Consider the following 72,089-nt stretch of genomic DNA (forward strand, 5'->3'; position numbering starts at 1 on the left):
AAGTGTATCTGAACCGATAACAGGGGAGAGTATGTTGGACCTTTCAACAATTATTGTCAAAATAAAAGTATACATCATCAAAAGTATCCTCCAAAGACACCAAAACTGAATGGTTTAGCCTAAAGAATGAATAAAACTATGGTGGAAAGGGTGAAATGTTTACTTTCTCAATCAAAGTTGTCAAAATACTTTTGGGGAGAAACATTGAGCATAGTTGTACATCTTTTAAACCTCACTTCATGTGTTCCTTTTAATTTTTATGTTCCAAGTCATATTTGGAGTGGTAACGATCGACAAAGTTGAGAATAAAGATCTGGTGTTTAAAGAGGAAGAAATGGTTGATACGAACTAAACTACTATTACTCCTACCCCTATCACTTTCGAATATGTTCCAATTGAAAATCAAGGTATGGGTTTGAATGTTGATAATGCTTTAAATCTTAATGATATTGTTGATGTAGGTGCTACGGAAGACGTTGTTGAAAATGAGGTTGATCAAGAGGTTGAAAGTGTTAAGAAATTGGTTGCTTCTAATGAGTTTAGGCGTTCTACTCGTGATAAAATTCCTTTCGTTCGATACCCCTCAAACGAGTATGTTTTTCTTACCGATGATGGAGAACCCGAAAGATTTTAAGAAGTTTTAGAGGTTGAGAAAAAAAAAAGAGGATTAATGCCATGGAGGATGAAATGGAATCACTTCGTGAGAATAATACCTTTGAGTTAGTGAAGTTTCCAAAGGGTAAGAGAGAATTAATGAATATACGGGTTTATCGAATTAAGCAAGACGAGTGTACTTCTCAAAAAAGATACAAGGCTCGCTTGGTGGTAAAAGGTTTTAAACAACAGTAAGTTGTTGACTTTGGTGAGATTTTTTATCCGGTTGTGAAGATGCAATCTATTTGAGTGGTTATTGGGCTAACCGCTAGTCTTGATTTAAAAGTAGAGCAAATGGACGTGACGACGACTTTCCACCATGGTGATCTACATGAAGAAATTTACATGGAGCAACCAGATGGATTCCGAAAGAAGGACAAAGAAGATTATGGGTGCAAATTTGTAAAGAGTCCTTATGGTTTGAAATAAGGACCTCGCCAATGGTATTAAAAGTTCAACTCGGTGATGATTGAACATGGGTACAAGATGACCTAGGTTGATCATTGTGTGTTTTTCTGGAATTTCTCCAAAGGTGGATTTAGTATTCTCTTGCTTTATGCGGATGATATACTAATTGTTGGAAAGGATATTTCAAGAATTAATGAGTTGAAGAACACTTTGAGTGAATCTTTTGCTATGAAGGATTTAGGAAAGGCTCAGAAAATTCTTGGTATTAAAATGATTCAAGGTCGAAATGAGAAGAAGTCGTACTTGTCATAGGAAATCTATATGGAGAAAGTCCTTCGGCATTTTAGTATACATAAGGATAAAGCGGTGAGCATTCCACTTGGTTCTCATTTCAAGCTCAGTCATAAACTATGTCCATTTCTGGATGAAGAAAGGTTGAGTATGAAGAACATTCCATACTCGTTGATCGTTGGTAGTTTGATGTATGTTATGGTTTATACAAGACTCGATATTGCTCATGCCGTAGGAATGGTGAGTCATTATCTCTCAAATTTGAGAAAAGATCATTGGGAGGTCGTGAAGTCGGTGATGAGATATTTGTGTGGCTCGTCGAATTTGAAGCTAACCTTGGAATTTAATAAGCCTATGTTGGTTGGGTATACAGATTCAGATCTAGCCAAAAGCTTAGATGATCAAAAATCTACTTTGGGGTATACGATGACTTTTGTCGGTGGAGCCGTGGCTTGGTAATCAAAGTTGAAAAAGTTTGTTGCACTCTTTACTACTAAAGTCGAGTTTAATGTCACCTTGGAAGCGTCAAAAGAGTTGTTATGGTTGAGGAAATTTGCAATAGAACTTGGTGTGAAACAAGAAAGGCATGTCTTGTTTTATGATAATAAAAGTACCATTCACTTATCAAAGAATTCCTTCTTTCACTCGAGGTTGAAGCATATTGATGTTTTTTATCATTGGATTCATGATGCATTAGATTCCAAGTCGATGGAGGTTAAGAAGATTCACATTGGTGACAATGGTTCGGATATACCGACGAAGGTGTTTCCGAGGGGAAAGTTTGAGTTTTGTCGAACGGTTGACGAATTGTTGTTGCCCTCCAACTAGTCGGTTGAGGGAGTTTATTGGGATATCCCTCCTATTTGGAGTGGCCAAAATAAATGTCAGTTGGTATCCCATGTGTGTGTAAGAATTTATTATTATCCATCTGTAGCGGTGCATTTGTGACCATCGAGCTATGGATAAACCCGATGTCGTTGAAAAATTAGAGTCACCACCGCGCTTTTATTGTTTCCAAAGGAAAGGGGAGAAGTACTGTAAGACCCCAATTTCGACCCTAAGATCCCTCATGCTATCTCATCATGTGCATTAGCTTCGGGATCACACCTTGGCATTCTCCTTACCTCTCATTCATTGGGTTTGCATTGGGAGAGATCACCAAGAAAATTTGATTGTATCATACTTTTTTTTCATTATTTACTAACCAAAGTACCAAAAATATGTCAATATATAGGTTAACTCTTTTGTAGGTAGTATGTGTGCTCACCTATGCTCCATCAAGCTCATATCTAGGGTTTGAGACCCTTAATACAAGGAGACTAATCAAGATATAGGTCACATTGACTCTAGACATCATATATGGATCCTCATGGTATTCACATATCATTTTGATCAAGAATTAATCAAGAGTTTGAAGCTTGTTTGCCTTGGAAGCCCTAATTCATCTAGGTATCTTGTGTAACTTCCTCAGCAAGTTTCTTCATCATTTCATCAAATATTTCAAATGATGCTACATATTACATCATATTACACATATATGATCCTCCATGAGTCCCAAAAATTAAGAGAATTTCAAGCTAGTAAGTTGGTTCATGGTGGTTGACCAGAGAAAATCAACTAGTCAACACTGGGGTTCCTTAGACCCTATCTCCTACGATTTTTGCCATATGAAAATGATCCCAAGAGAAACGTTACTTAAAATAACATTATAGAAAACTTTCATGTTGAATTCTAGAGCTAATTTTGCTTTTAAAGTCATTTTTTATGGTGAAAGATTATAGGTCATTTTGTTTGAACCCTAGTTAGAAGGTCAACTTACCAAGACCATAACTTGCTCATTTTTTATGATATGAAAGTCATTAAAATTCCATGATCAAATTCACGATGTCTACTTCAACCTTTATGTTTGTAATAAGTTCAAGTTTAACTTAAAAATGCATTTGCCAAGAGGAAACATTATAGGTCATTTTGGGTCATCACCATTGAACAAGTGATTTTCCTCAACTTATAAAATGCATAACTCCTTCATGCCGAATCCAAATGAGGTCAAATTTGGGACCAAATTGAAGAGGTTTGAAATGTATAAAACTTTAATGAAGGAATATTTTACATTTGAAGTCCATAACAAAATTTATTCAAGATGGAAGAAGTAAACATTTGACTTGATACTTAGAAAAATTTCATTTATGTTTGATTTTCCAAACTTCCACCTCAAAATTCATCATGATCCATTCTTCAAATGGAAAAGTGTTCCACATGAAATGTGTTCCCCTTGATCTCACATTTCTACAAAGTCAAAAATCATCTCATTTGGATCAATCTTGAAGGACTTGCGCATGGGTGTAATGCATGGTACCATTTGGAAGATTCTCATGATCAAATTCATTTCAACATTGCATGGCTTAAGGCATTGCTTTCAGCATGACTTGTGCATTATTTTGGACTTTTTCCAATCATTCTTTGGGATTTGTACACGCTCATGCAAGCTCATGATGCAAATTACTATTTTTGGATTTCCAATGGAAGTGTGCAAAGAGCATTTGATTTGGCTATAAATACAAGTGTTATGAGCTCAGAACTTCATGAACACCTTGCCCAAGCTTTGCCAGAAGAATCCAAATACTCCATTCCATATAATTCTTGAACATTTCAATTGATATCGAGTTTGAATTTCACCTTCTATTTTGAAATTCAAACACCAAGAATTCATTGCCCTTTTCATCTCAATTGATCACTATAAGAAAGAGGAAGAGGAATCAAGCAAATCCAGATCAAGATCAAGTGAATTTGAAGCAACTCGAAGGTGAAATTTCATAAACCTCATTTCTTCGATTCTCTCTCAATTCTCCACTATTCTTTGTGATTGTTGGTTTGCTGAAGTCCTACCAATGTAGGCAACAAGATTGAGTTGCTTTGAGGTTAAATCGGAGCAACTCAGATCATGAACCTCAATTTTCAAATCCGTGTATCTTGCAATATACTTGGAATTGGAAGAAATGGAGGTCAGATTCGTGCTCTTGAGCATTTTTTCTTCAAATTAGTGTATTCATTTTCCATTTTTCATGAAGTTGAGCTTGAACCACACCAATGGTGATCACCGGAGAAGATGATCAGAGCTAGGGCTCCGGTGGTGCGTTGGCGAAGCCCAGGCTATCTGATCCGATTCAAATGCTTTAATCTTAAGCGTTCATTATGATTATCACGCGTACAATATATTGACCAAGGAGCATGGTGGAACGCGCGCGTGTGGCCATCAGATCTGCCACCTCAATTAATGAGGAAGATCTGATGGCCCTTGTTTTTTTGAATTTCCTTTTAATTTCTGATTTTTCATTTAATCCATTTATTTTGTTTAATTCATATTAATTTCATTTTTAATCCAAAAAATATGGGACTTTCACCAAAAATCTTTAAATATTTTTATCTTTCATTTTTTGAATTAAAATTAGTTTTTGGATTAATTTTGATATTTTTTATGAATTAAATGTTTTTGTGCATTATCTTAATTCTTTAAAAATACTTCTGACTTTTCAAAATCATGAAATTTTTTGTCTAAGGTCCTTTGACCTTGTTTAACCTAGGATAAATCTCTTGGCCATTTATTTGGTGTTTTAAAGAGCTTTTAGGTTTTGACTAAATTAAATTGAATTTAAATCCATTTTTAATTTGATTTGTAATTGATTAATTGTGTAAAAGTTATGTTGAGCCATTGTTATGGTCTTGTGATGTTTGACTATTTGTTTGGGCCTTGGTCAGGGTTGATTTGACTTTTGTTGGATTAAAATCATTGAATTTAGGGGATTGATGAAATGTACATTTCATCTCCCAAAACGAATGAATGATTTTAATTTGATAAAATTCCTCCCATGATCAATTTGTGTTTCTCTCATCTCCCCTCCCTCTTCATCTTCATTCCCATTCTTTCTCATCCCTTTCTTTGACCAATGAAATCTCAATATCCTAAGGCTAATTGGTTCATCAATGACTTTGTGTCAGATGAACCAATACAAGTATGGATGAGATAGGTTCATCCCTTTTGATCTTTTCTTTTAGTGTGTGGTATGTTTTAGGAGTTTGGTTCATTATACCAAATCTCTAACATGCATTAGCACCTAAATTTTTATTGCCCGGCCTCAGATAGTTGTGACTTCTACATAAGTCCAATTACAATTGCTTAACATAGAGCTAAATTCGACTCTAAAGGCATAGCATTCTAGTAAGTGAGATTGTAAGTCTCCCATCTTTCATGGTATTGTGTGGAAACTTGGCCTTTTTTCCTTCCTTTGGAAGATGTCTTGGTTTAAGGATACATGCTTGTGAATAGATGGTTGAGTGTTCTCCAAAGAATGACTTAATCAATTGAAAAGCAAAACACCACTAACATATAATTAACCTTGACTAACATTTGACTAATTCTTATTAATATTGCTTTACTTTCAAGTCATTTATTTTATGCAATTTAATTCCAAGTTACTTACCATTCATTTGTCATTTACGTATCATTTAACTTGTTTATGTTTATGCCATTTTCACTTTGCTCATTTGAGTCATATATTGAGATTGTATATATTTGTTTATGTACTTTGTTTGTGTTTAGGGTCTTAGGACCTTAAAATACCTAATAAACAAAAAAAACCCTAAAAAATGTTTGTGTGGACTGTTAGGTTTGACCTGAACTTTTGGACTTAGGATTAGGCAACATTCCTTATGCAAAAGGACTTGGCCAATGCCAACATTTTAAGACCAGGTTATTGTGATTTGAGCTTTCATATGATGCAAGTATTGGAATCTACTTGAACTTATCTGCTACATGGTTTTGATACAACTATTATTTTGATCTTGTGTCTAATGCTTTATTCTGAGTTAATCAAGGGGTATCTTCGCTGAGACATAAGAAGACAAAGAAGACTGCTAGTTGTGGAGTTGCCTGCTTGGATGTGGCTATCTTTATTTGATGCCTTGATCTTGGTGATGTCTGATATTGCTAATTGTTTGCTGATTATTGCTTGATTAAAAGTCCAAAGGGAAAATGGGTTTTCTATATGACATTCTTGTTTGTTGGATTGCATCCCATTGGTTAGATCTTTTCAACTCTTAACTTTTAATTTTATGCTTAGGATTAGTCTCTGCATCTCCTCCCACTTCCTAAATTTCAAAATCTCTTCCCCTTTTCAAAAAAATTCTTTGCTTGTGATTTTAAACTTTGACCTTATTTCAATTAGAAACTTTGGCCTTATGCCATTGAACTTTCAAATTCTTTTCTTAAATCAAACTTGTGAACAAATCTAATCATATTGACTTAAAATTTCAAAACACAAAAAGAACTATGAGCCATTCAAACTTTTGGGCCCTTTGTGCCTCTTTTAACTTAAATTTTGATTAAAAGCAATCCACTCATTTTGAAATTGATACCACAAACTACGAGGTTTTGATCCCTCATTTTTATGTTGGTACGTAGGCACAAGTCCGAAGGTCTTGTCAAACACAAAAATATAATCAATAAATTCTTTCCTTATCCCCACACTCTATTTTTCTCAAACATCTTTTAAACCAAACACACATACACACATAAAAAAGGGCTCCCTAGGAGTACCTAGGACACTTTGGGTGCTAACATCTTCCATTTGTGTAACCAACCCCATTACCTGTAATCTCTGACATTTTATTTGTTTTGATTTGAAAACTTCTTATCTTTGGGTTTTATTCGTACTTTTCCCTTTTCCTTTGGAAACAATAAAAGCGCGGTGGTGACTCTGGCTTTATTGACGTTAAGCTTATCTATAGCTTGATGGTTATGAATTTACCGCTACAGGAATTAAGTGGCGACTCTGCTGGGGAGTAGTCCTCAGTGGGTTTAGCCTACTTTTTTTATGTGTATATATTTGTATATTTGATGTTTGTATATTTGTTTGTATGATATAATCTGTCTGTTGTGCTTGGTGATCTCTGAGTAGTGAGATAAGTTCTAACCCGAACTTGAGTGAAATTAAGATAGGAGGATGGTATAGTCATGTTCAACTTATGTGGAGTAGTCCTTAATAAGTTGGCTTGAGATCCATCTACTCAGTGGAGACCTTTTTGGAGTTACTAATGTCACACAAGTTATTTGTGGTTAGGCATTACATTCTTTGATTTGGGGTCCGAGAAGCTGAGGACCGTAGAACATTTAACCCAACTTGGCCTATTTAGGACGTTGTGCAGAGTCTGTTCAGGTGTAGACCTGATAACAATTGTTACACGATACTACACTCGGACGGGTTTCTCTTGAGAATATTATGGGTTGACGACTCAGTCATCCTAACCTATAATATCCGATAGATGGAATTAAGACTCTGGTATCTTTTTAGAACATGATCTACATGTTTTTATCCTTAGTACACTCCTTTGGGATGGTTCTTAACCTGACTCCATGCTCGTGACTCACAGCAAACCCTTTGATTCTTGGTTGATCCGATCAAATCTCATCAATATCAATGGAAATTGGGTGTTTATAAGGTGAAAACCATAATCCACCAAATGGATGATTGATCTTGATGACGACTTGATCCATCCCTTGACATTTGTTTGTGTTTGCCTTGTGTGTGATCCCTTGTTTGTGATTGTTGCATTCATGCATTCATGCATTCATGCGCATCATGACATTCATCATAGAAAAATAAATTTCAAGGAACTAAGGTCTTATTTGCAAATATTTTCACACCATGGATCGTGGACGAAGGAACACTAAGAAGTACAGTTTCAAATGTCCTGATTTGAAAGAGCTAAGGAAGTTATCATCCTTTGTATTAGATCCCTTGGACTTCAAGCAACCTCACGGGAAGCTTTTGTTTGTATTATCTGCTGATGTGGTTGAAGGACTTCTGAGTGTTTTGGTTCAGTTCTATGATCCTCTCTACCGTTGCTTCACTTTTCCCGATTATCAGCTTGTGCCTATGTTAGAGGAGTATGCCCATCTCTTGGGAATACCCGTTTCTGACAAGGTGTCTTTTAGTGGATTGGAGGAGATTCCCAGATCTCATATCATAGCTGAAGCTCTTCATCTGAAGAAGTCTGAGATTGAGACTCATTGGGTGAATAAGGGAGGGATGTTTGGGTTGAATTCTAAGTTTCTCATTGAAAAAGCTATTGTCTTTGCTCAAGCCGGTAGTGTGAATGCTTTTGAAGCCATCTTTGGGTTGCTCATCTATGGTTTGGCTTTGTTCCCTAACATTGATGGTTTTATTGATGTTAACGCCATTAGAATCTTCTTGATTGGGAATCTTGTACCTACTATGTTGGGTGATATGTATTTCACTTTGCATTTGAGGAATTCTAAAGGTGGTAGGACTATTGTGAGTTGTGTTCCTATTCTGTACAAGTGGTTTGTTGGTTCTATGTGTTGGCATCAATTTTGGTAAAACTTAGAGTTATCACAAGTTGCCATGCGTGTTGTCTTGACATGTGATATCAGCTTCCTGCAGGATGTTTAAATATGGTTGTGCACGATTTAGCTAAGATGTCAGACTCGATGTTAAGACATGTGTATACAGAACATTCAGTCTGAATGTTATGTATCTTAATATTGCGCTTTTCATGCAAATCTGTGTGTGATTATGTGGAGATTGAATGCACTATTCAATGAGTAATTTGATTTAAAACCAGAATGATCTATTTTCCAATAAGGGATGATTAGATGTCGTTAATAAGAAGATACACAAGGAAAATAGAATTAGGGTTTTATGCTGCCCAGGCCCATTCAAAAGCTTCTATTTAAAGGCCATGTAAAACCTGGTTTAAATACACAAGAAACGAACGAAAGAGTGAGAGAGTTTTAGGGTTTTAGTCTTGTTTGAGCTTGTGTATTGTGAGCCATTAATTCATCTTATTGATGTTTGAATTGGACTGACTTTGGTGTTGTAATTTGTCCACTTTAAGCGTTGAAGCACGAGTGTGTGTTTACTTGGTTGAAGCTTTTAAGCAAGATCAAGTATGTGTCCTTGAAGAGTGTCTTCTTTCTTTGTAATATTTGTTTTTAAATCACTGCTGTGATTGAGGGGGAGTGAGTAGGGTCTCATATCTAAGAGTTCTTAGATAAAAGTCACACGGGTAGAGATTAGGTGAAAAGACTGTAACTTGAAGTTGTTTACTAAGAGTCTTTGAACTAATTATGTTTAGTGGATTTCCTTCCTGGCTTGGTAGCCCCCAGATGTAGGTGAGTTTGCACCGAACTGGGTTAACAATTGCTTGTGTCACTTGTTCAATTGTTTCTTTGATTTTTATTCTGTTTATATGTTAGTTGTTGTTCAGATATTAGTGTCGTGACATTACCTTCGACATCTCATATCTGATACCAGAATTTCAATTGGTATCAGAGCAGGCATCCTGCTCTGGTTCTGGGTGAGATCTTGGGACGTTACTTTGTGGTACTATGGATAGAGACGGAGGATCTGTACACAAACCACCCATTCTGGATGGATCTAACTATGACTACTGGAAACCTCGAATGGTAGCCTTCTTGAAATCTTTGGATAATAAGGCTTGGAAGGTTGTTCTAACAGGCTGGGAACATCCCTTCATTACTAAGGAAGGAGAAGTTACCACCGATAAGAAGGCTGAGAAAGAATGGACCAAGGAAGAGGATGAACTAGCTCTTGGAAACTCTAAAGCATTGAATGTTATATTCAATGGAGTTGATAAGAACATCTTCAGACTAGTGAACAATTGTGAGGTGGCTAAAGATGCTTGGAATATTCTCAAAACCACTCATGAAGGTACCTCTAGAGTGAAGATGTCTAGATTGCAGCTGCTTACTACTAAGTTTGAGAATTTGAGGATGAAAGAAGATGAAAGTATTCATGACTTCCATATGAATATCCTTGAAATTGCTAATGCCTCAGGAGCCCTGGGTAAGAAGATGTCAGATGAAAATCTTGTGAGGAAAATTCCCAGGTCACTTCCCAAGAGATTTTCCATGAAAGTGACAGCCATAGAAGAATCTCAAGATATCTACAAGATGAGAGTGGATGAGTTAATTGGATCCCTCCAAACATTCGAGTTGGGAATGAGTGATGGATCTGAAAAGAAAGTCAAAAGCATAGCCTTTATGTCAAACACTAAAGAGAAAGAGGAAGACAGTAGTCAGGATACTGATGAAGATCTAGCAAATGATGTAGCATTACTTGGGAGACAATTCAACAAACTCCTGAAGAGGATGGATGTAAGGTAAAAGTCTAATGTCAAGAACAACTCATTTGACATTAGTAGGTCCAATGATGCTAGAAGAAGAACAAAATCTGAGGAAAAATTCAAACAGGGCAAAGGAATTTAGTGCCATGAATGTGAAGGGTATGGACACATTAGAGCTGAATGTGGGACCTATATCAAGAAATAAAAGAAGAGTCTTGCTGTTACTTGGTCTAATGAAAGTGAAACAGAAGGAGAGTCTGCCAATTTTGTGACTGCCTTGACTGGAAGATGGGATTCTGATGAAGACTCCAGTGATGACGAAGTAACCTTTGATGAATTAGCTACTACCTACAGGAAGTTGTGATTTAGAAGTGAAGAAGTGTGTCAACAAGTGGAGAATCAGAAAAAATTGATAACCCAACTAGAGGATGAGAATACAGAACACTTAGAAACCATTTCTAAGTTGAAGATCGAAGCCGTGTTCATGAACTCCAAACTAGATGAGATGACGAAGTATGTCAGAATGCTAAACAGTGGATCTGACACCTTAGACTAAATCCTCCAGACTTGAAAGATGGCAGGAGACATGACTGGCCTTGGGTTCAATGAATCCCCTCTTGGGTGTAGTCCCACTGGTAGCAAACCAAAGATGTCACATCAGGTGTCTCAACATCACAAGGAAAGATAACATAAAGGAAAACACCAAAGATGGAGATGTCATTACTGTGGGAAATTTGGCCACATAAAACCATTCTGCTTTAAGTTGTATGGTTATCCTAGTCCTACTCATCATCAACCTAAACCTAAACAACACATCCCTGTTAACAAAAAACAGTGGGTTCCTAGGGCTGGTGCTACTAACTTGATAGCTCACACTTCCTTCAGAGTTTCAGCCAAAGAAGACTGGTACTTTGACAATGGATGCTCCAGACACATGACTGGAAGCAAAAACCTACTAATTGACCTCCAACCTCATGCCACTAGCTATGTAACTTTTGGTGATGGAGCAAAGGGTGAAATCAAGGGTATTGGAAAGTTGAACTGTCTTGGAGTCCTTAACCTTGATAATGTGTTGCTTGTTAAAGGATTGACTGCATACCTGATCAGTATCAGTCAACTATGCGACCAAGGTCTAATTGTGAAATTCACAAAAACTAAATGCTTTATTACTAATGAAAAAAATAAGGTGATCATGAAAGGAGTCAGGTCTAAGGACAACTTCTATATGTGGAATTCTCAAGAAACTAGTTATTCATCAATGTGTACTCTAGCTATAGAAGAAGAAGAAGTCAAACTATGGCATCAAAAACTAGGTCATCTGCATCTTAAAGGAATGAAGAGGATTATATCTGATGAAGCTATCAGAGGAATCCCAAAATTAAAGAGTGATGACGGAATATTAATGGGCTAGTCAACAAACAGTAGAGCGTTTAGATTTTTTAATTCCAGAACAAAAGTTATGATGGAATCTATCAATGTTGTTATTGATGATCAAGAGACTGATGTCACAAACAATGTTGAAACATTTATGAATGATGGCCCAGTTGATCTCCTGGAAAAAAGTAATGAGAGTGAGTCCACTCAAGCTGAAGCTGAAGCTGATAAAATTAATAAGGGACCCTCTATCAGAATTCAGAAGGATCATCCTAAAGATCTCATTATAGGAGACCCAAATAAAGGGGTCACCACTAGATCAAGGGATGTGATCTCACATGCCTATTTTGTGTCCAAGATTGAGCCTAAGAATGTCAAAGAAGCCTTAACTGATGAGTTCTGGATCAATGCCATGCAGGAAGAGTTAGGTCAATTCAAGAGAAATGAAATGTGGGAATTGGTTCCAAGACCTGAAGGAATAAATGTTATTGGAACAAAGTGGGTTTACAAGAATAAATCTGATGAAAAAGGTGTGGTTACTAAAAATAAAGCAAGATTTGTAGCACAAGGATACACTCAAGTTGAAGGAGTTGACTTTGATGAAACATTTGCTCTTGTAGCTCGCCTGGAGTCCATTAGATTACTGCTAGGAGTGGCATGTATTCTGAAGTTTAAACTGTTCCAAATGGATGTGAAAAGTGCCTTCTTAAATGGATACTTAAATGAGAAAGTGTATGTTGAACAACCTAAAGGGTTCACAGACCCAGATCTTCCAAAGCATGTGTACAAGTTGAGGAAAGCCCTTTATGGGTTGAAACAAGCTCCTAGAGCTTGGTATGAGAGACTCACAGTGTTTCTCATTGACAATGGATACAGAAAGGGAGGCATTGATAAGACTTTATTTGTCAAAAATGAAGGAGGAAAGCTCATGGTGGCTCATATATATGTGGATGATATTGTGTTTGGTGGGATGTCAAGTAAAGATGGTTCAACATTTTGTTGAACAAATGCAGTCTGAATTTGAAATGAGCCTTGTTGGAGAACTAACCTATTTTCTTGGGCTACAAGTCAAGCAGGTGGAAGATTCTATCTTTCTATCTCAAAGTAAATATGCCAAAAATATTGTTAAGAAGTTTGGCATGGAGAATGCAAGCCACAAAAGGACACCTGCTCCTACTCATCTAAAAGTGTCTAAAGATGAAAATGGTGTCAGTGTGGATCAAAGTCTCTACAGAAGCATGATAGGGAGTCTGCTATATCTCACAACAAGCAGACCTGACATTGCTTTTGTTATAGGTGTATGTGCTAGATATCAAGCTGAACCAAAGGTGAGTCACATAAACCAAGTGAAAAGGATCCTGAAATATGTCAATGGCACTAGTGAATATGGGATGCTATAGACTCATGGATCTGAATCTGTGTTGTCTGGATATTGTGATGCTGATTGGGATGGAAGTGTTGATGATAGGAAAAGCAAATCAGGAGGATGCTTCTTCTTGGGGAACAATTTAATATCATGTTTTAGTAAGAAACAAAATTGTGTGTCTCTGTCTACTGCTGAAGCTGAATACATAACAGCTGGAAGTAGTTGTTCTCAACTAGTGTGGATGAAACAAATGCTGACTGAATACAATGTCACACAAGATGTCATGACATTGTACTGTGATAACCTGAGTTCTATAAACATTTTTAAGAATCCTATTCAGCACAGCAGGACAAAAGATATTGATATCTGTCACCATTTTATTAGAGAACTCGTGGAGGATAAAATTGTAGCCCTAGAGCATGTTGCTACTGAGATGCAGTTAGCTGATATTTTTACAAAGGCCTTAGATGCAAATCAATTTGAATTCCTGAGAGGGAAATTAGGGATTTGCATTTATGAAAATTTGTAGCAATTAATATGGAGTGGAAAAAGTAATCAAATTATTGTCTACTTTTTTAAAATAAAGTGCTCCCTTTATGGTAAATCATCACCTAGTCTTGGAAATACCATCTATTACCTTTTCACATGTAACCTCACTACCTACTCCAACTCTTCCAACTCCATTCTTCTTTCTCACACTCCTCTGCTAGGGCAACTGAAATTTTTCCACAGAAACGTCAAGATGTCACAACATCAAACTACATTTGATTCAAAAACTACTCAGTCTACTCACAAGGTTAGCACTCCTTCCATGGACATTCACGATGATGAGATTTTGGATATGATTCCACTATCTGTTATTCCCTGCAAAGCCCGTGATTTAAACCATCCCATGGATGCATCAACTTCTGCATGCCCCAATCAAGGTAACAACTCTAGTATCCCTTTTAGCTCAACTCATGCCACTAGTTCTAAGGAAGATATACACCACACTAATCGTGTCATAAGAAACCTAGTCACTAGAATCCTTAATGAAGGACACTCTATGAAGGGAGTCTCTACTCCCCTGTCTTAAATGCACCTCTCTCCTAAGGTTGAACATCATAGTGAGAAGGATGACGATTCCTCTATATCTGAGAAGGACATGGTTGCTGAAGGTTTGTGCTCTCTAGGGCAAACTGTGTCTGGTAAAGGAAAATATATGGCATCTACAACTGCCAATGCTTCCCATTCTGAGAAGCATGATGTTGCAAACAATGTGATTGACCTAGAGGATGATAGGTCTGATGATCAAGAGGATAACTTACTTCATCACTTAAAGCCTAGTGTGGATAAGCGTATGAAGACTAGAAAAGGAAGATCTGTGGCTGAAATGATGTCCGCTAAAACAGCTAAGAAGACTGTTGGTGTTGGTCCTTCCAAATCTTGGAGCAAGGTTGATGTGAAGAAGAGGAAGGTTAGAGAAGTTTCTGAGTCTGAAGAAGATGTTGAGGAAGATGTCCATGACATCTCCCCTATAAAGAGGACCACTGTGAGGAAGTCCCCTATGAAAGTTGCAATTGTGCATTTGGATAATATCTCTTTCCATATTGAAGATGGAGCTTCCAAATGGAAATTTGTGATTCATGGAAGGGTGGATGTAGAGAGAGAGTTAGGAAAGGATGTTGTTGAAGTCAAAGAGGTCATGGACCTAATAAAGACTGATGGGTTGATGAAGACTGTGGCTGGGTTATCTCAGTGCTATGAGGGTTTGGTTAAGGAATTCATTGTCAACATTCATGAGGATATTGCTGATAAGAACAACAAGGAATTTTGCAAAGTATTTGTGAGAGGTAAGTGTATCACATTCTCTCCCACTATCATTAACAATTTTATGGGAAGAAGAGTTAAGGGTGCAGGTGAATTGGAAGCTACAGACAATGAGGTTTGTAAAGAAATTACAGCAAGGCAAGTGATAGGGTGGCCTATTAAAAAGCATCTTCCTGCTGGGAAGTTGACTGTCCAGTATGCTATATTGCATAAAATAGGATATGCAAATTGGGTTCCTACGAACCACATTTCCACAATTTCTAATACCCTTGGAAGATTTATCTTTGTTGTTGGAACCAAACTAAAATTTGACTATGGTAGATTTATGTTTGAACAAATTGTCAAGCATGCATCTACTAATGCAGTGAAGCTGCCTATAGCCTTTCCCTCCATGATTTGTGGGATAATCTGTAACACCCTAAAATTTTCCCTCCTTATTCACGCATTCATTTTTAGGTCATTTAACATTAGATACATTGCATTTCATCATGTCAATCGGGATTAGCTCCAAGAAGCTTGAACATCATCCAGGACACTTTGTGGGTTCTATTTAGATGATCAGTCAACACAAGGGAAAGACTTGAGTTACTTCCAACAGGGGTCTATTCGTCAGTCAAAGCGTTAATCTTGAAGGAGCAAAGGTTTGTTCATGAGCTGTCATGCTTGCTAGGCGAAGCCCACGTGTTATGCAAGCAAAAAAAAACAAAAACAAAAAAACGGAAAACAAAAAAGAACGGAAAACGAAAAAAAATAAATTTAAATAAATAAATAAATAAATGAAGTAAATAAATAAAAGAAAAAATCTCAGACTTGGACCTCTCTCATTTGAGCCCACAAAGCCATGAAAATCAGGTTATAAAAGAGGGAGAACAGAGAGAAAAAGGAAGAGAAGCAAAACACTCTGAGGTTTCCTTGGCACAAAACTCTAGACAAAACCTGAAGAGAAACCTAGACAGAGAGAGTGAAAATTAATCTGCAGCAACCTCCAGGCAACTCTGAAAGGTTCATTCTGACTCACACACTTTCCGCTCAAGCAAACCCTAACATTGGTTTGCAAATTCAGTCGTGCCATTTGATTTCAACCGATCTCTCCAATCAGGTTTGCCCTATATCCATCATCTTTATGCCGTTAATTTGAATGCTCTAAATGTACGAGGTATTATGGGTGAATTTGATACCCTTTTGATGCATGTGTTTGACAAGAGGTTTAGGCCTCCTACCCTTGGTTGCTTTTTGTGAGCTTTTTGTGAATTTTAATGGCATGATTCATGTGGTTACATTTTGATTTGGGGGCAACTCTTGGTTACCCTATTTTGTTTCTCTAACCTGTTTGTTGAGTTTTGTTTTGTGAGGGCTCATATGACTCTTGCAGAGATGGTTTGCCTGGTGTTCCACTTTATTTGTGGGATACCACCTGGAGATTTCATTCTGATTACCTGTACTGACTCACTTTCTTTGATGGTGTTAGCTTGGAAGGATCTCAGGGTTTCCTTGTTCCTTTAATTGTTGTTAACTCGGATCTTCATCTGCGTGGTACTTTTACATTTTTCCCGCATTTTATTGCTTTCCTAGCTGGAAGACCTCGATAGGAGGCAATGTTTTTGTGTGTTTATTTTTTTTACAGGTTCCTTCGTCAAGGACTGCCTTTTTGCATGAGCATCCCTAACCCTACCAATTCATTGATTTTTCTTCTCCATAAAACACGTTTACTCCTTCTACTACAGGCGAGTAAGTCTCCAAAGGTCGAGCATCCGGTAGATTGCGTAGTAACGTCGTTCGTCCAAAACCCAATCCATAACCCTGTAGTTAGCCGAACTACGGCTTGCTCTGATTCTCATTCCAGATGAGATACTTAGGCATAAGACACGATGTCTTAGCGAGCACAATTACCCTTAACCCCTAGGTAGCCGAGCTACGAAGACTCTGATTCTCATACTCAGATGAGATACGTATGCAGTGGATGCGACATCCGTGCGAGTCATTTTCTTTTGACCCTTTTTTTTAGTAAATAACACATTAGATAAACCCACACCCTTTAGACAAGAACTACAAAAATGGACCCCGTAGAGTACTACGGATGCGTAGGGGTGCTAATACCTTCCATTCGCATAACCGACTCCCGAACCCAAGATTTGGTTGCGAGACCCTGTCTTGTCCTTTCCTTTTTCCAGGTTTACTTCGAGCGTTTCCTTTCCCTCCTTTAGGATAAATAACGCACGGTGGCGACTCTCCTGTCTTTCTTCGCCGGTTGTTTTTTTTCGCATTCCATTTTTCAGGTTGCGACAGCTGGCGACTCTGCTGGGGAACCGGTTTTCCTAAGCGAGTCCCTCCTAGCTTTTGTAGGTTGTTTGTTTATTGGGTGTTTATTCTTTTGTACATTTATTTATCTTTCAGCATTTACCTGCTTTATTGCATTGTGTACATATGATTGCCGTATCTGCTGGTTCTGTTTGTCAGATGAGTTCTATACCCGAACCCGAGTGCACTTAGGATAGGAGAATGGCATAGTCTTATTGACTTGTGTGGAGTTATTCCTTAGCAAGTTGACTTGCAAGCCCATTCACTTGGTGGAGGTCATGTTGAGATCAATAATGTCACACAAGTAAGTTGTGGTTAGACATTTTTCCAATATAGACCTTAGAAGCCAAGGATCTTAGTTTACCAAACCCATCTTGGCCTATTTGTAGGATGTAGTGCGAAAGTCGTTCAAGTGTAAGATTTGATACGATTGTTACGCGATACTACACTCATAAGAGTCTCTCTTGAGAATATTTTTGGAATACGAGTAGTCGTTCCTCCGATAATATCCGAAAGATGGGATTATGACTATGGGAACCTTTTGTAGAACATGTTTGGCAGGTTTAAACTTTAGTACACTCCCTTTGGGTGGTTCTTAACCTAAACTCCATGCTCGTGACTTGCAACAAACCCTTGATTCATGGTTGATCCGTTCAGGTATCCTTAATATCAATGAAACTTGGGTGTTGATAAGGTGTAAACCATAATCCACCAAAAACGGATGGCTGATATTAAGGATAACATGATCCATCCCATGACCTTTGTTTGGTGTGCTTTGCTTGATCCTCTTAATTTCTCTCCAGGAAGTGCAACCTGACAGATGTTCAAGCGGATCCAGCATTTCTGATTGACATGCCATTGCATTGCATAACATCATCTGCATATTTTCATCCAACATCTCATGCTTATTCATTTGCAGGGTATTCCCTTTTTAAGGGGGGGCCTTAAAATCGAATAAGCAGTGCATCGCATACCATACATACTAACCCTTGTTTGTTTTGCAGGTGTCACCACAGTGCCTAATGTTTGTTCCCTGTTGCAGGCAGTTATTGGTCCCAAGCGAGTTCACAGGTACCCGACAAAGGAAAACCGTCCACGACTAGCAATGGACCAGATACAGAAAGAACTGGCTGATATGCATGAAAGGATGGATCAGTTCATGACATTGATGACTGGTATGGCAGAAGGCCAGGCGAAGCTGAAGGAATTGGTTGAGCAACCGAGGCCCGATCCAGAGGTGGAAATACCAAGTGCTGAGGGGAACCCTAGTAACCCTGGGAACCCTGGTAACCCTGGGAACGCTGATAACCCTGTGAACACTGGAAACGCGGGTAACGCAAATGTTAATGGAAACCCGGGTAATGTTGGCAACACGGGAAATGTTGGGAATGGTATTGGCGGAAGGTACAATGTGAATCAAGGGATTCGGATTAACGGGCGCCCCGTTACTGAAGATTGTCAGTATGATCAATTTTCTTTGCACGACGAGGCCCTCGAGACCACTCACCGTATGGATGAGCTTGCTGAGAAGCTCAAATCTTTGGAGTCTCAAAATTCCTTAGGTTTTGATGTCACCAATCTTGGTCTGGTTCAGGGAGTAAGGATCCCTCACAAGTTCAAACCCCCTACTTTCGAGAAATACAACGGGGCTTCTTGCCCACGCACTCATCTCCAATCTTATGTGGGAAGGTTGGGAGCTCACACTGAAGATGAAAAGTTGTGGATGTACTATTTTGAAGACAGTCTAACTGGAGCTTCTCGTGATGGTATTCTCATTTGTCTCGTACTACCATCAAGAGCTGGAAAGACTTGGCAGAGGCTTTTGTCAAGCAATATCAATACAACTTGGACATGGCTCCAAATCAGACCTTGTTGCAAGGAATGTCTCAGAATGCCAAGGAAACCTTTAGAGAATATGCTCAGCGTTGGAGACAGATTTCTGCATCCGTCCAACCCCCTATGTCTAAAAGGGAGATGGCGGACATGTTCATGAACACTTTTCAAGGCAATTATATCGAGAGATTGGCTGCTTGCCCGTCAATCAGCTTTGCAGAGATAGTGATTGCTGGAGAAAGGATCGAGAGTCTGTTGAAGATGGGCCGAATTCAAGACAACAGTGCTTCCAACTCATCAGTTCCCAAGAAACCGTTTGTTGGTAACGGTCAGCGAAGAAGAGAAGGTGAGATGAGCGTTGTATATGCCGGCAAAGGCAGGGGCAGAGGACGCCCTAATTATTATCAAGATCAAGTGGCCACAGTCACTATTCCAACACATGTTCCTCAACCATAGTATCATCCGCAACAGCAACCCAGGTACAACAATCAACAACAAGGAGGTAATCCGGGTCAGCAGAGACACTATCAACAACGTCCAAGGCAGGCGGACCGGGTCATTGAGCCAATCCCAATGCCTTATTCTGTATTACTTACCAAGCTGTTTGACATGAATCTGGTTACGTTGAGAACTCTGGCCCCACCGGTCGATCCCAACAATCTGCCTAGAGGTTATGATGTCAACGCCAGATGTGCTTTTCACTCCAACGCACCTGGCCATACTACAGATAATTGCAAGGCTCTCCAGCTAAAGGTACAAGATTTGAGAGATGCCCGAGCCATCAATTTTTCTCCAATGTTATCCAAAACCTGATGCCAGCTCACGGCGGGCAGAGGATTAATGCTGTTGATAGTGGGGAAACTTTGAATTTGGTTTCTGATGTGACTAAAGTGAAGACTTAGCTATCGGTGGTCAAAGACCGACTCTTGAAAGGACGAATTTTCCCGGGCTGTGGGGAAGAATGCAGAAATTATCAAGACGTCGAGAATGGATGTGATAGTTTGAGAAGGGGTATTCAGCAACTGATAGATGGAGGTTGTCTTCAGTTCGATCAGACTCATCCAGTGAAGAATGATGTGTCGACAGTAACGTTTTATTTCACTCCTAAAGAAATATATGTTCCCGAGAGACCCGCTCCAACAACAATATATTTCCCAGAAAGTCCAACACCAATTTACTCTGACAACCCTCAACCGACTTTGATTGGTCCGGTCACCATCACGGTACCAGGACCTGTTCCGTATGAGAAAGACAGTGCTATCCCATGGCACTATGGGGCTGATATCTACTGCCAGGGGCAGAAAGTTAACGAAGAAGACATTGACATTGGTAGCTCCGTGTAGCGGTGTATTCGTCGCTATATGATTTATCGATTAAACCATAAGCAAAGCATACAATGATATTTCGAGTCGCCACCGCACTTTTATTTATCCAAAGGACTGGCTAAAAAGCGAACAAAAGCCTAAGAAGTTTTACACGTAGAAAACTAATAAAAAGATCAGAGAGTCTGGGTAAGGGGTAAATTACGCAATGGGAAGGTGTTAGGCACCCACTACGTCCTAGGTACTCCTAGGGAGCCCTTTTCACACTTGTTGTATTAAATTGTTATTTGTTATGACATAAGTATTATGCAAACATGATTGGGATGATGAGAAAAGAATGTACAAGTTAGTTATTTTTGTGTTTGAACGGATGAACCCGCTGCCTACGTACCTTCCATCAAAGGTAAGGATCAAAACGCCGTAGTTCGGCTAAAAGATTTCCAAAAGTTGGTGGATTCAATTTTAAACACAAGCACTGAGGCTTTTCATTATCAATGGGAGAACACTCGACCAAAACCAACATCCACCATGCGAGGATAGCTTCGACGTACTAGAGGGGTTAACCCTGTTTTCAGTACGGAAGTCTTACTGTCGACTCACTAAAGATAAGGTGAGGTTTACATCAACCACAATGATAATTGAAACCTATGGCTAATGCAAAAAGATTAACAATGGACAAAGCCAAAACAATTGAATGTGTGAAGTTAATTGATTGTGATTATGAAAATGGAGTCAAAGTATGATTAAGATTGATTCAAAAGAAGTGTTATGAAATGGAGTTTGAAAAAAGTCAAGGACTTGGGGTCCAGGTTTTTAGTTTGAAAAACATGAAAATGTTTGCACAATATCTATGTCAAGTTTGAAAGCAAAGTGTGAAAAAGTTTAGGATATAATGAGGATGAATGGATGAGGATGAATTGTAAAACTTCTTAGAAGGTTCACCTCTTGAAATCATATAGAAGATGATTCAAGTGTGTCCTTTGGAATGGAAATGAGTAATAATAAACAAACAAAGCAAAAGAAAAGCGGATACCGGATGCCAATCACTGGTCTTATACCAATCTCCTAAAACAGAAATGGATATCAGAGGCCACTCAATGGCCTTACACTAATCTCCTCGAACAAAGAAACTTGGATACCGGATGCCAATCTGTCTGGGCTTATACCAATATCCAACATATGATCATAGGAAAGCAAATGCCAACTTGCGGGGACTTACAATTGCATCCTCACATAAACAAAGAAAGCAAAACATGGATGTCAAATGCCAATCTGTCTGGGCTTACTCTAACATACACAGTATGATCCTAGGAAAACAAATGCCAACTTGCGGGGACTTACAATTGTATCCTCACATACAAACAATGCAACAAGCAAAGATAAGATGAGTGGCCAATGTGATGGTCTTATACTCACTTCCATATCCCAGGAGCAATGGCCAATGGATGGTCTTACAATTGTCCTCAATGGGCAAACAACAATGATGCGTCGCGGAGACAAATGAGATGATCATGCACTAATGGGCAATTAATGATGATGATAAATGCATGAAGCATACAAGCAAACATGTGCATATGAAGTAATCAATCAATCAATCAATATCAAACAGCACACTCTATAGCCAAACAAGAAGGCTCACACAAGAGGGTTAGGCACTGAGGCCAACTGGAATAGGGTAAAAAGTTGCTCTTAACCTTGCCATTGAGAGGCTAAGGTGAAGCAGATGAAAGGAGATGAGGGGTGTGCCTCATTGCTCTTATCCTTGATCAGGGAGAGCATTTCAGAAAGTGTGGGAGCTCAGAAAGATGGAGCTCTTTCCACATATTATTGACTCGATTGATCTTGGGTTTTGATCTCAATGCTACAACCATGTAATGGGAGCAAGGAGAAGACTCACTGAATAGTAGGGGATAGGCTACTTATCCCTTTGATCTACCAATTGCCTTATTTGAAGGACTTTTCCTGCTTGGGACAAAATTAAACACGCACAAGCATTGCCTCTTAAGGAGGACTTCAGACAGTTTGCCCGGCCAAATAACAGACCGGGTCTCCAGACTACATGAAGAAAGAGGGATTATACCTCAAACGCAAGTTGCTAAATAGCAAAGCAAAGCAAGTTCAAAGAACTTAAGCAACTAAGGGTACCTGAAATAGTCAAACAAATCAGTACACAGTTCAACAATTAAAGCAAAAGGAAAGGAATCAACAGTCAACACAGAAGGACCAATGTGCAAAGCACAAGACTCAAATCATATGAGTCTAGCCACCTACAAAACAAAAGTTAGCTCCTGCTTAAACAAACAAGCTTAATCAAATGGGCAATGGTTTCTTTGAGGCAAATGCTTATCCTGAAACAAATGAACTCAAACATAAGCCAAGAGACCTCTAGGGCAAGCCTAGGGTCAAAAATAAATGATAAAAGCCAAGACAGCAAGCAATATCCAATCACAATCAAATTCAAACATTTAAGGAGCAAACCCAATTGGTTTCATGTTCATATCATGCATCATCATCATTTCACAAACAGAAGAATGCCAAGCATGACAAATGAGAGCATATAGAAGTCAACAGCAAGACTTATCTCAAAACCAAACATAATCAATTCCAAAAATTATCAAATAATTCATGGTCAATAACAACCCATAACATGGCATACATATAAAATTTCAGCTCATTTGTATCATGGGAAGATGGTCAATTAAAATCAGGAAGTCAAAACAATTTCAAGTATGCACAAAGAAGTCAAACAAACATGTATCAACTTCAAAAAATCATAACTAAATGAAAACAGATGAGAAATGAATGGGATCAACACCAATGCAAAGCTCAAGATGTCTAGTATGCACATGTAAAATTTCATGATCATCCAATAAGATATGAGAATTTCCCAAATGAAATGGTAAGATGTGTCACACAAAGTCAACAATTGACTAGGCAGGGAAGAAAAATCTCAAACAAATATGAAATGGCATAATAAATCCAAGAAAAATCACAAGTGAACTAGACATATAAGAGAAGGATCATGCAAAATTTCACATCAATTGGAGGTCAGGAAGCATGTCAACAAAAATCATGAAATTGCATATCAATGGTGTGACACAAATTGTCACACCCTACTTCAAAAATTCATATCTCACAAACCACATATGATAAATTCAAAAACTCTACATCAAAACAAACATGAATGAGTGTAGATTAACCACAAAAAATTTCAGAGGCATTGGATACATCCTCATCATTTCACAAAAGGATTGGCAAAAGGTATGAAATGTGCATACATGTTAAGAAACCTAATACCATTTAAAATCCAGCCAACCAAAAATTCAGCAAAAATCATGATAAAATAATAGACATTCATGTGAATATGATGAAAAAAATTCCATGATTTTTGGAGTTGAAATGAGTGAGAAATGAATTTTGTAAGTTGAGGTAACAAATTGGAAAGAATGAACAACATAACATGATTTAGCAAGTCAACCAATTGACCGAGTGGCAATTCAGTAAATATGTGGTCATTAAGCAAAACGGTGCGTACAGGGCATGGGAAATGGAATGTTCTCATTGGTTGTCACCAATGGAACAGTAACAGGGCAAGCAAATGCACGTGAAAACAAATTTTCTGGAAAATGGATTAGGGTTTGTGAATGGAACAGTGCTCCATCTTCATCATCATCATCATAAAAACGAAATTCCAACAGTATTACACAAACAGCATGGCAGTGATACATTAGCATTCATGCAACATCAAACAACAATAAAACAAACACGATTCATGCAAATTTTTCTGGGCAAATCCTAGGGTTTATCATAAACAGCATAGCTTCATCATCTTCATGCAAACGAAATTTCCAACATGCCCAGAACAACAAATCAAGTACACCATTCGAACAAGTGAAGCAAGCAAATGCATAATCCAAACATGGTTTTCATGAAATCATCATCAATAGAGCAAATCGACTAAAAACAAGTTTGAGCACAAAAATGAAAATCCAGATTTCTCACAGCATAGTTAACCAATTAGCATGATACAAGTTTCACAATACTCAGCAAGGTAAGAACTACACAAAACATGGCAACATTTTGAGAAAAGAAATGGTCGAAACCTTACTTGTTTTTGAAGAAAAATGTGAAACAGTGTTGTTTGGATGATGTTGGCTCGAACAGATGGAGATAATGGTTGATGTTGATGGATTCTTGAAGCACTTTAGCTCAGCCCACTTAAATCCAGCTTAAATCGAGTTTGGCCATTGAAGATGCTTGAAGAAAACAGAACATGAAATGATCTTCCAGCTGGTATTTTATGCTCCAAATGGTTTCCAGATGATGGCTAGGTGATGAAAGAAGCAAGAGTGGCTCGAGTGTTTTGGGAGTTTTGCTCAGAAATTGCAAATCGTGAAAATGGTGATTTTTGCAAATGAGAGAATTCTGGTGTTTAGATGGCTGCCGCTAGGGTTCAGAATGACAGACAATTTTCCTTTATATTTGCTGTTTAGCATTAGTTAATGAAGTGTTAAGCTTGGTTAACTTAAATGAAGCCAATTTGCATTTTTGCTAATTTGAACCAATGTGCACATGGAGGTATAAGTTCTGGCCGAGTTTGGGCCTTGAACAAACTTCAAATGTCAATTAAAACAAGTTCCAAATGGCCAATTGTGCTGAAAAGGGCTAAATCAAAAAGTCAACTTTTTTCCACACTTGAATTCAAATAAGACAAGTCCAAAAATGCCATTTTGCATGGTGTGGTTTTGATGAATGATGAATGAATTTTTGGAAAGAGGGGAACAAATGGAGCTTGTAGGAAAAAACCCCACTAAAATTGGCCAAATGGTTCATGAGATATGGCCTTTTGAAGTTCATGATTTTGTGAAAATGAATTGATCATATCTTGCCAACCATACATGGGAATTGAGTGTTCTTGGACTTTTTGAAAATGGGAGAACAAGATCTTCAACTTTCATGTTGGGCAAAAATTCATTTGAAGCTTGTATCATGATGTAGGTTTAAGATCAAGAAGTTTCCATTTTTGGCAAATTTGAATTACAGGTCAACTTTCTATTTCTGGAAATTTTCTGTTTGACTTCAAATTCTTCCATGATGAGGTTTGACATGATATATGAGGCTTGTATGGACATGAATGAGCTCCTTCAAATCAATTCCATCCATCAAATCACTGATTAAATCCACAGTTGACCAAGTTTGACTTTTCTAGGGTTTTGCTTGACTGAAGCATGTTCTGATGAATTCCAAACCCTAATTCCTTGAGACCTTGATTCCAAATGATATCACAACATATATGAACTCTTGATGATTGATCATGGTGCCCAAATTCTGCAAGAATGGCCACCATCCACTGCAATGACTGACTTTGACTGATTTTGACTGATGATTGCTTCATCTGCAAGTAACATGGTCAGCTGACAATATTTTTGTACTTTTTGGTTAGTAAACATATGAAAGGCAAAGATATACACATGCAAAACATGCTTGGTGATCAAGAACCACACTCACAAGGCAAACCACCCACTAGGAGGGAAGATAGGGCATGCAATGATCCTTGAGGCCATGATATGATATGATATGGGCCATGAGGGATCTTAGGGCCAAAATTGGGGTCTTACACTCCGCTGTAGACAATGTTGGAGGAATTGGTGGCTTCACTCGCAGTGGACGCCTATTTGTACCATCAACATTGCGCACGAATGCTGAAGCTGAGGCAGCTGCCAAGGCTAAAGGAAAACAGGTATCCACCGAAGAGGTTACTACCGAGGAAGCTCCTCCTAAGACCGCATTCGAGAAGGAAGTGGATGAGTTTATGAGGATTATCAAGAAAAGTGACTACAAGGTAGTCGACCAGCTAAATCAGACACCCTCAAAGATCTCCATTCTCTTACTTTGATGTGCTTTGAGGCACACATAGCAGCCTTGTTGAAAGTACTAAATATGGCTTATGTTCCCCCAGAGATAATTGTTAACCAGTTGGAGTTGGTAGTTTCGAATGTACACACTAGCCATGCGCTAGGTTTCATCGATTATGACCTGACGTCTGAGGGCAGGAATCACAACAAAGCCTTGCATATCACAATGGAATGCAAAGGGACGGTGTTTTCCCATGTCTTGGTTGATACAGGCTCTTCTCTGAATGTTCTTCCAAAGAAAGCCTTGATGAAGTTGGATTGCGATGACGCCACCCTGAGGCCGAGTAATTTAGTTGTAAGGGCTTTTGATGGCTCTAAGCGAGCTGTTTGTGGCAAAGTTGAGTTGCCAGTTAAGATTGGATCGCAGGTATTCAAGAGTACCTTTTATGTGATGGATATCTAGCCTACATATAGTTGTCTGCTAGGTCGACCCTGGATTCATGCTGTCGGTGCTGTTACTTCTACTCTTCACCAGAAGCTCAAATATGGACTAGAAGGTCAGATCATCACCGTCTGTGGTGAAGAGGATATTTTTGTTAGCCACCTGTCTACATTTAAGTATGTGGAGATGGTTGGCGAGATGCATGAGATGCTGTGTCAGGGCTTCGAAGCCATAAACATCAATGAGGTCGCGCCCGAAACTGTCTTTTCACCTGAGTCTGAGAAGGTCGGGACTTCTATCTCTTCATACAAGCAAGCTGTTGAAGTGGTTAAGGCTGGTAATGCCCAAGGCTGGGGCAAATTTGTGGAGCCAATCATAAAAGAAGACAAGTTTGGATTGGGGTATACTCCGGGGTCTCAGAAGAATGAAGCCGGTACTTTCTCCAGCGGGGGTTTGGTTTCTCCCCACACCGTCAATGCTGCAGATAAAGACAAGGCTGACAGCGACTGTGACTTAGATAGCTGGATTCGCCCATGTGTCCCAGGAGAAAAGCTCGACAATTGGTCGTCTGAAAAAGTCGTCCGGTTTACTCTACTGAAGGAGTAATTTTTATTGTTTTCCTTTTATCACATGCATAATAAAGTCTTACACTTTGACCAAGGTGTAATGACTCATCTGTAGGGCCATCCATTTAGTTACATTTCGCAATTATTTTCATCATCAATAAAGGACAACTTTTGCAAACAATTTTGTGTTCTCTTTCTTTCAATTATTTTTACTTTTACAAAAACGGCAATGTTTCTTTTTCATTTTTCTTTTTCGTTTTTATTTCCAAAAAACACCTCGTAAAACTGATCACCCGGATCTCACTGCTAACGACACTGCTATGGCCAAGTATGACTTCGACAATCCTATCTATCAAGCCGAAGAAGGGGTTGAGGAAGATTGTGAATTGCCTGAGGAGTTAGCCAGGTTGTTGAAACAGGAGGACCGAGCTATCACACCTTATTAGGAGGTGGTTGAGACCATCAACATTGATACCGAAGACGACAAGAAAGAGATCAAGATCGGGGCCAGTCTACAGGCCGAGAGGAAAAGACCGTTGATCATGTACTTGACTGTGTTAGAAAGGTTAATGGGTTGTGTGCTCGGTCAGCATGACGAGTCAGGTCGAAAAGAGCATGCAATATACTACCTTAGCAAAAAGTTTACCGACTGTGAACAAAGATACTCACTGCTCGAGAAAACTTGTTGCGCTTTGGCATGGGCTGCTCGCCGACTAAGACAGTATATGTTGACTCACACGACTCTATTGATATCAAAGATGGATCAAGTCAAGTATATTTTTGAAAAGCCAGCAGGGTTGCTAGGTGGCAAATGATGCTGACAGAGTATGACATCCAATACACTTCACAAAAAGCCATCAAAGGAAGTGTCTTGTCAGACTATCTGGCCGAGCAAACGATTTATGATACCAACCTATGAGGTTCAACTTTCGTGATGAGGACATCATGTTTCTCAAATCAAAAAATTACGAGGAACCACTCCCGGAGGAGGGGCCTGACCCTGAATCCAAATGGATTATGATGTTTGATAGGGCGGTCAACGTCAATGGTCGCCGAGTTGGTGCAGTGTTGATCACACCGGAGGGGGTTCATATGCCATTTTGTGCCAGAATAACTTTTCCCTGCACCAACAATGAAGTCGGACGAAGCAGAATGGGTCCGTTCTCGATACAATCAGCTAAGCCTAGTTGAGGAAAAGAGACTAGCAGCTATATGCCATGGCCAGCTATATCAGAGACGGACGAAGAGAGCGTTTGATCAGAAAGTGCGCCCTCGGGAGTATCGAGTCGGTGAATTGGTACTCAAAAGAGTTCTTCCTCCCAACACAGATCACAGGGGCAAATGGACACCGAACAACGAGGGTCCATACGTGGTTAAAAGAGTTTTCTCTGGTAGAGCTCTGATGCTAACAACCATGGATGGCGAAGACTTCCCGTCCCCTGTCAACTCAGACGCAGTTAAAAGATACTTCACATAAAATAGACCCGCTGGACAGTAAAAAGAATAGTTCAGGCAAAAAAGGGGCATCCCGACGAACCAAAAAAAAGAATGAAGAGGTTCGGGAAAAAATTAGGGATATAAAAATAAAATAAAATGTACACCCGGTGAGTCGAAAACCCGAAAGGGCGGCTCAGGCAAAAAAGGGTATCCCGGTGGATTGAAAACCCAAAAGGGCGGTCCACGCAAAAGTTAGGGAATAAGCAAATAACTGCGATCTGAGTTCATCCGTGTTATATCACCGTTTCATTCAATCCGGCAATCTTCGAAGGTAAAAGATCGACTAGTCATCCACTTCAGAAAGCAAGATGAGTAGAGCGTCTTGAGGACATACGAGCCATAGCAGAGTCGAAATTCGTTGGGATCCCGTTTCCACATTGCCATTAGGATAGTTTCTCTTGTTCAATTTATAGTGATCGCCTCTTTCCAGGGATCAGCTTCCTGATGTACTCGCCTATTCCTGGCACAAATTTTTCAACCAACAAAAGTCGAATAATTCAGTTAAAAAGTCTCTTTACTTTTCATTTATCAGTTTGTTTGCAAAAGATGTCTGAATTCTTGAGGAAACATATTGCATCTGAATGTGATGGTGGCTTTTGTAGATGACTTGCGCAGGAAAATAGTCAAAATTGCTTTGAATGTGCTTAATCCCGGAAGGTGAATTCAAACCGAGTAATTCCCCGGGGCATACGTGTATTTTTTGGTTACAGGTCACAGGAATCGGATGCCAAGTCATGAATCCTCACCCCCAAGCGGTTGACAAAGCCTCTCCTCTGCAGAGCAGGTTCCCCAGTAGAGTTGACAGTATCCAGACTATATATTCCCCAGTAGAGTTGACAGTATCCAGACTGTATATCCCCAGCGGAGTCGACAGTGCCAGACTGTATCTTCCTAGCAACAGCGGAGTAGTCGCATACCCAACAGACAAGAGGGTGGTGTTCCCAGTGTTCATCTCGTCCCCAGCATATTTTTTTTAACAGATTTGTTTTAATCCCCAGCCTGAGGACGATTAGCAAGTTCATATCCCCAGCAAAGGTCGATTCCTACGACATTTCCCCAGGAAGTGCTTTCCTTACAGACTCTCCTCGTAGAGCCTCGCCAAGCAAAGTTTCCATAGTTGATACTTCCCCAGCAAGGTCAACTTTTCAAAAAAGGCCGATTTATTTTCGGTGGCTCCCTGGTCCCGACAGACGGATCGTTCCCCACAGAGCATTCAAGGATTGATACAGCCATCCGCTCCCTGCCAGAGTTGCTTCCCCAAGCAGATTTCTTTTTTCTTTTGCACCATGCATAACATTTGCATTTGCATTTGCATGCATATCAAACATACACATAAGCTGATAAACAGGTTCTTCAAAGCAGACTGAAAAATTACTTTACAACCAAAGTCATGAGATTCGGCCAGAGGATCAAGTGTGTGTGTGACCCAGCCTGAGGGTCATTTCGAAGATTTAGCCTGAGAATCGTTTTCCAGAGATCCAGCCTGAGGGTCATTTCGAAGATTCAGCCAGAGAGTCGACTACGAGCGTTATTTCCCCAGCAAGCCAGCTGGAGGAATAGATTGACAACTCAACAGAAAATCAACCTACAAGAGGATCCAGCCCGCGGATCACATTAAAAAAACAAAGTCTAATCAAAGAGTCGTTATAACATGTTCTAGCCTGAAGAATATGTACGAAGCCCAAAAGTGGAATATTCTCGAAGCTGCATATCTAACATGAAGACTGTAGATTTCGAAAGAGGGTCAACCAGCGCATGCCCCAGATGCGAGATCCTGATGATGGGAATTTATCATCAAAACAATCCAGATCTAGCCAGAAGATCAAAGTCAGGTCTAGCCCGAAGACAGAAAAATAGATAGATTCAGCCAGAGAATCAAAGAAAATAGATTCAGCCAGAGAATCGAAACAATTCAGATCTAGCCATAAGATCGAAATAGATTCAGCCAGAGAATCGAAACAATTCAGATCTAGCCAGAAGATCGAAATAGATTCAGCCAGAGAATCGAAACAAAGGAGATCTAGCCAGAAGATCGAAGTCAGGTCTAGCCCGAAGACCGGAAATAGATTTAGCCAGAGAATCGAAACAATTCAGATCTAGCCAGAAGATCGAAGAAGATCTAGCCAGAAGATCGAAGTCAGGTCTAGCCCGAAGACCGGAAATAGATTCAGCCAGAGAATCGAAACAAAGGAGATCTAGCCAGAAGATCGAAGAAGATATAGCCAGAAGATCGAAGAAGATCTAGCCAGAAGATTGAAATCGTATCCAGCCCGAGGATCAAAATTAACATCCAACCAGAGGACTAAATTGAGTATAGATTCAGCCAGAGGATCGAAACTCCAGATTAAGTCAGAAGACTGATTCAGATTCAGCCAGAGGATCGGAAGAGAAATAAACAGCACGGTGTATTTCAGCATTTTAGTGGTGTTCTCAGAGCGCAAATTTTTGGTCTGTCTTTAGTATTCAATCACAGCTCACCCTGTTTGTCTGATAAGTTGTTCGCTTTCATCCTGCTCGGGTTAGCTGATGACTGAATAGGGGCAGCTGTAACACCCCAATTTTGCCCTCCTTATTCACGCATTCATTTTTAGGTCATTTAACATTAGATACATTGCATTTCATCATGTCAATCGGGATTAGCTCCAAGAAGCTTGAACATCATCCAGGACACTTTATGGGTTCTATTTAGATGATCAGTCAACACAAGGGAAAGACTTGAGTTACTTCCAACAGGGGTTTATTCGTCAGTCAAAACGTTAATCTTGAAGGAGCAAATGTTTGTTCATGAGCTGTCATGCTCGCTAGGCGAAGCCCACGTGTTATGCAAGCAAAAAAAAACAAAAAACAAAAAACGAAAAACGAAAAAAAAAAATTTAAATAAATAAATAAATAAATAAAAGAAAAAATCTCAGACTTGGACCTCTCTCGTTTGAGCCCACAAAGCCATGAAAATCAGGTTATAAAAGAGGGAGAACAGACAGAAAAAGGAAGAGAAGCAAAACACTCTGAGGTTTCCTTGGAACAAAACCCTGGACAAAACCTGAAGAGAAACCTAGACAGAGAGAGTGAGAATTAATCTGCAGCAACCTCCAGGCAACTCTGAAAGGTTCATTCTGACTCACACACTTTCCGCTCAAGCAAACCCTAACATTGGTTTGCAAATCCAGCCGTGCCATTTGATTTCAACCGATCTCTCCAATCAGGTTTGCCCTATATCCATCATCTTTATGCCTTTAATTTGAATGCTCTAAATGTATGAGGTATTATGGGTGAATTTGATACCCTTTTGATGCATGTGTTTGACAAGAGGTTTAGGCCTCCTACCCTTGGTTGCTTTTTGTGAGCTTTTTGTGAATTTTAATGGCATGATTCAAGTGGTTACATTTTGATTTGGGGGCAACTCTTGGTTACCCTATTTTGTTTCTCTAACCTGTTTGTTGAGTTTTGTTTTGTGAGGGCTCATATGACTCTTGCAGAGATGGTTTGCCTGGTGTTCCACTTTATTTGTGGGATACCACCTAGAGGTTTCATTCCGATTACCTGTACTGACTCACTTTCTTTGATGGTGTTAGCTTGGAAGGATCTCAGGGTTTCCTTGTTCCTTTAATTGATGTTACCTCAGATCTTCATCTGCGTGGTACTTTTACATTTTTCCCGCATTTTACTGCTTTCCTAGCTGGAAGACCTCGATAGGAGGCAATGTTTTTGTGTGTTTATTTTTTTTTACAGGTTCCTTCGTCAAGGACTGCCTTTTTGCATGAGCATCCCTAACCCTACCAATTCATTGATTTTTCTTCTCCATAAAACACGTTTACTCCTTCTACTACAGGCGAGTAAGTCTCCAAAGGTCGAGCATCCGGTAGATTGCGTAGTAACGTCGTTCGTCCAAAACCCAATCCATAACCCTGTAGTTAGCCGAACTACGACTTTCTCTGATTCTCATTCCAGATGAGATACGTAGGCATAAGACACGATGTCTTAGCGAGCATAATTACCCTTAACCCCTAGGTAGCCGAGCTACGAAGACTCTGATTCTCATACTCAGATGAGATACGTATGCAGTGGATGCGACATCCGTGCAAGTCATTTTCTTTTGACCCTTTTTTTTTTAGTAAATAACACATTAGATAAACCCACACCCTTTAGACAAGAACTACAAAAGTGGATCCCGTAGAGTACTACGGATGCGTAGGGGTGCTATTACCTTCCCTTCGCATAACCGACTCCCGAACCCAAGATTTGGTTGCGAGACCCTGTCTTGTCCTTTCCTTTTTTCCAGGTTTACTTCGAGCATTTCCTTTCCCTCCTTTGGGATAAATAACGCACGGTGGCGACTCTCCTGTCTTTCTTCGCCGATTGTTTTTTTTCGCATTCCATTTTTCAGGTTGCGACATTATCCTGAGTCAACACCCTAGGATTCTGAGTTCTAATGACTTACCAAGTAGAAGAAAACCTGCTCTGTCAATGCACTATAAACTGTTTGAAGGCAGTCATGTCGAAGACATTGTCATGACATCTGCTATGAAAAAGCCAGCCTCAAAAGTTGGAACTATTGTTGAGCTGAAGGAGACATGTAAAGAGTTGGGTGAAGGGATAAGAGTAGCAACAGCTAGGAAAGAATCGTTGGAAACCCTGATTGTAAGCTTGGAGCGAGCTGAAGGTGAGAATATTGAACATGCTAAGGAAGCTGAAGCCCACACCTCTAGTGAGAGGTCTGCAACTAATGATGAGACAAGTGGCAATTCTGTTTCTGATGCTGATGAAGCTGCAAGCTCAAGCTCCTATGATTAGCTCCTTTGAATTTGGCCCCCATTGATGTGATGATTTTTGTTGCTGTTTTGATGGATTTTCTTGATTTCGGCAGTTACGTTCTGCTGTTTTGATGTTTAATTTTGACATTATCGTTTTGTATCTCAGCTTGCTTAAAGCTGTTTATGTACTTGGTTCTGTATCCCTTAACTTTTGACATTCTGGTTTTTGACTGAATAGACATTTATTTTATCTCTTTGGTCTCTTTTGGCTAAAAAAGGGGGAGAAGTAGCCATAGATATAGATGATGTTGGAGATGATGTTGGATGTTTGATACAAAGAGGGAGAAGAGGGGCAAGTGTTCTGTCTATGTGAGCACAAGCACATGTGTGTTTACTAGTTGTTATTTTTGCTAGTAATGTGTGTATGTTTACTTCTGCTGCTGAACTGATACTGTGATTGTTATCTTGTGAAACGTATGATCTGATGTATGTTTTAGCCAAAATTTTCCAAAGGGGGAGTTTGTTGGTTCTATGTGTTGGCATCAATTTTGGTAAAACTTAGAGTTATCACAAGTTGTCACGTGTGTTGCCTTGACATGTGATATCAGCTTCCTGCAGGATGTTTAAATATAGTTGTGCAGGATTTAGCTAAGATGTCAGACCCGATGTTAATACATGTGTATACAGAACATTTAGTTTGAATGTTATGTATCTTAATATTGCGTTTTTCATGCAAATTTGTGTGTGATTATGTGGAGATTGAATGCGCTATTCAAGGAGTAATTTGACTTAAAACCGATCTATTTTCCAATAAGGGATGATTAGCTGTCGTTAATAAGAAGATACGCAAGGAAAATAGATTTAGGGTTTTATGCTGCCCAGGCCCATTCAAAAGTTTCTATTTAAAGGCCACGTAAAACCTGGTTTAAATACACAAGAAACGAACGAAAGAGTGAGAGAGTTTTAGGGTTTTAGTCTTGTGTGAGCTTGTGTATTTTGAGCCATTCATTTATCTTATTGATGTTTGAATTGGACTGACTTTGGTGTTGTAATTTGTCCACTCTAAGCGTTGAAGCACGAGTGTGTGTTTACTTGGTTGAAGCTTTTAAGCAAGATCAAGTATGTGTCCTTGAAGAGTGTCTTCTTTCTTTGTAATATTTGTTTTTATATCACTTATTTGATTGAGGGGGAGTGAGTAGGGTCTCATATCTAAGAGTTATTAGATAGAAGTCACACGGGTAGAGATTAGGTGAAAAGACTGTAACTTGAAGTTGTTTACTGAGAGTCTTTGAACTAATTTTTCTTAGTGGATTTCCTTCATGGCTTGGTAGCCCCCAGATGTAGGTGAGTTTGCATCGAACTGGGTTAGCAATTGCTTGTGTCACTTGTTCAATTATTTCTTTGTTTTTTATTCTGTTTATGTGTTAGTTGTTGTTCAGATATTAGTGTCGTGACGTTACCTTCGACATCTCATATCTGATACCAGAATTTCATGGTTTATTTCTCACTTGCCTCAGATGCCTGCTTTCTTGGAGAACAAACAATGTCTAAGGTAGTCTCAGAGACTCATGTCTCTCATTAATGGTGACATTGTTTGGTATGATTTTGCATTGAGCGGTGTGGACATTATTGACAGTTATGGTGAATTCTCTAATGTGCCCCTCATTGGTACACAAAGAGGAATCAACTACAACCCTGCTTTGGCTCGTCGTCAACTTAGGTTCCCCTTGAGTGACAAACCTAATAACACTCATTTAGAAGGTCTTTTCTATCAAGAGGGTAAAGATCCCCAACATTCGAAGCATAAGACGATACATGCTTGGCATAAGGTGCATAGGAAAGGAAGATTCGAGCTCGGTCCGTGCAACTGTGTAGCTTTGGAAGCTTACACTACTTGGGTGAAGAAGAGAGCTTTGGAGCTGAAGATGTCGTATGCTTGTGAAAGACCTATGTCTTTGGTTGTGGATGAGCCATCAACTCTCCCTAACCAAGATATAGAAGAGAGAGATATGTGGGAAGAGCGGTTCCATGCTTTAAACATAAAGCATGAGGAGTTGCAGCTTGAGTCAAAGGACAAGGATGCACTTATTGAACTTCTTGAAGATCGAGCAGTGAAGATACAGAGAGAGCCAGAGGGTCCACCTTCCTCTAGTATGCCTCAGCCTTCCGGTGCTTGGAAGAAGATTGTTGATCAGCTTGTCCTTGAAAAGACTCGGATGAAGACATCTTTTGAGTATGAGATTCGACGCATCCGAAGGAAGTACGTGCCCGTAGACAGATCATTTGACACTGTTACTAGGGGATCTTTATGATGATTAGTTTCCTTTTCTCTTGTGTTTGTACTTTTGGTTTATGAAAATGTACTCACTGTAATCCTTCCACATTTTATGTATAAAAAGAGATTTTATGGTGAACCGAATTGTTACTATTATTCAATATTTGCAAATAGGACTTCATGTGTTCCTTGAAATTAAAAACAAACAAAATTATTGCATTACATGCATCATATGCATAACAGGTTTACTTTTGCCAGATGTCTTATCAGTTATTCTTTTGTGCTTCAGCCAAGCTAACTCACCGATACAACACTCGCGCCAATCAACCCAAGATCATGGAACATTTGGAACAAGAAAACAGAGAGCTGGAGGATGAGATTGCACGGTTGACTGCCGTGATGGAGTCTGTTCTTGCTGCGCAGAACCAGTCTTCACCAACTCCCGTTACTCCTCCCCAGAGGACTGTTATTTCTGAGGTTGCTACTTCAACCGTTCTCGTTGCTTCCAGCTAATTCGGTCCTTCCATGCCTACTAGATTCCCGTGGGAAATGCCACCAAACTTTGTGCCTGAAGGGTTTGCACCTACCTTTGTCTCTATGCTGGCATCTAGCCCGGTCATGTTTGTGCCACCACCAGTTGTTCATACTTTGCTGTATGCTGAGGACATCATCTACTATTCTGAGCCATCTGAGGGCCTAGATGTATATGAGAAGATGGATGAAATGAAAGATCGGTTCCTTGACTTGCGAAAGGAGTTGAAAACATTGAGAGGAAAGGACTTGTTTGGTAAGAGTGCCACTGAGCTCTGCCTACTACCGAATGTGAAGATCCTGATGAAGTTCAAAGTCCCTGACTTTGAAAAGTATAACGGAAATACGTCTCCACTAAGCCACCTTGTTATGTACGCCAGGAAGATGTCAACTCAAACTGATAATGAATAATTGTTGATCCACTACTTTCAAGACAGTTTGACTGGTGTTGCACTGAGATGGTATATGGGATTGGACAGTGCAAGTATCCGTACTTTCAACGATTTGGGTGATGTTTTTGTGAAGCAGTACAAATACAATGTTGATATGGCACCTGATACAGACAAACTGAGGTCTATGTCTCAGAAGGATAAGGAGACATTTAAAGAGTATGCTCAAAGGTGGAGGGAACTTATTGCCCAGATTAATCCCCAATTGGAAGAGAAAGAGATGACAAAGATTTTCTTGAAGTCCCTAAGTTCGTTTTACTGTGAACACATGATTGCCAGTGCCCCCAATGATTTTACCGAAATGTTAAATATGGGAATGAGGTTAGAAGAGGGAGTCCGTGAAGGACGTCTGTCTAAGGAAGAAGCATCATCCATTAAGAAGTATGGAAGTGGTCTCTCCAAGAAAAAAGAGGGGGAAACTAATTCAGTATCTGTGGGGAGGCAGAGGAGGCCTCATGTCAGAAGGAGTTCTCAACCGCGTCAGCATCAACATCAAGTTTCTTCAGTGATTCCAGTTTTTTCCAATAATTCTAACAATCAATTTGTTCCAATTCAACATCAACGTCAACAACAACCGCAACAAAGAACCAACTACAACAATAACAATAATCAACAACAAAGTTTTGAGAGGAAGAAGGTCTCTTTTGATCCCATTCCTATGTCCTATGCAGAATTATATCCATCTTTGGTTCTCAAAAACCTACTTCAACCCAGAAATCCACCACAAATTCCCGAGCCACTTCCATGGTGGTTCAAACCTGAACTCCATTGTGCCTTTCACCAGGGAGCCACTGGCCATGACATTGAGAACTGCTACCCGTTAAAGTACGAAGTACAAAAGCTTGTGAAGAGTGCGATGGTGTCCTTTAAGGATCGTGCACCTAACTTGAAAGCCAATCCATTGCCTGCTCATGGTAATGCTACTGTCAACATGGTGGATGGTTGTCCAAGGAATTTTCGAGTATTCGATGTATAACGTATATGTGGGTCATTGGTGGAGATGCATAGAACCTTGTGTTTGATCAGTGACTCTGAGCATGACCATGATGGTTGTGCAATCTGTAGTGTGAACCCTTGTGGGTGTATGATTGTCAAGAGAGATATCCAGAAGTTGATGGATGAGAATGTAATCCAGATTCAACAGTCAAGGGATATAGATGATGTGAACGTGATAGTGCCATTGTTCAAAACCCCTGAGCGGGTAGTAATCCAATTTGATAGCAGCAACAACAACAACAACAATGTTAATAGATCGGTATCATCGTTGGTAATATGGTTAGTAGGCCCTATTCTGTATGCATTCGATAAAGTTATGCCTTATCAATATAACGCCACAATGGTGGAGAATGGTCAAGAGGTTCCTTCACCAGTTGCCCTACTCCGTGGTAAATATAGTCGATATTGCAAAAGTGACATGTAGTGGTCGTGTCTTCGGTCAGGTCTTTCCGAAAGAGATAGAGGATGTTTCAATCAATAAGAAGGTAGATATTCCAGTGGTGAATCTAGTTAGTGCTCCAATATGTCAGTCTGGTGAATCCAGAAAGCTGAAGACTAACGATGATGATGAAGTTTTGAGATTAATAAAGAGAAGTAAGTTCAATGTGGTGGAGCAGCTTATAACGGTATTCATATTCATCAAGCTATGGGTAAGCAATACATCAAATAACAAGAGTCGCCACCATGCTTTTATTGTTTCCAAGGGAAAAGGGAAAAGTACGAACAAAACCCAAAAATAAGAAGTTTTCAAATCAAAACTAATAAAATGCCAGAGATTACAGGTAAGGCAGTTGGTTACACAGAGGGAAGGTGTTAGCATCCAAAGTGTCATAGGTACTCCTAGGGAGCCCTTTCTTGTGTGCATATGTATTTTGTATAAAGTGATATTTACAAACAAATAAAATGGGGGGATGAGAAAAGAATTCATTAATTATATTTTTGTGTTTGACAAGATCTTCAGACTTGTGCCTACGTACCAACATAAAAATGAGGGATCAAAACCTCGTAGTTCGTGATACAAATTTCAAAGTGGGTGCATTGCTTTTAATTAAAAATTAAGTTTGAAAGGAACCAAGGCCTAAAAATGGTTTGAATCAGTTATTCCTTTTTGACTTTTTGAAAATTTTAAGTCAAGTATAGTTAAGTTTATTTACATGTTTGATTTAAGAAAAAAGAAATTGGAAAATGCAATGGCATAAGGCCAAAGTTTCTAGTTTGCAAAATGGTCTAAGTTTAGAAAATAACAAGTTCAAACAAAGAAGTTTTTAAAAGGAGGGAGAGATTTTGAAATTAAAGATATGGGGAGGAGATGAAGGGGCTAATCCTAAGCACAAATTTAAAAGTTAAGAGTTGAAAAGATCTGACCGATGGGTAGCAATCCAATAGGCAAGAATTCCATATAGAAACCCCAAATTCCCTTGGATATTAGAACAAGCAACAAACAATGCATACAATATTATCTTGAAGAGCAAGGTATCAAATAAAGATAGCCCCATCCAAGCTTTAGCCATTCCATGGTCTCCTTCAAATTTTTTCATGTAACAGATGAATTCCACATGTCTCTTATTTAAAATAACAGCTTCACAATGATCATATTGTAGATGAACTCAGGGGAATCTTCAATGATGTATCAGATGAAGTTTAAATTGCAAGCACTTGGTTACATGAATGAAAGTTGGCATTGGCCAAGTCCTTTTGCATAGGGATGTTGCCTAAATTCTAAGTCCAATTGTTCAAGATCAAACCAACAGTCCACACAATAGTTATTTAGGGTTTTTGTTTCTTATTATGTACATTAATGGCCAAAGACCACACAAAACAAACAAAATATACACAAACAAGATATATCACACAATATGGTCCAAGTGGACAAAGTGAAAAGGCATTAATATAAACAACTAGGATGGTATGAATAATAGAAAATGAATAGAGCTTAAAAGTTAAAGTGCATTAAAATAAAGGACTTAAAATTAAATGTTAGTGGTTAATGAATTAGAACTTAGTATTGTTTTTTATTGTTTTTGCTTTTTAAGTCATTCTTTAGAGAACACTCAACCCACTTATCACAAGCATGGATCCTTGAACCAAGACATCTTCCAAAGGAAAGAAAAAAGGCCAAGTTTCCACACAATACCATAAAAGAGGGGAGACTTACAATCTCACTAACTAGAATGTTATGCCTTTTGTGTCAAAATTTAGCGGTATGCTAAGCAATCGTAATTGGACTTATGTAGAAGTCACAACTATTTAAGGTCGAGCAATAGAACTTTGGTGTTAATGCATGTTAGAGACATAGTATAATGGACTATGCTCATGAAATATACCACACACAAAAAAGAATATGCAAAAGGTGTTGCCTAATCTCATCCATACTCATGTCAATTTTTCAATCAACTAGCATTAGGACTTTGAGATGTCATAGGCCAAATGGAATGAATGAATTAAGAAAAGGAATGAGATGAAGTGGGAAAGGGATGAATGAGATCACAAATTTGTCAAAGGAGGACTTTTATTAAATTAATATCATTCATTCATTTTGGGAGATGGAATGTACATTCCATCAATCTCCTAAATCCAATGATATTAACTTGACAAAGTCAAATCAACCTTGACCAAGACCCAACAACAAACAAGCAAACTCAAATAAGTCAATACCAATGGCCATGAAAACACCAAAGAAATGGCCATGAGATTTATCATAGGTCAAACAAGCTCAAAGGACCTTGGAGAAAAAATTTCAGAATTTTTAGAGACTTAAAAGTATTTTTAAACAATTAAAAATATTCACAAAATCAATTAAATCATGAAAAATATTAATAATGATCCAAAAAATAATTTTAATTCAAAATATGAAAGAGGAATTTATTTTAAAAAATTTGGTGAGACTCTCATATGTTTTGGATCAATATTAAAATTAATATGAATTAATGGAAATCAAATGAATTAAAACAAATATCAAAAAATCAAAAAAATGTGAGCCACTTGATCTTCCTCATTAATTGAGGTGGCAGATTAAGTGGATGGAAACGAGCGTTCCATGGTGGAACTCAATCAGCGCGCCACACGTGTGGTAATCAAAACCAACGCCTAAGATTAAAACATTTCAAATGGATCATGTGGTCTGGAGACGTGCCAACACACCGCTGGAGCCAAAGCTCCGGTCTTCTTCTCCGGTGGACCTCACCGGACTGGTCCACCCTCAACCATCACCAAAATAAAAAAGGAGGACATGATCTAAAAAAAATGGCGTAGAGCACGAATCTGGCCTCAATTTCAACTAACTCCAAATATATAAAAAGATATGAGGTGTGACAATTGAGTTGCTTCGATTTAACCTCAAAGCAACTCAATCTTCTTGCCTACATTGGTAGGACTTCAGACAACCAAAGATCCAAGAGAATTGATGAGAATTGAGTGAGAATCGAAGAGAAGAAGTTTTCTAAAAATTACCTTCAATGTTGTGCAAAAATGGATCTTGCTTGCTTCAAACTTCATCTGATCACACTTTAGAAGCTTGCATGAGAGGTTTGGCAATGGAACAAAGCTTTGGATCCTGGATTTTCTGAATCTCCAAACAGTGAGATTCAAACTCAATTTCCAAGTTGAGAATTCTCAGGTTTTCCTTTGAATGGTGAGGGTTTCAATTGGGGGCAAAGCTAGCACGCAATGGATCCTTGAATTGAGCTCCAAGGGCCTCTATTTACGGCAATTGGGACTGATATTTGCACACTTAAAAAATTGCTAAATTTGGACATTTCATGCACAAGCTTGCATGGGCGTGTACAGGCCCATGAAGCAATCCAATTTGATCCACTTGCAACTGTTCTGGAGTTTAAATGAGGCTTGGATATCAAGGCAATGATATGTGGAGCTTTTGGCATTTGATTTCTTCCAAACATGCAGACCTGTTAAAGCCATGTGCAGCCCTAGCAAACTTTATCCAAAATGCATGAACTTGGGTTCTTTGTAAAGCTTAGATCAAGAGGAACAACTTTGATATTGGACACTATTTCATTTGTGTAGCGGGGTTTTCATTACCTTTAGGTTTATTGACTAAACCAAAAGTAAATATACAATTCGAGTTGCCACCACACTTTTATTTGTCCAAAGGAAAGGCTAAAAAGCGAACAAAAGCCAAGTAAGAAGTTTTATCAAATCAAAAACTAATAAAAATGTCAGAGATATGGATAAGGGGGTTGGTTATGAAATGGGAAGGTTTTACACACCCAAAACATCCTTAGTATCTTAAGGGAACCCTTTTTGCAAATATGTGTTGTAGGTTGGTATTTGTGAAAATATGTGCAAAAGATTGGAGGGATGAGAAGAGAATAGATTATATTTACAATTTTGTTGTTTGAATGGATGAACCCATTGCCTACGTACCATCACAAAGGTAAGATCAAAACCACGTAGTTCGGGGTAAAAAATCACAAAGATTGGTGAATTGATTTGATCAAAAGCCTTAAGGTCTTTTGTTATCAAAGGGAGAAAACTCAACCTAAACCAACAATCCACCATGTGAGGAGAGCTTCAACATACTAGGGAGGGGTTAACCCTATAATAAGTATGGAAGACTTACAATCCAATCACTAAGGATAAGGTGAGTTTCACATCAACCACTATGATAACTCAAACCTATGACTAATGTTTATGAAAAGGTTCCAATCAAGGGTGGCCATTAGAACCACAAAATCAACTTGAAGTGAGTTGTGTTTACAAGTTAGATTCATTTACAAAATGAAGTCAAAGTTGGATTAGCATTCATTCATAATGAGTATTGATGAAAAGATTTTTGAAAAGTCAAAGGCATAAGGCCTAGGTTTCTAATTTGAAAGCAATTTCAAAGTTTGCAAGAAAATATTTTGGCTTGAGTTAGAATGAGGAGAAGAAGAGAAAGGCTAGTCCTAAAGCATACAAAGATAAGAGAGAAGATAAAACCCTTGGAGTTTCTTTTCTTGAAATCATAGAGATGATTCATGATGCTCCTTTCCTTTGGACTTAGGAAACATTCAAGCAATCAAACAAATATATTCAAGCTCCTAAGATCTCCATTTGGCTTGTCTCTCTTAACTTGGCTACTCATGACAATGCTCCTCCTTATTATCTCAAGATAGAATCCCTATCACACAAGAGCAAACATCAAAAATTTCATAACACAATAAGAGGAATGGACCAAGAATAGGTTTTGGAAAGGAAATCCTTTGAAGTCAACTTTTAAATTTAGCATTCTAAAGGCATGAGGCCTAGTTGCTTTTCAACCAATTTAGCATTCTAAAGGCATGAGGCCTAGTTGCTCTTGAACTCCTTTAAGCATGGGTAAGTCCTAATTCTAAGTCCTTTCTCCTTTTTGCATTAGGTTCACACAAAACAAAGACAAAACAACCACAAGACAACAATATATTTATATACAATAATGAGCTCAAATGAGCAAAAGGAAAATGACATAAACATAAAATATGTGCTCAAGTGAGTAAAATGAAAAGGCAATATGAATAAATGAGCAAGAAATAAATTGAATTAGAGTATATTGCAAGAAATTAAATGCTTAAATTAAAGTTAGTAATTAGTGAAGTTATGTTAGTTTGTCATAAGACAATGTAGCGCTATGTTAAGCAATCATAAGTGGACTAATGTAGTAGTCACACCTATCTGAGGCCGGTCAATAAAACTATAGGCAAATAAATACAAGTTAGAGATCATGACTAGTAAGCCAAGTTCCATAAACTTGCCATGCCAAAAGAAAAAAGAAAGGCCTTGTATGGACTTTAGGTTTTTTGCTTGACCAAGAAGCAACCTATCTTGGACACAAAACAACTCAATTGATCTTGGATCAAGTTGAATTTGGTTTGGATCAAAGAAGGTTAAACCTCTCATTTGTCAAGACTAACCATAAGACATTAACTCATTGGCCAGAAATAAAAAGAAATGGGATGAAGATGAAATGGATGGAAAGTGAAATAAAATATCAAACTTAATTGGTCAAATGTGAACCAAGTCATCATCAACCAATGTTAAACAGAAGAGAAATGAAGATTACAAGTCAAACATATTTTTTTGGTATTTTTTGAATTAAAAATAAATGCAAAAATAAAATAAACAAAATATGGTCAAACCTCAAATTCAATTCAAATCAACTTCAACAAGTCCAATTAAATTCTCATTGGTCTAACATGGTCAAACAAACTTTGACAAAAAATTTCAACAATTTTTGAAATCAGAAACTATTTAAAAACAATTAAGAATAATGAAAAATAACACAATATGAATTAAAATCTCAAATAAATCTCAAATCAAATAAGAAATTGATGAGACTATTTTTCATTGACTTATCATCACCCATAGGTATTAGGAAAATATTTTTGGATTTTTCAGATATCAAAAAGTATTTTAAAATGAATTAAAGCTATTAAAAACCAAATAATTCATAAAAAATATTAAATGAAGTCACAAAAATGATTAAAAATCAAAATATGAAACTAGATTTTTCAAGAAAAGTTTTGGCATTGGTCTCATATTTTTGTGACATCAAATAAAATATTTATAAATTTTTGAAAATAAAAGGAATTAAATGGAATTAACAGAAAATAAGAAAAATAGCAAAAATGCGCAGCCACTGGATCACTTCATTAATTGACGTGGAAATGATCATGTGGTTCTAAGGCGCAGATACACAGTGTATTGGAGTGAAGCGCGTAGCACAAAGATTTAAAATAAGTCAATACATTGGACGCGTGAGATTGTAACATAGCAACATGATCCAATGGCTCTGAAGCAAACACGTGGGGATGGTGGTGGAAACCACCATCTTCTCCGGCAATCCAACAAGATCCGGCCACCACGCGCAGGAAGTTAAATGGCAATGAAAATGAAAACTAAAGGCATCAAAATGAAGCTGAGGTGATGTGCATGATCCCTGTAACCATGGATCATCCTCACAGTTCTTATTTAGAGAGAAACATGAGCTTGAAGATCATGGTACATAAACTGAAATGGCACGATTTACAAAATTGAGACCACCACTGGCCTGCCTCATGCATGAGGACTTCAAAAAACAACACAAACCAAAGAAATTCACATCATATTACAAGATCAAGATCGAGAAAGTTTGGTGTTCTACCTCTGAAATGCAGCTTCAAACAACATGAATTGTCCAAGCTCTTGATCTACTTTTTCTCTGGAAGTGTGATGGTGATGTTAGGTTAAGGAATTGAGCTTTGAAAATCAACTAATGATGTTAAAATTCAAGCTTGAAAGTGAAAGAGAAAATTGGAAATTCCTTTAGTGAGGGTTTGGTTTTCAATTCAGCAGCAATTCAGATCTCCACTTGGTTATCCTTTGAATGAGAATGCACTCTTATTTATAGCTGGAATGTGATGCAAGGGAATGCTTCCCTCGTGTGCATGAAGTTTGAATCCTCCTTGCATGGGCCTGTACAGGCGCATGTAAGGCCCAAGAATGAATGAAAATCCATGCTGAGATCAAATGGAAGCGAATTGGACGTGCACAAGGGACTGCACAAGCTTGCACACCAAGTTATAATGTGAAATGCAAAGATGAAAACAAATATAAAGCTCTTCGAAACTCATTCATGGAAAGTCCAAAAAATTAATGTGAGTAATGGTTGGAAAGCTCTTGAAATAAGGAACAAAAGTCATGTTGGGAAGAAATTCATTTGGCAATTGGAAGTTTATGAAAACTGGCTGTGAACGTTTGGTTACAAAACATGTCTAGGTTCTCCTTTGAATTTTTTTACCAAAAGCAAGAATCTTCAAGCCCTTCTGTTTCAATGATGAAATCCTCAAATGGAAAAACCTCCAGCATCAAAGTTGTATATCTTTTCAAGATGATCAATTTAGACTTAAAGTTTGCATCATTTGTGAAATTCTGGTATCAGATATAAGATGTCAAAGGTAATGTCACGACACTAATAATTGGTAATAAACAATGGATAAACAAAACAGAATGTTAACCTAGTTCGGTGCAACTCACCTACGTCTGGGGGCTACCAAGCCAGGAAGGAAATTCACTAAAATAGAGTTAGTTCAAAGACTCTCCGTACACTTCAACAAGTTACAGTCTTTCTCACCTAATCTCTACCCGTGCAATTTCTACCTAAGCACTCTTAGATATGAGAACCCACTCACTTCCCTTACAATCACACACCAGTGATTTTAAACAACAATCCCTTGAGAAAAGAAAATACTTTTCAATTACACACTATTGATTTTACTTCATAATTTCAATCAAGAAGACACACTCTTGATCTTGCTTCACAACTTTGATCAAGAAGACACACTCTTGATCTTGCTTCACAGCTTTGATCATGAAGACATACACTATTGCTTACCAGCTTTAGAGTGACAAATTGCAACCACAAATCAGCAAGACGAGTCCAAAGGGTAAGAGAGCATTAATGAATATACGGGTTTATCGAATTAACCAAGAGGTTGAAAGTGTTAAGAAATTGGTTGCTTCTAATGAGTTTAGGCGCTCTACTCGTGATAAAATTCCTTTTGTTCGATACCCCTCAAACGAGTATGTTTTTCTTACCGATGATGGAGAACCCGAAAGATTTTAAGAAGTTTTAGAGGATGAGAAAAAAAAGAGTGGATTAATGCCATGGAGGATGAAATGGAATCACTTCGTGAGAATAATACCTTTGAGTTAGTGAAGTTTCCAAAGGGTAAGAGAGCATTAATGAATATACGGGTTTATCGAATTAAGCAAGACGAGTGTACTTCTCAAAAAAGATACAAGGCTCGCTTGGTGGTAAAAGGTTTTAAACAACAGTAAGTTGTTGACTTTGGTGAGATTTTTTATCCGGTTGTGAAGATGCAATCTATTTGAGTGGTTATTGGGCTAACCGCTAGTCTTGATTTAAAAGTAGAGCAAATGGACGTGACGACGACTTTCCTCCATGGTGATCTACATGAAGAAATTTACATGGAGCAACCAGATGGATTCCGAAAGAAGGACAAAGAAGATTATGGGTGCAAATTTGTAAAGAGTCCTTATGGTTTGAAATAAGGACCTCGCCAATGGTATTAAAAGTTCAACTCGGTGATGATTGAACATGGGTACAAGATGACCAAGGTTGATCATTGTGTGTTTTTCTGGAATTTCTCCAAAGGTGGATTTAGTATTCTCTTGCTTTATGCGGATGATATACTAATTGTTGGAAAGGATATTTCAAGAATTAATGAGTTGAAGAACACTTTGAGTGAATCTTTTGCTATGAAGGATTTAGGAAAGGCTCAGAAAATTCTTGGTATTAAAATTATTCAAGGTCGAAATGAGAAGAAGTTGTACTTGTCAGAGGAAATCTATATGGAGAAAGTCCTTCGGCATTTTAGTATATATAAGGATAAAGCGGTGAGCATTCCACTTGGTTCTCATTTCAAGCTCAGTCATAAACTATGTTCATTTGTGGATGAAGAAAGGTTGAGTATGAAGAACATTCCATACTCGTTGATCGTTGGTAGTTTGGTGTATGTTATGGTTTATACAAGACTCGATATTGCTCATGCCGTGGGAATGGTGAGTCATTATCTCTCAAATTTGAGAAAACATCATTGGGAGGTCGTGAAGTGGGTGATGAGATATTTGTGTGGCTCGTCGAATTTGAAGCTAACCTTGGAATTTAATAAGCCTATGTTGGTTGGGTATACAGATTCAGATCTAGCCAAAAGCTTAGATGATCAAAAATCTACTTTGGGGTATACGATGACTTTTGTCGGTGGAGCCGTGGCTTGGTAATCAAAGTTGAAAAAGTTTGTTGCACTCTTTACTACTAAAGTCGAGTTTAATGTCACCTTGGAAGCGTCAAAAGAGCTGTTATGGTTGAGGAAATTTGCAATAGAACTTGGTGTGAAACAAGAAAGGCATGTCTTGTTTTATGATGATAAAAGTACCATTCACTTATCAAAGAATTCCTTCTTTCACTCGAGGTTGAAGCATATTGATGTTTTTTATCATTGGATTCATGATGCATTAGATTCCAAGTCGATGGAGGTTAAAAAGATAAACATTTGTGACAATGGTTCGGATATACCGACGAAGGTGTTTCCGAGGGGAAAGTTTGAGTTTTGTCGAACGGTTGACGAATTGTTGTTGCCCTCCAACTAGTCGGTTGAGGGAGTTTGTTGGGATATCCCTCCTATTTGGAGTGGCCCAAATAAATGTGAGTTGGTATCCCATGTGTGTGTAAGAATTTGTTATTATCCATCTGTAGCGGTGCATTCGTGACCATCGAGCTATGGATAAACCCGGTGTCATTGAAAAATTAGAGTCACCACCACGCTTTTATTGTTTCCAAAGGAAAGGGGAAAAGTACTGTAAGACCCCAATTTCGACCCTAAGATCCCTCATGCTATCTCATCATGTGCATTAGCTTTGGGATCACACCTTGGCATTCTCCTTACCTCTCATTCATTGGGTTTGCATTGGGAGAGATCACCAAGCACATTTGATTGTATCATACTTTTTTTTCATTATTTACTAACCAAAATACCAAAAATATGTCAATATTTAGGTTAACTCTTTTGTAGGTAGTGTGTGTGCTCACCTATGCTCCATCAAGCTCATATCTAGGGTTTGAGACCCTTAATACAAGGAGACTAATCAAGATATAGGTCACATTGACTCTAGACATCATATATGGATCCTCATGGTATTCACATATCATTTTGATCAAGAATTAATCAAGAGTTTGAAGCTTGTTTGCCTTGGAAGCCCTAATTCATCTAGGTATCTTGTGTAACTTCCTCAACAAGTTTCTTCATCATTTGATCAAATATTTCAAATGATGCTACATATTACATCATATTACACATATATGATCCTCCATGAGTCCCAAAAATCAAGAGAATTTCAAGCTAGTAAGTTGGTTCATGGTGGTTGACCAGAGAAAATCAACTAGTCAAAACTGGGGTTCCTTAGACCCTATCTCCTACGATTTTTGCCATATGAAAATGATCCAAATAGAAACGTTACTCAAAATTACATTATAGAAAACTTTCATGTTGAAGTCTAGAGCTAATTTTGCTTTTAAAGTCATTTTTTATGGTGAAAGATTATAGGTCATTTTGTCTGAACCCTAGTTAGGAAGTCAACTTACCAAGACCATAACTTGCTCATTTTTTATGATATGAAAGTCATTAAAATTCCATGATCAAATTCACGATGTCTACTTCAACCTTTATGTTTGTAGTAAGTTCAAGTTCAACTTAAAAATGCATGTGCCAAGAGGAAACATTATAGGTCATTTTGGGTCATTACCATTGAACAAGTGATTTTCCTCAACTTATAAAATGCATAACTCCACGCCGAATCCAAATGAGGTCAAATTTGGGACCAAATTGAAGAGGTTTGAAATGTATAAAACTTCAATGAAGGAACGTTTTACATTTGAAGTCCATAACAAAAGTTATTCAAGGTGGAAGAAGTAAACATTTGACTTGATACTTAGAAAAATTTCATTTATGTTTGATTTTCCAAACTTCCACCTCAAAATTCATCATGATCCATTCTTCAAATCGAAAAGTGTTCCACGTGAAAGGTGTTCCCCTTGATCTCACATTTCTAAAAAGTCAAAAATCATCTCATTTGGATCAATCTTGAAGGACTTACGCATGGGTGTAATGCATGGTGCAATTTGGAAGATTCTCATGATCAAATTCATTTCAACATTGCATGGCTTAAGGCATTGCTTTCAGCATGACTTGTGCATTATTTTGGACTTTTTCCAATCATTCTTTGGGATTTGTACACGCTCATGCAAGCTCATGATGCAAATGACTATTTTTGGATTGCCAATGGAAGTGTGCAAAGAGCATTTGATTTGGCTATAAATACAAGTGTTATGAGCTCAGAACTTCATGAACACCTTGCCCAAGCTTTGCCAGAAGAATCCAAACCCTCCATTCCATATAATTCTTGAACATTTCAATTGATATCGAGTTTGAATTTCACCTTTTGTTTTGAAATTCAAACTCCAAGAATTCATTGCCCTTTTCATCTCAATTGATCACTATAAGAAAGAAGAAGAGGAATCAAGCAAATCCAGATCAAGATCAAGTGAATTTGAAGCAACTCGAAGGTGAAATTTCAGAAACCTCATTTCTTCGATTCTCTCTCAATTCTCCACTATTCTTTGTGATTGTTGGTTTGTTGAAGTCCTACCAATGTAGGCAACAATATTGAGTTGTTTTGAGGTTAAATCGGAGCAACTCAGATCATGAACCACAATTTTCAAATCCATGTATCTTTCAATATACTTGGAATTGGAAGAAATGGAGGTCAGATTCGTGCTCTTGAGCATTTTTTCTTCAAATTAGTGTATTCATTTTCCATTTTTCATGAAGTTGAGCTTAAACTACACCAATGGTGATCACCGGAGAAGATGATCGGAGCTAGGGCTCCGGTGGTGCGTTGGCGAAGCCCAGGCTATCTGATCCGATTCAAATGCTTTAATCTTAAGCGTTCATTATGATTATCACGCTGTAGCGGGGTATTCGTTACCATTGGAGATATTGACTAAATCCAAGGTAAATCATACAAAGTCGAGTCGCCACCGCACTTCTATTTATCCAAAGGAATGGTTAGAAAGCGAACAAAAACCTAAAAGTTATAACAAAAACTAGTAAAAGAAACAGAGATCTGGGTAAGGGGGTTGGTTATGCAATGGGAAGGTGTTAGGCACCCAAAACATCCTAGGTACTCCTAGGGAGCCCTTTTCACACTTGTGAAGGTAGTTGTTTTGTGAAAAATTTATTTGTGCAAACATGATTGAAGAGATGAGAAGAGAATATACAAGTTAATTACATTTTGTGTTTGGATGGATAAACCCATTACCTACGTACCCTCTTATAAAAAGATTAGGATCAAAACCTCGTAGTTCGGGGTAAAAATCTCAAAAAATAAATTGGTGAATTGATTGGTCCAAAAGCCTTAAGGTCTTTTGTTATCAAAGGGAGAAAACTCAACCTAAGACCACAAATCCACCATGTGAGGATAGCTTCAACATGCTAGTGAGGGGTTAACCCTATAATAAGCATGGAAGACTCATTGTCCATCACTAAGGATAAAGGTGAGTATTACATCTACCACAAAGATAACTCAAACCATATAGCTAAAGGTTATGAAAATTTTGATTAAGAAGTGATCATTGAAACCACAAAAGGAATTTGAATGGGTTATATTTACCAATTAGAAGTATATACAAAAATGGTCAAAGTTGACTTAAAGATTCAATTCAAAATGAGTGTTATGAAAAGAAAGTTTGAAAATCAAAAGCATAAGGCTTAGGTTTCTAATGTTGAAAACAATAGTCAAATGTTTTCACAAAAATGGTTTTGGCTTGGGTTAGAATGGAGAAATGAAGAAGGAGGACTAAGTCCTAAGGAAGCATAATCCAAAGCTCATGCAAGAGCTAAAGCAAGCAAGCAACTAAGATACCTGTACAAAGACTAAACAGTTAATACTTCAGTCATACAACCAGAAAACAAACAGTGAAACCCTCTGATAGTTTTACAATTCAATTCATAAGTGTCCTAGCACTCAAATGAGATCATGAGTTCACCACATCAATTAAACCCTACAAAACAAACATAGGTTAGAACTCAAATGCATTTGCATCTCACAAGTGAGAACAAATCAACCATTAATGATAAATGTCCAAACCTGAAACACAAGACAAAGTTAGTTGATGTACAAAACACTAGTGCAAAGACTAGATTCAAAACCAAATCAAATGACCAAAACAGAACCCAATCTTTTACACAATGCACATTCAAACAATCCATCTAATGTCCTCAAAAGGACCATCATCAAATCAATAAGCAAGTATCTCAAATAATCTATGTCATGCAAGGACAAAAAATGTGCACAAAATGAACTTCCAACTTAGAAAATTCACATCAAATCAGAAATGCATGCAATGACTTTGATATTTTTTGTACGAGTTCCTCATGTCATGAACAATCAATATGCAAACGATCAAATCCAGAAAGGTTCAAATGATATATGAACAAAAATGCAACAATTCAATGTCAAAAATGTGACACAAATTGTCACATTTATCTCTATGTGTCAAAAGTGATGATAACATGTGAGAAAAATTCCAAACCAGTGACCAAAAATTCATATTATGTGTGAAGATCATGTATGCAAAAGATGGGATCAAATGGCTCAACATAGAGAATTTCACAAAGCATTGAAGGCAATAGGTCAAATTAGCACAATGTTCATTCAAAAATTCACAAATAAAAATCCAAACATCAACAAATCATGAAATCAGCATCAAAAAATAGTAGAGATCAAAACGAAACTATGAAAAAAAATTGGGATTAAATTGGACTATTTTTGCATTTTTTATGAATTAAATGAAATGAACAAAATAAATGAAATAATAAAAAGAAAATGGAGGGAAATAAAACATTTGAATTAAATCCAGAAAATATCACAACCACAAGATCTGGCGCGCAATCAATCCAACGACTCACATTCAAAAGCTCAAAACGCACCGTTTCACTAAACACAATCAGCACGCACACTCAGCATTCAAAAACACGCGTGGCAAGGTCAAAGCAACACAGTCCAATCAAATGTTCACGCAGCATCACACATGGCAACACACAAGGCAAAACCCTAAGTACACTCAGACGCCGGAGCTAAGCTCCGGTCGTCTTCTCCGGCCAGCTCCGGCGACCTCAACACAATTTTTTTCCAGAAATGCACAAATCCTATACCATTCGAACCGCCTTTCAATGTAGATTCCAAATATGCTATCAATTCATTCTAATTCTTCTTAGATTCTCCAGATCAAAGGCAAACATATTTCAGATCTAAACTTACAGTTCATCATACACCTCAATACTCAACCAAATTCAAATCTAAACATATGTACATACCTATGCAACACGATCTTCACATCTATGATCAAAAAACAGCAAAAGGAGAGATCGAATTTCAACACACCTGAAATTGGAGCTTCTTGAAATCGTGTTCTCTCAAGCTTTAATGTTCCAGATCCACTCCTATACACTTTCCTTGAAGCTTTATGCAAACAGGATCAATTGAAACCACTTGAATCCACCTCAATTTCCAACTTCCATCAACATGAGAGTGCACATGAATTGCTCAAATTCTGGCTCAATTGCAACAAACAGTGGATGATTCTTGCTCAGCGAAGCATGAGGATCAAGAATCTACAAAAATATTTGTGGTTTGTGTGAAGAACAATGCAAATCAAAGAGAGAGAAAATTGGAGGGAGTTTTTGAATTTGGATCTGAAATGCTTCTCTTATGGAGTTAAAATTAGGGTTTCGGTATTTATATGCCTTGCTAATCACAATGCTAATCACTTAAGCCAATGGTTAATCAAGATTAAGGAGTTATGAAGCAACATGCAAAAATTCAAATGAAGCTCACAAAGCCATAATCCACGTGTACAGTCCCATGCTAGGCTTCCAATCCACTTAAAAACATCCAATGGTCATGATTTGAAGATCAAATTGCTTGCATCTCAAGCCAAAAATGAATGGTGAATATTTTCTTCAATTTGCACATGTGTGAAATAATGTGAATTTTGACCATGATTTCTTTGCAAAATTGAGCCAAATAATGTCATTTTGAGATGTCTTGAACATGAGAAGCATTTTGCAAAAAGAATGAACCAATTTGGAGCATTGTATCAAAAGTTATGCCATTTTGAATTTCCATGTACACCTTGTGATCAAATGACCATAACTTCTCAACCATTCATCATATGGACATGAATTAGGACTTTTTAGAAAGGGGAGACAAAGATATACAACTTTCATGTTCAACAAAAATCCATTTGAAACTTCTTTGACATTGACAAGTCAAGTTGAATGTGGACCAAAAACATGCCAAATTTGGAAACTTTGAATTATAGGTCATTTTCCATTTTTAGTAACTTTTGCCATGACCTTTGAATCTTCAAGATGGATGTTTAGAATGATGAATAGACCCCATTTGAACATGATTGAGGTGTCTCAACTCATTTCCCCCACCTCATAGCCCTCAGTTGACTGCACAATTGACTTTTAGTCCTCAGATGACCTTGAAATGTCTTGATTAACTTGAGCCTCTACCACTTGGTGAAATTGCTTCAAAATGAAACCCTAGTTCATGTAAGCTCCTTATAATAATCATGTGACCCTCATCCGAAGAAAATACCTCATCTCTTGCACAAAGGATCTTCTTGAAGCTCTTGACCTGGTGATTGCTTAAGCTACAACAAAAGATGTTAGTGACATATTTTTGTGCTTTTGGTTAGTAAACAAAATGAGAAAAGCAATGATATATAATTCAAGCATGCTTGGTGATCTTAAACCACTCACAAGAGATCCCTACCCAAAGGGAAAGGGATCCAAGATGCTCAATGATCCTTGAGGCTATGCAATGCAATGTTATGATGCCATGAGGGATCTTATGGACAAAATTGGGGTCTTACAGATGCCCCTATTTAAGGTCATTCTAGCCGGAGAAGTGAAGGTTAAAATCTTTGTCTCGACGAGGTAGAATGGGCTTAAATAATAACAAAGAGACAAATTTTGGTCCCTAAGAGACCTCATAATGCAAATGTATGTATGCAAAACAAACAAATTTGTGGGGATATGTGTTTACAAAGGAGAAAAGATCAGAAGGAATTTGAAAATCCCTATGAGTTATCCACTCCATGGGGAAGAGACTCTACCGGGGACTCTTATGGGGATAGAAAAGGAGATAAATTGCGCGAGCAGGTCACGACTTGAAGCTGGGGAAAAGAGTTTCCAAAGGGAGTAAATCCGTTGGAAAGACAACGAGCCGACTCAAAGGTGCATGTATTGGGGAATATGCCAACACAGCAAAACTATCCGCAATAGATACTTCGGATAAAAATCCGGACAAAAACAATCCACTAAGGGACTTCACTGGGGATGTCTTAAAAAGACTCTCCTGGGGAAGCAACGGGATGAGGTGTTACCGGTTACTGGATAACAAGCTCAATGAGACATGTGATCTGATCACCGGTATAAGGGTGAGAGAACAACAAGCTCGGGAAGAATGAATATCTAAGACCGGTATAAGGGTGAGAGATATCAATCAACCAAATCATCTGAGGAAGACCTAAAAAGGTACATCTCAACTCAGGAAAATCTGACTCCACAGGGGACAAAAAGTCATAATAGGGAGCAGAAGGAAGGAACACCAGGGATACCGGTTATTGGGCATATAATAGGTGACCAACCAAAGCGTGAATTAGGGAATATTCCCAAAACACTCATCATCCAAAAAGAGAGCAGAACGCAAACTCGATTATAGGATGGATATTCGATTCCGCAAAGGGAATACGAATCTTACTCGACTGGGGAAGAACAAAAGCTTCGACCAAAGAGTGCATAAGATATATTATCTATTACCGTCGGAACGTAGATAATATACTCGCATGGAAGATTATCCACCACCGGTTACTGGGTTAATAAAGGATAAATCGACCGACAGAGAAAGGCATCGGGATACCAAAACTAGGTATATAATAATGACCGATCAAGGGGAGCAACAAACATCACCGGCAAACGGTAAATGAAAGAGGACCCGCTGGGGATAAAATTGCTTAATCAGAGCAATTATCCTAAAGAAGGGGGGAATATCAATACCGAATATTGGATAATGATAACCGTCAAAGAGGGGATTACATCTACCGGATACTGGGTAGAAAACCACGGAAGAGTAACCGTCATCAACTAGGATGAACAACAATGGTTAACTCTGCAAAGGGGGAATGAATCCTACTCAACTGGGGAAGAACAAAAGGCTTCGACCAAAGAGTGCATGAGATATACTATCTATTACCGTCAAAACGTAGATAGTATACTCGCATGGAAGATTATCCACAACCGATTACTGGGTTAATAAAGGATAAATCAACCAAAAATAAAAAGGCATCGGGATACCGAAACGAGGTATATAATGATGACCAATTCCTGAGAGAAACAATCGTTACCAACAACAACAGGGTAGATGAAAGATGACTCGCTGGGGATAAATTGCGAGCGCAAGGCAATTATCCAGGAAAAAGAGGGAATATCAACATCGACTACTGGATGAAGATAACCATCAAGGAGGGGATTACATCTACCGGATACTGGGTAGAAAACCACGGAAGAGTAACCGTCATCAACTAGGATGAACAACAATGGTTAACTCTGCGAGGGGAGGAACATAGGGTTTACAACTACCGGTATAAGGGTAGAAAACCACGGACTCCGCTGAGGATAAGGTGAATAATTATTTATTACTGAGAAATCATTCATTTACCACAGGGAAACACCAGAGACAGTCACAAGAAGCCAATTTAGGATCAAACCAAAAAAGGCAAACTGAATCAAGACTCATCCTAATAAGGATATAACTCAATAGGGGAACCCATCCCAATATATGTGTTGGGAGGAAGCAAAAACAACCGTCATCCACGAGGATATAACTCAGTGGGGAGTATGGCAGGAAATATAAACACTTTCTGCTTAGAGGGGCTGACTCTATATTGAGAGATCAGACACACACATCTGCTTGGGAAATATATATCACCAAATAGCAGGAGACAAAAAACAACAGATATATGGCAAAAATGCAATATGAATATCTGAATGTTATAGTTATACATGTATATGCGTGATTTATGTTTGATGAATGTTGACGAACAGACATATCTAACACAAACAGGTCCAGGAATCAACCACCCGGTACTACATCTCAAGAGAGAAAGCCAGGATCACCGGAGAATATCCAATCTGCCGGGGATCAGAGACAACAATCTCTGCATGGATGGATCATCAGTCTCAACTGGGGAAAGGAGTTCAGTACACAGGTAGAAACTTCCACAAAAGCAAACTCTACTGGGGAATCCATCTGAGGGATATAAGGGGAATTTGGTGATCCAACAACAAGTACCAAACTCACCAAGGAAATCACACCTGCTGAGGAGAAAAGATCGCTCTTCCGCTGAAGGGGAGAGTGGTGAACATCATCACAGATAAAATCCATCACACCAACAACTCTACTTGGGATCTATCTGAGGAATGAAGGAATTCTGGGGATCAACCACCAAATACCAAACCTTCCAAAAAGGACACATCAGCTGAGGAGGGAAGACCACTGCTCTGCTGAAGGGAGGGGAGGTGAATAACCTTAACAAGCACTCTGCTCGGGAGAAAAAATCACAACATATATTCTGGGAGAAGAGGATATAGTCATGCCAGGGATATGAACAAATGTCTTACCCTGTTGGAAATCATGCCACCCTTGGGAGAGCACTGAGGATCCCTTAAGTATCCTTTCATCATTGTGAATGTTCACTTTGTTTAAAAAACAATTTGTGAAGAATTCATTTAAAACAATGATATTTTCTCAATTAAAACATGCAAAACATTTGTTGAATAGAAACAAATAAGAGTGCGAATAATTGGATAAAGGCTCAAATTCATTTGATGGAATGGTAGCCTGCAAATGGCAAGACTTCATAGATCTTTGCAAAATTTGAAATCGGTGATATATATTGGAAAAGGGCTACATTGAACAAAATGACCATTTCTCCACCAATTCTGAGTTTGATGTATTCGAAGCTTTGGTTGACGACGAATGAACAAGAATCTCTGATGGATGATAGTTGTAGAACGCAGTCTTGTCAGGATGCAGTTACTTGCCAAATCCCTAATTTTTGCCTAGATTGCCCCAAGATGAGGTACTCAATCTAGCGGGATGCATATATTCATTTTTTATGTCTCTAACTTTTGCCTGGATCGCCCTTTCGGGTTTTCAATCCACCGAGACGCTCATTTTTGCCTAAGCCGCCCTTTCGGGTTTTCAACTTAGCGAGTTATTCTGTTTTTATTCTCTAGGCGAAGTATTTCTTGACTGCATCTGAATTCACAGGACGAGTGAAATCCTCCCCATCCATAGTTGTAAGTATCAAAGCACCGCCTGAAAAGGCTCTCTTAACAACATATGGACCCTCATAGTTTGGAGTCCACTTGCCCCTGGAATCGGGCGCGAAAGACAAGACTTTCTTGAGCACAAGGTCACCTTCTCGGAACACACGAGGCTTGACCTTCTTATCAAAAGCTTTCTTCATTCTCTGTTGATACAACTGACCATGACACATGGCAGTCAATCTCTTCTCTTCAATCAAATTCAGCTGGTCATAACGACTCTGAACCCATTCATCATCGGTCAACTTGGCCTCCATCAAGACTCTCATTGATGGGATATCCACCTCTACTGGGAGTACGGCCTCCATGCCATAAACAAGAGAGAAGGGGGTTGCCCCTGTTGAAGTGCGGACAGATGTACGATATCCATGCAAAGCAAATGGCAGCATCTCATGCCAATCTTTGTACGTAACAACCATCTTCTGGATAATCTTCTTGATATTCTTATTAGCAGCTTCAACAGCCCCATTCATCTTGGGTCTATAAGGAGAAGACTTATGATGTGTAATCTTGAACTCACTACACAACTCTTTCATCATCTTGTTATTCAAGTTAGATCCATTATCAGTAATGATCTTATCAGGCACACCATAACGGCATATGAGTTGATTCTTAATAAACTTCACAACCACCTGCCTGGTCACATTTGCATATGATGTTGCTTCAACCCACTTGGTGAAGTAGTCAATTGCTACAAGAATAAACCTGTGTCCATTGGACGCTTTCGGCTCAATCATGCCAATCATGTCAATTCCCCACATAGAGAAAGGCCATGGTGATGAAATTACATTCAGAAGTGTCGGAGGAATATGAATCTTATCCGCATAAATCTGACACTTATGGCATTTCTTTACATATTTACAGCAGTCAGACTCCACTGTCGGCCAATAGTAGCCTGCTCTCAACATCTTTCTAGCCATGGCATGTCCATTGGAATGGGTACCAAATGAACCCTCATGAACCTCAGTCATCAACAGGTCTGCTTCGTGTCTATCCACGCATCTGAGCAGAACCATGTCAAAATTTCTCTTATAAAGCACTTCGCCATTGAGGTAGAAACTGCCTGACAATCTTCTCAAAGTTTTCCAATCTTTCACAGATGCCCCAAGCGGATAAACCTGGTTCTGAAGGAAACACTTGATATCATAATACCATGGTTTATCATCTTTCACTTCTTCAACCGCAAACACATGAGCTGGTCTATCCAAGCAAATCACGATGATATTGGGAACTTCATTCCAATATTTAACCACAATCATCGAGGCAAGCGTAGCAAGAGCGTCTGCCATCCGATTCTCGTCTCGAGGAATATGATGGAAGTCAACCTCAGTAAAGAACGTTGAAATCCTCCTCGCATAATCCCTATATGGAATAAGACCAGGCTGATTCGTTTCCCATTCACCCTTGATCTGATTGACAACGAGGGCCGAATCACCATAAACATCAAGATGCTTGATCCTTAGATCAATGCATTCCTCCAATCCCATAATACAAGCCTCATACTCAGCCATATTATTCGTGCATTTTAAAGTTAACCTTGTTGTAAAAGGAATATGTGTGCCCTGAGGAGTAATAATTACTGCCCTAATACCATTTCCATACTGATTTACAGCGCCATCAAATACCATACTCCATCGGGAACCAGGCTCTGGCCCTTCGTCGAGTGTAGGCTCATCACAATCTTTCATCTTCAAATACAGAATCTCCTCATCTGAGAAGTCATACTGAACTGATTGATAATCCTCAATCGGTTGATGTGCCAAGTGGTTAGCGAAGATACTACCTTTGATAGCTTTCTGAGCTCGATACTCAATGTCATACTCAGATAACAACATCTGCCAACGGGAAATCCTCCCGGTTAAAGCAGGCTTCTCAAATATATACTTGATTGGGTCCATTCTAGATATCAACCAAGTTGTATGATTTATCATATACTGGCGTAAACGCTTAGCGACCCAAGCCAAAGCACATCATGTCTTTTCAAGCATTGAGTATCGAGACTCACAATCAGTGAACTTCTTACTCAAGTAGTAGATAGCATACTCTTTCTTCCCTAATTCATCTTGCTGACCAAGGACACAACCCATCGAGTCTTCAAAAACCGCCAGATACATGATCAAAGGTCTTCCTTCTACAGGCGGAGACAGGATCGGGGGTTCAGACAGATACTCTTTGATACTATCGAAAGCTTTCTGGCAATCCTCAGTCCAATCATGAGACTGATCTTTCCGGAGGAGCTTGAATATCGGCGCACATGTGGGAGTCATGTGGGATATGAATCTGGAAATATACTTCAAGCGACCAAGAAAACCTCGGACTTGCTTCTTAGTTTTGGGCGCAGGCATCTCTTGTATTGCTTTAACCTTTGCAGGATCAACCTCAATACCTCTTTCGCTGATAATAAAGCCCAATAACTTGCCGGAACGGACTCCAAATGTGCACTTGTTGGGATTCAGACGAAGTTTGTACTTCCTCAAACGCTGAAAAAGCTTCAACAAATGCTCTACATGTTCAACTTCCGTCCTTGACTTAGCAATCATATCATCAACATATACCTCAATCTCCTTGTGCATCATATCATGGAACAAGGTGGTCATAGCTCGTTGATACGTGGCTCCAGCGTTCTTCAAACCGAAGGGCATCACTCATAACAGAATGTTCCCCAAGGTGTGATGAATGTTGTCTTCTCCATATCCTCGGGTGCCATTAATCTGATTATATCCGGAAAATCCGTCCATAAATGAGAAGACATTGAATTTAGCTGTATTGTCTACCAACATATCAATGTGTGGTAGAGGAAAATCATCTTTCAGACTAGCTTTATTCAAATCTCTATAATCCACACACATCCAGACTTTTCCATCTTTCTTAGGCACGGGCCCAATATTGGCCACCCATTGAGGATATATAAAAGTCACCAGAAACACCGCATCAATTTGCTTCTGAACTTCTTCTTTGATCTTCACTGCCATATCAGGATGAGTTCTTCTGAGCTTCTGCTTCACAGGCACGCACTCAGGTTTCAAAGGTAGGAAATGTTGCACAATATCTGTATCTAGACCCGGCATGTCTTCATACGACCAAGCGAAGATATCGACATATTCTCGTAGCAATTCAATCAACCCCTTCTTAACAGATTCTTCCAGGAGTGCCCCAGTCTTTACTTCTCGCACACAATCCTCAGACCCCAAGTTGACTGTTTCCAGATTCTCAAGATGCGGCTGAATGATCTTCTCTTCATGCTCAAGTAGACGGGTAATCTCGTCAGGAATCTCTTCAACATCATCTTCCTCTGCCTCAAATACATGGAACTCAAAATTGGGAGATGGCGTTGGGTCATTATGTTCAATGGGTTTAGAAATCAATCTGCATAATGATTTTGGATATGAAAAGCTTTTAGAAATCAAACAAGGCAAATCTTTATGCAGATGAAAATATTGATTTTATTCTATTTTTTAGGGTTTTATGTGATCACCAATTTCATGCAAAAAGCGAAAAGGGAAAATAATTGGAAAAACAAACATTTAACATGAATTTATTGAATGAAAATATCATTGCATTTATGCTGCCAACAATGTCATCACTTCTCCTTTTGGCATGGGAGAAGGGTTTTTAAACAAAGTGATCATTACGTTGACTTGTGGATGACTGTAGGAATATCCACAGCGACCCAATTGTTGCAGGCCCCTCCAGGGATGATGAAATTGTCAGAATCCTCTGCATCCTCTTCCAAAACAGCAGCAGCTTCCTCATCCTGACCAGTGTGGATAAAACCTCCACTCTTGAACAGCCCTTTCTCATTGAAGACCCCAGAAGAAAAGCCAATGCCAGCCCGGGACTTATTGTCTTCCAGCTCAATCATTTTTCCTAGACCAGCAATTGCACCACACTCAATGTCCAACTTCGCATCTTTGTAGGAAGTAAATGAAGGAGTTCTCTTCTCAACAGGCTCAGCTATAGATAAAGCTTGGAAAGGAGTTCTAATTTCATCCTCAGCATCTATGTATGAGAAGGAAGACAAGTGGCTAACCAGGAGAGCCTTTTCTCCCCCTACCACTACCAGTTTCTTATTCTTCACAAATTTCAACTTCTGGTGTAGGGTGGATGTCACGGCACCAGCCTCGTGAATCCATGGTCTGCCTAGGAGACAACTGTACGATGGGTGAATATCCATAACCTGGAAGGTAATTTAGAAATCACTTGGTCCAATCCTGATAGGGAGATCAACTTCCCCAATCACAGTTTTTCGAGACCCATCGAAAGCTTTCACAACAACCCCACTCTGCTTCATGGGAGGCCCTTGATAAGACAGTCTGGAAAGAGTGGATTTTGGCAATACATTCAAGGATGACCCAGTGTCCACCAACACATTGGACATGGCGTCGTCTTTACAATTCATGGATATGTGTAAAGCCAAGTTGTGGTCTCTTCCCTCCTCAGGGAGATCAGAGTCACAGAAACTCAAATTGTTACAAGCAGTAATGTTTGCAACAATGTTATCGAACTGTTCTATAGTGACATCATGATCTACATATGCCACATCCAAAACTTTCTGCAGAGCCTCTCTATGTGGTTCTGAACTCAGGAGCAAAGATAACACGGATATCTTGGATGGCGTTTGTAGAAGCTGATCTACAACGTTGTACTCGCTCTTCTTGATGAGCCTCAACATCATATCACAGTCTTCTTTCACATTGCCGCTAGGGCCAACAGAAGTAGGAGTTTTTAGTACAGAGGAGGGCTTAACAACAGGTGCCGGATTCTGGGTGCATACAATATTCCCAATCGGGCGTTCAATAAAATCAGCCTTAGCCTGGGGCTTCGGTGGTGCTGAAAACACACGACCGTTGCGGGTCAAACCACTTACATCATCAATATTCACAACAGAGGAGGATGGCAAAGTCACCTCTTTCCCATCTTCTACAGCAACAGCGTTGTAACGGAAGGGAATTGCCTTTTCCGAAGAATACGGTACAGGACCAGCAGGCTTAATGATCAGGGAAGGAGAAACCTTCTGCTTGCTACCATAATACTTGATGATAACAGGTTCGGGTATCCGGAACACTGGGGAAATCATGTTGACCTCAGGTTCATCTTCGTCAACATTCCTACTCTTAAGGATCTTGATAACTCCTTCGTCCAGCATTTCCTGAAGATCTTTGCCCACCTGGCGACAACCCAATCTGTTAACAGGGCAGATTCGGCATCTATCATGGTCGTGCTCATAGTGACTATACTCGCATAGCAAACGAAGCAACTCGACCAAAAACTGTCGAATATGACTAACATATTTGACCTTATATTTTCCAGGGCAGCCCTGGACCATGTTGACAGATTTCCCATGCTCGGGCAATGGATTCTTCTTCACATTAGGACCTACGTCCTCAAAACACAGAATGCCTCACCTCACAAGGTCTTGAACCTTGGTCTTCAAAGGATAGCAATTCTCCACGTCGTGGCCGGGAGCACCAGAGTGATAAACACAATGCAATTCAGGCTTATACCACCACTGAGGGTTAGCAGGTATAGCTGGTGGGTCTCTCGGAGTAATCAACTTCCTCTCTATTAAAGAGGGATATAGTTCTGCGTATGTCATCGGAATCGGATCAAAAGTGACCTTTTTCCTCTCGTAACTCGTGCTGGTTTGATTACTGTTTCGAGGCTGATAGGCCTGCTGTTGAGGACGGTGATATTGTTGTTGATATTGCTGAGGTGATTGCTGATTATTGCTATGCTGCTGATACTGTTGATCGTCTCTGAAAATAGGTGCTATATGAGCCACCTGGTGCTGATTACCGGCGGGACGCACAATCTTCCTCTTCACAGAGGGTCTTCTAGGTTTCACATGGGAGGTTACAGCATGTGCCTCTCCATCTTTCTTCTTTGCAAACGCCCCATAACGTTTGGCAGAAGAGCCTTCTTCCTTGGTTAGACGTCCTTCTCTAACCCCTTCTTCTAGCCGCATCCCCATGTTCACCATCTCGGTGAAGTCAGAAGGAGCGCTAGCAATCATCTGCTCGTAATAGAATGAACTCAAGGTCTTCAGAAAGATCTTGGTCATTTCCTTCTCTTCTAGCGGAGGCACGATCTGTGTTGCCAACTCTCGCCACCTCTGGGCATACTCTTTGAATGTTTCCCTGTCCTTCTGGGACATGGCCCTTAGCTGATCCTTATCGGGAGCCATATCCACATTATACTTGTACTGCTTGACGAAGGCCTCGCCAAGATCGTTGAAGGATCGGATGTTCGCACTGTCCAAACCCATATACCAGTGCAGAGCGGCACCAGACAGATTGTCCTGAAAGTAGTGGATGAGCGACTAGTCATTATCAGTCTGAGTTGACATCTTCCTGGCATACATGACCAGGTGGCTGAGAGGACAGGTGTTCCCCTTGTATTTTTCAAATTCAGGGACCTTGAATTTCACCGGGATCTTCACATTGGGAACCAAGCATAATTCGGCAACAGACTTGCCAAAGAGATCCTTTCCTCTAAGAGTCTTCAATTCCTTGCGAAGCTAAAGAAATTGGTCATTCATAGCATCCATCTTCTCATGAACATCTGGGCCCTTAGATGGCTCAGAATGATAGATGGTGTCGTCTACCCTAGGCACGGTATGCACGACAGGCGGAGGAACAGCAAGGACCGGGCTAGATGTCGGCATAGCAGCAAAAGTTGGAGCAGGGCCCTCAGGCATGAAACTGGGAGGCATCCCCCACGGAAACCCGGTTGGCATGGATGTCAGAGCAAAATGTGCACTGGCAGCAGGCACAGTTGAGGAAATAATCTCAGAGATGACTGTCCTCTGGGAGGAGTTGAAGGTGTTGGAGAAGACTGGCTCTGGGCAGCCAGGAATGATTCCATCAAAGCACTCAGTCTGACGACTTCTTCTTTGAGTTCAAGGTTCTCTTGCTCTAGATGATCCATCAGTCTTGAAGAGTTGGCTCTAGTGTAGTACCGGTGAGTCAGCTTGTCTTCAAAATAAATGAAGAACACAGAGTTAGACCACAGGACTAGAAGCCGGGAACCAAACCTGCTTATGCATATGACGCATGCAATGCTTGTGCATATGATTTGTTTTTATTTCAAGGGAACTCTAGGGTTTTTATGTGCAAATTTTGGAAATATTAACTGTTTATCACATATGGAAATATCTCATAGTATAGCATCAGGGAAAAGAAGTACAGCATTATCAATCATATACAAGAGAAAAGGAAAATAATCATCCTATGGATCCCTAGAAACAATCATCTAAAGCTCGGGACACAGGAAGAAAAGATGCACGAAGCCTCTTCACCTCTCTCTCGTAAGCTGCCTCCATATCTGCCTTTTCCTTGGCGAGTCGGTCATACTTCCTCTTCCAAAACTTGGAAGACAGGGGAAGTAGAGAAGTCCATGCATCATTAGGATCATCAATAACCTGATGCTCGAGGAACTCTATCAAAGCATCCTTCTCCTTAATCTGCTGAAGCAACTCTTCCCTTTCACGGATCCAAGCACGTGATAGGTCTTCGTCTTTCAACTCCTCTACTCCTTGGTTAGGAAGGGTTGAAGGCCCAGCCACAACCAAAGGTGTAGGTCTCGGATATTCGTAAGGCATGAGATACTCAGACGCTCTCTTCCTTACCCAAGCAGTGTAAGGGTCCAAAGCAATGCAATTCTTAGGACCCAACTCCTTCCTTCCTTTCTTATGAACCTTACGCCAAGCGCGAATCATTATGCCCTTCAAGCCTTGGGGATCTTTACCCTCCTGAAAGAACACACCCTCTAACAGAATGTTATTAGGTTTATCCTTTAGGGGGAACCCAAGCTGACGACGTGCTAACACAGGGTTGTAGTTAATCCCACCACATGTACCAAGAAGAGGCACATTGGAGAATTCACCACAAGAGTCGATAATCTGCACACCATTATATACACGGTTATACTAAGAGATATCATCATTAGTGAGAGACATAAGTCTCGTGGACCACCGTAGACATCCCGTGTTCTCCTTGAAAGCGACCGTCTAAGGTAAGTGAGAAATAAACCACTTATACAACAGAGGAAAACAGCACACAATGGCACCTACACCTTTTGCATTCCTCATATGCAAAGAGAAATAGGTATCACCCAACAGAGTCAGAACGGGATTAAGAGCAGAGAAGATCCTAATAGTGTTCACATCCACAAATTTGTCGATGTTGGGGAACAATACCAACCCATAGATGAGAAGTACAAATATGGCTTCAAAGGCATCCTCACTCATGGCCTTCCCATAAACAGTAGCTTGAGCAATGAGGAACTCAGAAGGGAGACCTTGAATTCCACCTTTGGTAGTCATATGAGCACCAACCAGAGATTCATCTATGTGCAACATGTCAGCTATCTCTTGAGAAGTAGGAATACTCTCCAAGCCACTGAACGACAACTGGTCCAGGATAGGTATACCCACAAGATAAGCATACTCCTCAAGGGTAGGCAAAAGCTGGAAGTCCGGAAACGTGAAGCAACGGTACAAGGGATCATAAAACTGCACCAATACACTCATCAACCCTTCATCCACCTGAGTAGTCAGAAGAGGAAGAAGCTTCCCAAAACGAGCCTTGAAACCCAAGGGATCTAGTACATAGGATGTCAGATTCCTTAACTCTTTCAAATCTGGCTGCCTGAAGCTGTACTTCTTTGTATTCCTTCTTTGTCTTTCCATGTCTGAAAATTTTGCAAATAAACCCCTTAAGTTCCTTGAAAATTTCTTTTATTATTGATGATATGGATGCAAATGAGTGCATGAATGCATGAATGCAACAATCACACTCAAGGATCAAGCAAAACACACCAAACAAAGGTCATGGGATGGATCATATTATCCTTAATATCAACCATCCATTTTGGTGGATTATGGTTTACACCTTATCAACACCCAAGTTCCATTGATATTAAGGATATATGAACGGATCAACCATGAATCAAGGGTTTGTTGCAAGTCACGAGCATGGAATCTTGGTTAAGAACCACCCAAAGGGAGTGTACTAGGGTTTAACCTGCCAAACATGTTCTACAAGAGGTTCCCATAGTCATCATCCCATCTTTCGGATATTATCGGAGAAACGACTACTCATATTCCAAAAATATTCTCAAGAGAGACTCTTATGAGTGTAGTATCGCGTAACAATCGTATCAAATCTTACATTTGAACGACCTTCGCACTACTTCCTAAAAAATAGGCCAAGATGGGCTTGGTAAACTAAGGTCCTTGGCTTCTAAGGTCTATATTGGAAAGAGTAATGTCTAACCACAACTTACTTGTGTGACATTATTGATCCAAACATGACCTCCACCAAGTGAATGGACTCGCAAGTCAACTTGTTAAGGAATAACTCCACACAAGTTGACATGACTATGCCATTCTCCTATCCTAAGTGCACTCGAGTCCGGGTATAGAACTCATCTCAAAAAGATCACCAAGCACACAAGGAATTAATATCAAGCAATTCAATCATTACATACAATACAGTAATCCCAAATTGCACAAAAATATGTCACAAAACAATACAATACAACAAGCATGAAAACATGGCAAAACCCACTAGGATGTTGTTCCCCAGCAGAGTCGCCACTTTTCTGTAGCGGGGTATTCGTTACCATTGGAGATATTGACTAAATCCAAGGTAAATCATACAAAGTTGAGTCGCCACCGCACTTCTATTTATCCAAAGGAATGGTTAGAAAGCGAACAAAAACCTAAAAGTTTTAACAAAAACTAGTAAAAGAAACAGAGATCTGGGTAAGGGGGTTGGTTATGCAATGGGAAGGTGTTAGGCACCCAAAACATCCTAGGTACTCCTAGGGAGCCCTTTTCACACTTGTGAAGGTAGTTGTTTTGTGAAAAATTTATTTGTGCAAACATGATTGAAGAGATGAGAAGAGAATATACAAGTTATTTACATTTTGTGTTTGGATGGATAAACCCATTGCCTACGTACCCTCTTATAAAAAGATTAGGATCAAAACCTCGTAGTTCGGGGTAAAAATCTCAAAAAACAAATTGGTGAATTGATTGGTCCAAAAGCCTTAAGGTCTTTTGTTATCAAAGGGAGAAAACTCAACCTAAGAACACAAATCCACCATGTGAGGATAGCTTCAACATGCTAGTGAGGGGATAACCCTATAATAAGCATGGAAGACTCATTGTCCATCACTAAGGATAAAGGTGAGTATTACATCTACCACAAAGATAACTCAAACCATATAGCTAAAGGTTATGAAAATTTTGATTAAGAAGTGATCATTGAAACCACAAAAGGAATTTGAATGGGTTATATTTACCAATTAGAAGTATATACAAAAATGGTCAAAGTTGACTTAAAGATTCAATTCAAAATGAGTGTTATGAAAAGAAAGTTTGAAAATCAAAAGCATAAGGCTTAGGTTTCTAATGTTGAAAACAATAGTCAAATGTTTGCACAAAAAGGGTTTTGGCTTGGGTTAGAATGGAGAAATGAAGAAGGAGGACTAAGTCCTAAGGAAACAAAAAGGTGATGGTTAAGAAATGAAACCACACTAGGAGTTCCTCTCTTGAGATCATATTGATGATCCAAGTGGCTCCCATCCTTTGGAATAAGCAAGCACAAAGCATAAGCAATCAAACAAGTCTCATAAGAGATCCTCAATGTATCTTGTATCTTCCACTTAGATGAACATGATAATGATCCTTCAATTAAGCTCAAATGGAAACTCCTAGTTCAAGAGCACACACATCAAAAGTTCACAAGTAAACAAACATCACACACTATATTCATACAAGAGGCTCAAACAATGGGTGGGCTTTAGTCAAGAGGGGTCATGTCAACCTCGACAAACAAGCCAAACTGTAATGGGTAATCTGTAGCTCTTAACCACTAACATTGAACGTTAGGGTGAAGCTGATCAAAATGGTAATGAGGATGAGACCTCATGCTCTTAACCCTGGCCAGGGTGAGCTCATGACAAAGAAAGCGTGGGGATCCAGAAAGTGAGATCATATTCCACTTGACAGACTCTTGACAAAGATCTGGGGCACATGTTCAGAAGCATCAGCACGTAGTGCGAGCATAATGAACGACTCACTGAATAACGGGGGATTGGCTACTAATCCTTTTTATCCGTCAATTGCCTCTACTCTTGGAGGTCTTAACAAATAACACATGCCTCATCTTGGAGGTCTTTGAGCACAATCTTAAACAAACACAAACAGAGCCTCTGAAGGAGGACTTGCCAGCAAAATGCCTGCCAAAAAGGTGACAGGATTTCAGACTACATGAAGTAAGAAGCTAACTACCTGAGTGGTGTATCAACCACAATCCAAAGCTTAAGCAAGAGCTAAAGCAAGCAAGCAACTAACATACCTGTACAAAGACTAAACAGTTAATACTTCAGTCATACAACCAGAAAACAAACAGTGAAACCCTCTGATAGTTTTACAATTCAATGCATAAGTGTCCTAGCACTCAAATGAGCTCATGAGTTCACCACATCAATTAAACCCTACAAAACAAACATAGGTTAGAACTCAAATGCATTTGCATCTCACAAGTGAGAACAAATCAACCATCAATGCTAAATGTCCAAACCTGAAACACAAGACAAAGTTAGTTGATGTACAAAACACTAGTGCAAAGACTAGATTCAAAACCAAATCAAATGACCAAAACAGAACCCAATCTTTTACACAATGCACATTCAAACAATCCATCTAATGTCCTCAAAAGGACCAGCATCAAATCAATAAGCAAGTATCTCAAATGATCTATGTCATGCAAGGACAAAAAATGTGCACAAAATGAACTTCCAACTTAAAAAATTCACATCAAATCAGAAATGCATGCAATGACTTTGATATTTTTTGTACGAGTTCCTCATGTCATGAACAATCAATATGCAAACAATCAAATCCAGAAAGGTTCAAATGATATATGAACAAAAATGCAACAATTCAATGTCAAAAATGTGACACAAATTGTCACATTTATCTCTATGTGTCAAAAGTGATGATAACATGTGAGAAAAATTCCAAACCAGTGACCAAAAATTCATATTATGTGTGAAGATCATGTATGCAAAAGATGGGATCAAATGGCTCAACATAGAGAATTTCATAAAGCATTGAAGGCAATAGGTCAAATTAGCACAATGTTCATTCAAAAATTCACAAATAAAAATCCAGACATCAACAAATCATGAAATCAGCACCAAAAAATAGTAGAGATCAAAACAAAACTATGAAAAAAAATTGGGATTAAATTGGACTATTTTTGCATTTTTTATGAATTAAATGAAATGAACAAAATAAATGAAATAATCAAAAGAAAATGGAGGGAAATAAAACATTTGAATTAAATCCAGAAAATATCACAACCACAAGATCTGGTGCGTAATCAATCCAACGACTCACATTCAAAAGCTCAAAACGCAACGTTTCACTAAACACAATCAGCACGCACACTCAACATTCAAAAACACGCGTGGCAAGGTCAAAGCAACACAGTCCAATCAAATGTCCACGCAGCATCACACATGGCAACACACAAGGCAAAACCCTAAGTACACTCAGACGCCGGAGCTAAGCTCCGGTCGTCTTCTCCGGCCAGCTCTGGCGACCTCAACACAATTTTTTTCCAGAAATGCACAAATCCTATACCATTCGAACCGCCTTTCAATGTAGATTCCAAATATGCTATCAATTCATTCTAATTCTTCTTAGATTCTCCAGATCGAAGGCAAACATATTTCAGATCTAAACTTACAGTTCATCATACAACCTCAATACTCAACCAAATTCAAATCTAAACATATGTACATACCTATGCAACATGATCTTCACATCTATGATAAAAAAACAGCAAAAGGAGAGATCGAATTTCAACTCACCTGAAATTGGAGCTTCTTGAAATCGTGTTCTCTCAAGCTCTAATGTTCCAGATCCACTCCTATTTCGAATGGATCCACCTCAATTTCCAACTTCCAACTTCCATCAACATGAGAGTGCAAACAAGATCAATTGAAACCACTTGAATCCACCTCAATTTCCAACTTCCATCAACATGAGAGTGCACATGAACTACTCAAATTCTGGCTCAATTGCAACAAACAGTGGATGATTCTTGCTTAGCGAAGCATGAGGATCAAGAATCTACAAAAATATTTGTGGTTTGTGTGAAGAACAATGCAAATCAAAGAGAGATAAAATTGGAGGGAGTTTTTGAATTTGGATCTGAAATGCTTCTCTTATGCAGTTAAGATTAGGGTTTCGGTATTTATATGCCTTGTTAATCACAATGCTAATCACTTAAGCCAATGGTTAATCAAGATTAAGGAGTTATGAAGCAACATGCAAAAATGCAAATGAAGCTCACAAAGCCATAATCCACGTGTACAGTCCCATGCTAGGCTTCCAATCCACTTAAAAACATCCAATGGTCATGATTTGAAGATCAAATTGCTTGCATCTCAAGCCAAAAATGAATGGTGAATATTTTCTTCAATTTGACCATGATTCCTTTGCACAATTGAGCCAAATAATGTCATTTTGAGATGTCTTGAACATGAGAAGAATTTTGCAAAAAGAATGAACCAATTTGGAGCATTGTATCAAAAGTTATGCCATTTTGAATTTCCATGTACACCTTGTGATCAAATGACCATAACTTCTCAACCATTCATCATATGGACATGAATTAGGACTTTTTGGAAAGGGGAGACAAAGCTCTACAACTTTCATGTTCACCAAAAATCCATTTGAAACTTCTTTGACATTGACAAGTCAAGTTGAATGTGGACCAAAAACTTGCCAAATTTGGAAACTTTGAATTATAGGTCATTTTCCATTTTTAGTAACTTTTGCCATGACCTTTGAATCTTCAAGATGGATGTTTAGAATGATGAATAGACCCCATTTGAACACGATTGAGGTGTCTCAACTCATTTCCCCCACCTCATAGCCCTCAGTTGACTGCACAGTTGACTTTTAGTCCTCAGATGACCTTGAAATGTCTTGATTAACTTGAGCCTCTACCACTTGGTGAAATTGCTTCAAAATGAAACCCTAGTTCATGTAAGCTCCTTATAATAATCATGTGATCCTCATCCCAAGAAAATACCTCATCTCTTGCACAAAGGATCTTCTTGAAGCTCTTGACCTGGTGATTGCTTAAGCTACAACAAAAGATGTTAGTGACATATTTTTGTACTTTTGG

The sequence above is a fragment of the Lathyrus oleraceus genome, chromosome 2 (genome assembly GCF_024323335.1).
Source record: "Lathyrus oleraceus cultivar Zhongwan6 chromosome 2, CAAS_Psat_ZW6_1.0, whole genome shotgun sequence".
Taxonomy (NCBI): Eukaryota; Viridiplantae; Streptophyta; class Magnoliopsida; order Fabales; family Fabaceae; genus Lathyrus; species Lathyrus oleraceus.